We start from the raw sequence: 72,089 nt of genomic DNA on the forward strand, positions 1-72,089 counted from the left end.
ACAATAGTTTCTTTACCATTATTTAAATATATTAAATTACATTCATCAATTGCCTCTAATAAATTTTTCCCCAAACGATCCGTAGTACTACAACCCCAAGCAACGTTATGACAATTAAAATCACCACCTACCAAAAATGGTTCTTTCAAACTACCAAAAAAAATTTTCCAATCATTCTGTGAAATACTTAATCCAGGTATAACATATATTTAGTATAAGTTTATTGTTTTTCCTGAAGGTAATCGGACAGCTATGCTAATAGTCATTACATTATTTATTTAATGATATAATGGAGTTGGAGAAACAGCCAAACTGCTTTTAAGCAGCAAGGCCACTCCTTTATATCCATCACGTCTGTCTTCTCTCTATATAATATATCCTGAAAAATGAATATTCATATTTCTTTTAAACCAAGTTTCCGATAAAAAACAAATAGAAATATTTTTATCAAAAAGATACCTTTCTAAAGAACCTTTATTTGCCTAAACAGACCTACCGTTCCATTGCAACATATTAATATAACCCATTAGTGTTATTTATTACTTTCTCTATATTATTTTTTAAAGCTGCTAATGTTTCTATGTCCATAGTATAACTTAATTGATATAATTTAGTTTTTATAAAATCTAATATATTTTCACAAACATTTTTGCTGTCCATTTGTAAATTATCACTATTGTGATAATCAGGTATATTATGGTAGTTTGAAAAAACCGGTTGTGACTGTACATTGGGATTACGTAATATTTGTTTTTGTTGCTCCATTGTTGCTGTATCTTTCGTATTTGAACTAATACTTCCAGTCCTCTTCCGTTTTGCTATTGTATAATAACTCGAGGTAGTTGCTGGATTGTTTTTAACCACTGTAGAAAAGTTTTTTTTGCATTTGACGTTGGCTTCATAGTAAGATAGTTTTTCTGAGTTCATTATATTTTTAATATCTTTTTGCTTTTCCCTTTCTGGACAACGTGCCGTCATATCTGCTGCCATATGGTTACCGCTACAAAGTGCACATTTTATATCTTTTTTGTCGGTACAATTATTACTCTCATGTTCTTCACTACAATATTTGTATCTACCTTTTCCTCTGCACTGGGAACTTACATGTCCAAATATATCATTTTTTTTATAATTACCTGCTGAGGTATCGGTTGACCCTTAAAAGATACTATTATGGTAGATGTAGGGATATACTCTATATTTCCATCTGAATTCTTAACTCTTCTATTAATTCCTTTTACACTAACTACCTCAAATTTATATCCATATCTAGGTTGAATTATATTAATTAATTCTTTCTCATCCATGTCTATATCAACTAACTTAATTACTCCCCTTTTTTTTTAAGGAATATTGGTAAGTATACATTATACTCCTTTGCTGCTAACGTTTCGGAAATTATTAATTTATTTGCACTTTCAAAAGAACTAAGTTCAAAATAAAATCAATGGGAAAATCCCAATAGTTGGCTGTATACCATAGTTTAAAAAAACCTATACAGAAGTAAAAATTTCAAATTGTATTTTGGTATAAAATCGTTTATTTAAAAAGTATCTAAAAGTCATCCGCATGGATTGCAAAACGTTTTCGTTCTGAACAGAACATCTTCAGTGCATTCCGCAAAGTAGTTGTAACTAGCACACCAATGAAGGTGGTAACTTCATAATATATGGCTTACATTATAACTTTTGATAAAATATTGTGACTACAAGTCGATGTTACAAGATTAAATTATGTATGTGCCTAAAGAGCAACATGCTTCCCTGCTCGAAAAAACTAGGTACTTGCCAAAAATGGCAAGTACCTTATCATTTTTATTTGTTGACATCGTAGAATTTTTTCCCCTGTCAGGTGGTTCTGGCGGAATATTGACTTCATTTTAGTTTTATCAGCTATTATTTGATTATTATACCGTAAGGAGTAACGCCCACCTCTACAGTTCCAAAATGTTTACTCCTATCTCTAGCCAAATGTTTTTATTTGACAGTTGTTAAATATTATAGGTTGTCAGTTTTTAATATAACTTAATTTTCAAAATTGTTTACTTACAGCCTCTTCCGCTTGTAATTTTTGATTCTTATTTTCACTTTATACTATAATTTACACTAATATCACACTTTAAGTTCAAAAGGCAGTTCATACAAAACTAAAATTGAAATATAACACTGAGCTACTTTCAAACGTCTGTACTGATTTGAGGTACTTAAAGGTGATCCCAAACCCTTTTTTCAGTGTGTCATAGTTTGTCGAATTCGCTCTAACACATTAAAGTTGAAAGTGACAGAAGAAATCGTACCTCCGTGTTTATTATACATAGAACTTCGAAAATTATGTATTCGTTGTAGGATATTTCCAAATTAAAGTGGCTTATACTTATAGATGTATAATTGGTTGGCAATTAAAATACTCTAAATATTAACCAATCCATGACGCAAATAAAGATAATTTGAAAAAAAAAATTATATTGTGACAGTACTTTAACCCTCCGTTACTCGCACACGGTGTGGGAGACCGGGCCTGTAAATAAATTCCTGTAACTCTGCTTGTAGTGGGGATTTTGAATGGCTACTTCGTATACTTCTTCAGTGGTCAATCAACTGTGGGTAAAGTCAGTTCGCAGTGTAAAAAATAGTACTGTCCTTTTGTTATTACGCAACACGGTCCCGTACATTGTGTGCGAGTATTTGTGCACCAATTTTTGTGTTTGGATCACACATCGATATTTTTAATTAGTAAGGTAATTTAAGATCTTTTCCTTATTTTCAATGTTTATAGATTAGTTTATTTATATTTATATATATAAATATAAATATATAACTTACCTAGAACCATCAGAATGAGGTTTAGGGAGATATGTGGTTTACCAACAGAACAAGTACCAGTCGTAACACCAGGAACTTCAGATCGCTGTGCTGTTTGTGATTGGAAGAAAAATAGAAAAACAAAGTTTTACTGCCAAATATACTCAAAATATCTGTGTTTGGAACACCATTGTTCCAATGAATGTGACACCATTGTGTATTTCATGTTTTAAAAACGTTAATTAATTTTTATAACTTTTTTTGTTTCTACAATTACTCTTTATTTTTAATTTTTTTGTGTATTGAATTAAGATCTAAAGTTCTTAGTAAACAAATTTAACCATATTCAATTTTTTTTTCACTTCCAAAGTTATTGTATATACATATAAATGGATAACAATGAAAATTATTAAATTTTTGATTAAAGTAATATAATGTGAACACAAACGCATATCTACAAAATTATATGATCATATATTCATTAAATAATTTAATCGTACACAATTTTGCAAAAAAAAAATAATTTTAAAACACTGCTGACCCATATTTTTGGACCCGGTCTCCTGCACCGTGCGCGAGTATCCGATCACAAAAAGTTGGCGCGAGTAACGAAAGGTTAAACACGTTTCACAATTTTAACGGATAAAATGACAATTATTGTAATTCTAGGTTAGAAATTTTGTCAACTACGTAAATATGAATATTTTATATCATTGGCATATTCGGACATTGTATAGTGAAATTGTATTGTATATTAATTTATTGTTTCCTTAAAACATTTAAAATAATAATATTCTGGCAAAGATTTATATAAATATTGATCATATAAACATAAATATAAATGACTATGTCTTCAATCTAATAGCACATAAAACAACACCAAAAAATGTTGTTCCACATCCTACCAGACTTAAAACAATGGGAAACTTCTCTGGTAACACCTCCGAGGCTTCTACAATTTGCAAGCCATAACGGATGCTGAGACTAAGGAAGATGAGGGAATTTTACAATTTATAATTCACGTCTCATCTGTTCAGCGCGATAAAGTTCCAACGAGAATGTTTTTCTTCGTACTCCAATCAGAGTAAACTGAAGAGAAGCAATCAGAGAAAAATTGAAAATGGTTATTCATTTTTGATAAATATAAATATTCTGGCCACTGTCAGATTTAAATAAAATATCATGCAGTGGTTCGCGACACTCTTAAAATCGTGTATGACGTCAAAATTAATGACGCACTGAAAAAAGGGTTTGGGATCGACTGTAGTTTAATAACTAAGTGTGAAATTTTATTTGGCTGACCACTAATATTAGAAGAACTATCAGCATGGATTGAAGGCCTTATTGCCCTATAGTATAATATTCTTTGGTTGCAAATGTTGTTTATTTATATATCGAAAAATTCATAACATATTTTCGTATACAAGAATTAAGCTACGGATTTAGTATTTTAGTAATTTTAATAATTCTCGAATTCTGACTTCACACATTTAAAATTTTCAATAGCACTCTGTTCTGGTGACGTAAAGGGAACGCGATCTTCACATTCTTGAACAATTGAGTCTACTATCTTTGGATCATCTATACCCTCCAAAAGATCTTTTTGCATTTTTTCCTTATCAATATCTCCGTTTTGTTTCATGCTCCCCGCCTTTGTTAACCGACATAAAATATGGCTTCCATATTGATCTGCAGTTGCAAGGTCTTCAGTTTTTAACCATTCTTCAGAAGCACTGGTAGCTGGGTTAGCTTGACATTCTTTAATTATCTCTTTTATTTTTTCCAGGTAAGAGTCACTGAAATCGATCTAAAAATATAATTTAATTTATTTATCATAGACAAAATTAATTAATAGTAATATAAATTTTAAAGTATCTTTCTAGGCATCCTTTGCATCATAAGGTAACTCCGGGCTTATACACGAACTTCTTCTTTAGTAGTCTGGGCTGATTATCGGAGAATAGGTCATTTTTGAGAAAACTTATTTACCAGAAATTTTATTGCTGGAATCGAATTATAAGATCCTATATATTAATAATATAGGTATGCAAAATCCTCAGATAGTGTGCTACTTTTTTTATAAACAAAATGGCGCCCGAAAATGTTTTTCGTGGCGTGTTTTTCCCGATCTGCTCCGACGAAAATTTTCCTCGAAAAATGCGGGTTTTCCCAACAAAATCTTTAATTTTCAAAGAAAGTTTTAGATAAGTAATTATCTACCAATAATTAAATAATTTGGTGACTTAAAAGCCTTCTTGGTTTAGATTATAGTTCCAGAAGCTGGTGAAAATTAAACTAATATTTTAGCAACAATTCAAATTGAGAATGTTTATACATTATTAATTAATAATTTACGGTCGCAATAATAACCAAAATAATTATGATACACTGATCAAACTTTGAAATCTTATAAAGATGAGATGCCTATTTAACGTTTTTTCGACAAAATATAATTTTTTTATTTTTTTGCAAAATCTTTAAATGTTTAAAAAAATAGTTATAAACAAATTAACGTTTCTCAGAAAGTTTTTATTATATTATAATTTAGAAAAATAGCTAAAATGCATATTTCAAATATCTTGAAAATGAATGCTTTAAAACTTTTTTGCAACTATTTGCAAAAAAGTTATGAAACAGCAAAGTAAACATACGATTACTTCGGTGTTTATAATTTTTTTAATTCTTTCAAAGCTTAGAAGTGAGTTTAAAGTACAAGCTAATTATTTACAAAAAAATATCGATTATCAGTTTAATGGTTATATTTTAATTAAAGATTATAAATATATTTTTTTGTAATTTACACGCGTGAAAGTAGACTAATACAGTACTGTAGCTAAAATTTTCACTCGGAGCGACGACCGGCCTCGCAATGTACACTTTTAATAAACAATGTATGCTGCGTGTCAGTCGCTTCGAGTGAACATTTTAGCTCCGACTCTCTATCAGGCCTACTTTTGCGCTAAAAATTACAAAAAAAGTATTTTTAATCTTTGATTAAAATATAACCATTGCACTAATTTTTGACATTCTTTGTGAGTAATTAGTTTGTACCATAGACTCACATTTAAGCTTTGAAACAATTAAAACAAATTATAAACAACTGAGAAATCGTATATTTACTTTGCTGTTTCATAACTTTTTTGCAAATGGTTGTAAAAATTTTTTAAAGCATTCATTTTCAAGACCTATGAAATACGCATTTTAAGTATTTTTTAAAATTAGAATATAGTAAACAATTTCTGAGAAATGTTAATTTGTTTATAACAATTTTTTTAAACATTTAAAGATTATGCAAAAAATGAAAAAAATTATATTTTGTCAACAAAATATTAAATAGGCATCACACCTTTATAATCTTTCTAAATTTGATCAATGTCTCATGATTATTTTGGTTGTTATTGCGACTGTAAATTGTTAATTAACAATTGAATTGTTGCTAAAATATTCGTTTCATTTTCACCGGCTTCTGAATTTATAATCTATACCAAGAAATCTTTTATTTCACCAACCTATATAATTATTGATAAATAATTACTGGCCCAAAAAATTTATTTGAAAATTCGAGATTTTGTTGGGAAAACCCACATTTTCCGAGGAAAATTTTCGTTGGAGCAAATCGGGAAAAACTTGCCACTATGTAGAATTAAATTGGGGTAAATTTTTATTTGAGTGTTTTTTTGTAAAGCTAAAATCTTCGGAGTTATAGAGCAATAATTGAAAAAAATACGATTTGTCGACGCCATTTTGTTTATAAAAAAAGTAGCACACTACCTGCGGACTTTGCATACCTATATTAATAATATATAGGATCTTATAATTCGATTCCAGCAATAAAATTGCTGGTAAATAACCTTTCTTTGTACTTTACTAATTAGACCAGCGTATTATAACTATTTTTTTTTCAAAATTTAAAGATTATGCAAAAAAAAGAAAAATTTATATTTTGTCGATAAAATATTAAATAAGCATCTCATCTTTATAATCTTTATAAGTTTGATTAATGTATCATTATTATTTTGGTTATTATTGCGATCGTAAATTGTTAATTAACAATTGAATTGTTGCTAAAATATTCGTTTAATTTTCACCGGCTTCTGGAATTACAATCTATACAAAGAAAGCTTTAATGTCACTAAGTTATTTAATTATTGAATAATAATTACTTACTTAAAACTTTATTTGAAAATTAGAGTTTTTGTTAGGAAAACCCGCATTTTCCGAGAAAAATTTTCGTCGAAGCAAATCATGAAAAACAGATCTCTATGCAAAATTTAATTGCGGTGAATTTTTATTTGGGTGTTTTTGTTGTAAAGTTAAAATTTTCGGAGTTTTAGAGCAATAATTGAAAAAATACGATTTGTCGGCGCCATTTTGTTTATAAAAAAAGTAGCACACTCTCTGCGGACTTTGCGTACCTATATTATTAATATATAGGATCTTATAATTCCATTAAAGGTAAATAATTTTTCCATGAATTTTGCTAATTAGCCCCAGAGTATAGGCGCAGTGTCTGTATTCAGACATTGGCCGCCCTCATGTTTACAATGGACCGTGATACTCGTAATAGTGTGACGTCAAAACGTCAAAAAGGTTTCCAATCAAAACAAAGATGTGTCAATTGATTATACACGCGGTTTGTGTAATCATTTGTAATTTTATTTTGTTTTAAAAATCGTCTGCGTTTGATTAATTGGAATAATGGCAAAAATAGTCAATTCAAATTAATGAAATTTTGAACTGTTTTTAAGATGTTTTATATAATATTTTAGTACTTACAATATATCAAATGATAATCATTGTTTTTAAACATCAGTCTCTTTCGTTAACTTAAAAGACTAGCAAGTTCTCCTCTATGAGCAGTGCAGTAAGAGGCATCGAAACATTTTAATATTATTGTTGTCTGATATAACGAGATCCGCTTATAACGAGGTAATTATTCCGCCATTTCATTTCTCGTTATAAAGGGAGACTACGTATTAATATTATTTTGATGGTTTAACCAAACATATACTCACGGTTTTTGCTGTAAATTTTAAAGAACCGCTTGTATTGACATGAAATTTAGCATAGACATAGTTGACATGTCAGTGAATAAAAGTGATATTGTGCGGATGTGTGCTTTTGCCCTGGGGCTAAGTTTCACCCCTTCTCGGGGGTGAAAAAGCATACGTTAAAAACAAGTCAGGAATTCGATAAACTAACTAATTCTAAGCAATTTGTATTCCATAGAATTTTGTTACTACGTCAATATTGTTCGAGTTATTTACGAGAGAATATGTTCATATTTCGACAAAAAAAAACACGTTTTTAACCCGGTACCTGCCACGTGGGGATCTACCAGTACCCCATAACATATTTTTATCAAATATTTGGTATTTCAAGTTTGGTAAGCGAGCTGTGCGTCATAGTAGCTTTCTATAATATTATATAGTATACAGAGAGAGTCTGTAAAGTGGAATAAATTCAATATCTCAAATACTAATTGTTTTTTGGGAAAATGCTCAGACCCGTCGATTAGTATTTCAAATTGTCCTTTTTGACATACAATAATAATGTATACAGGGTGTCCCAATTTAGAGATATGGCGTCATCGTTGATTTTCTTAAATGGCAACACTGTCATTTTAATAGCTATTTTGATAGTGTGTGTAAAGTTATACATAACTGCAAAATTTCAAATTTTTATTCCCTACCATTTACAAGATAATAAAATATAACAATGGTATGAAAAACAAGTAATCAATTAATTGAATTTAATTATTTCAATTAAGCAAATGCTCATAATGTTGTCCATTGACTATTTGACAATATCCTAAACGCGATCGAAATTCGTTTTGAATATTGCTAATGATTTGGGGTGAAATTAATCTGCACTCATTTCTTATTCGCGCTTTTAGATCCTCAACATCTGTTGGCTTGGTCTTAAAAACTTTGCTTTTCAAGTACGCCCATAAAAAAAGTCCAACGGATTGAGATCTGGGGATCTTGGTGGCCATTCAATTGGTCCCCTTCTACCTATCCATCTGCCTGGAAATACGGCATCGAGATATTCACGAACCGGTCTTGCGAAATGGGGAGGCGCACCATCTTGCTGAAACCAGATGTCTCTATTTGGAACATTAGCATGTACAGGGTTAGGAAACAAATTAACCAATTGCGGTATTAATTCTTCTTGCAAGAATTCTAAATATCGTGCTCCATTGAGAGTTTCAGCAAAAAATATTGGTCCTATAATTTGATTTCCTACGATCCCTGCTCACACATTCACTTTTTCTGGTCGCTGCGTATGGCCTTCCCTCATCCAGCATGGGTTCTCATCCGCCCAATATCGACAATTTTGTCGATTTACCTCACCATTTAACATAAACGTACATTCATCAGAAAATAGAATGTTTTCTACTAGAATGTTGTTCGTGTCTAGTTGATTCATTATATGTTCACTAAACAGCAGTCTTCTCCCAGGATCATCTTCCAGTAATTCCTGCAGGATTGTAAGTTTGTAAGGATGCAATTTATGTGCTTTAAGAATTAGTGCTACTGACGACTGGCTAATTTCAATATCATTAGATATCTGCCTGGTAGAGGTATTAGGATTTTCTTGAACAGATAGTAGTACATTCATTTTGATAACTTCACTAAGAGCAGTTTGTCGAGGAGTACTGGTTTTTCTTACATGCCCGTTTTCCCTAAATTGTCTTTCTATTTTACTTACAGTCTTTGCGATATCGGTGGCAGATCGGGATATTTTTCTCTAAACAGATGCGTAACTTCCATTTGTGTTCTTGCTCTATCTCCATATCCAAGCATTTGTAAAATTTCAGTCTTGTGCTTTTCAGTTAAATAAATCATATTTAAAAATTTCTCCAAACGAACTGACTTGCTAATAATCGATATTTTTAAACGCCAAAATATTTGACAACTTGCTAAAAACCATACCAACACAAACTTTTTGTTTAATAATATCTAGATTGCTGGATTTTTCTTAAAATGATTATGAATACAAGTTTTGAATTTAAAATAAATTCAATAGTTCAAATACATAGGTACAGCGAGTCCCAATTTTAAGGACATTTTAAGATATTGTCAAATAGTCAATGGGCAACATTATGAGCATTTGCTTAATTGAAATAATTAAATTCAATTATTTGATTACTTGTTTTTCATAACTTTGTTATTCTTTATTATCTTGTAAATGGTAGGGAATAAAAATTTGAAATTTTGCAGTTATGTATAGCTTTTCACACGCTATCAAAATAGCTATCAAAATGACAGTGTTGCCATTTAAGAAAATCAACGATGACATCATATCTCTAAATTGGGACACCCTGTATACATTATTATTGTATGTCAAAAATGACAATTTAAAATACTAATCGCGAGTTTGAGCATTTTTCAAAAAAACAATTATTATTTGGATTATTGAATTTATTCCAAATTACAGACATAACTTTGTTATTCTTTATTATCTTTTAAATTGTAGGGAATAAAAATTTGAAATTTTGAAGTTATGTATAGCTTCTCACACGCTATCAAAATAGCTATCAAAATGACAGTGTTGCCGTTTAAGAAAATCGACGATGACGTCATATCTCTAAATTGGGACACCCTGTATACATTATTATTGAATGTAAAAAAGGACAATTTGAAATACTAATCGACGGGTCTGAGCATTTTCCCAAAAAACAATTAGTATTTGAGATATTGAATTTATTCCACTTTACAGACTCTCTCTGTATATGTGTTAGTGTTTAAAGTGGTTATTTAGTGTCATTCTGAACTTATAGCTCTAAAGTCGAATTGGGGTGTCATCATCTGGCACTTTATGTTTTAATTTTTTTTTGTATTTTTGATATAAACAGGTCAAATTTACATTTTGTATTGAAATAACTGATTTAAATTATTAATATAGACTCTATACTCACTATATCTTAATTTTTTTAGATATTTTACTTGACTTCATTTATTATGGTTTGGTACTTGCTAATTTGCTTATAACACCTTTTTCATTTTATTTTTCAACTTTTATAACACATTAGTGGCTAATAAGTTAATAAAACATGTTTATTTATATTCTTGTGTTACTCAACACATTATTTTGTTTTTTAAACAAGTGGATCACAGAAAATTGTTAAGGGGTGCTGTGAGATCCCCACGTGGCAGTTGGCGCCTTGCAAAGCCACGTGGCAGGTGCCGGGTTAAACGACTTTTCGCAAATAGTTCAAAAAGTAAGTATTTTATCGAAAAAAACATTTCTAGCAAAAATATAGCCTGTAAAAAAGTAAAAAAAAGGTGAATGCATAAGGTCTCTAGACCTATAGTCCATCTCACTTTAACTTCTTTACAGTATAAGGAACATAGGCAATGCAGTCCTTACGAGAGTTTTTAGCGCGGTAATGCCGGTTTAATCAAAAATAATGTGTAATGGAACAATAGAGAGATTAAATTAAAACTGTCTTAGAAAGGCAATCTACAATTTTAAGATTTCTATGCGTAATAACTAGAGTATATCAAATAAACTTAAACGCATATTAATCCTAAAATTGTAGATTGCCTTTCTAAAAGAGTTTTAATTTAATCTCTCTAATGTTCGATTACATATTCTTTTTGATAAAATCGGCATCACCGCGCTAAAAACTCTCATAAGGACTGCATTGCCTATGTTCCTTAAACTGTAAAGTCAAGGTGGGACGGACTATAGTAGAAGCAGACATAGCTCATGAAAAATAGGTTCATATTCGCCAAATTCCAAATAAAATATTTCAACGTGACATACCCAAAAAATGAAGCACCCATTGGGGAAAATTCAATACAACTTTTTGAAAGTGTTTAAAAAAGCTTTATTTTTGTTTTTAAAAAAAAAGTTTCTAGCATCAAATGTAAGCAAGTTTGGCTCAAAATAAAGTTGGTTCTTTTGTTATGGCAAAAAAAAAATCGGGAAAATCACCCCCTAATTAGCAACTCAAATGAAATTAATCCTTACCTCTTCACAAGTTGCTTTACTTATATTGTGTTTATATGATCTGTAAGTTTCATCGATTAAAAGTGTTTATTTTTTAAAAAATTTGGTTTTAAAAAAAAATTTAATTCTGAAAAAATGCTTGTTTTCAAAAGAATTTAAAAATTATTAGAGATAACAAAAATCTCAAACAATAAAAAAAGTCAGATCAGCTTTATTTTAAGCTTAACCTTCCGCAACTAACATAGGTTTTCTGAACATTAAAGCTAACATCGCATCGGTCTCAGAGACGGACATGTCTCCATTGTTTCAATTGACACACTTTCAAGCGCACGATTGTGTTTACTCCTTGAAGGAGTGAAATTAAACAAATTGATACCTATTTTTAATTTATTAAGCCTCTTAAACATTACCAAATACCAAGAAAAATAAAAACAATTTATATAACATCTCATTTGTGAAAAACAAGCTCAATTTTTCCACTGCTGTTTTTGTTTGTACATAGCTTCACCTTTTACTTCTGGCAATTGGGTTACTAAATTATCAGCACTTGTTCGCACGTTTTTTCGTTAATATAAATATTTTTTTCATCTAGTATGTCACGTCCAACATTGGTCTCTGAGAAAAAATTTGCCGATAATTGCATAATTACTTGACACTGAAGACTCAAACTTCAACACCAAAAACAGACACCTGAATCAGACTACACCAGTGAAATAAGGAAAAATATACCATGTTCGGGACACTTGAGCAGCTAGATTGCAAATGGATTTTTTGGGTATAGGTCTGGATCCCGCGTGTGAAAAAAAAGTTGATTAATAGCAAGCTGAAAATTTTTTAATAGCTTAAGGGTGTCTAGTCGGACAAACCTTGATATATGGGAACACTGGAACAGGGGAAGTTTTAATTGTGGAACAGGTTAAAAATTTGGAACGGTCAGACCACGAAAACGGCACATGTATTTTGTCCGACAGAACAGACTTAAACTCTCCGAACAGAGATTAAACACTCATGCAAAAATCAGACTGCTATTTATCACCAAATGGGCGTTTTAATGAGTGGAAAATATAGAATATGTCAAATGACAGGAATTGTGACAGGTGATAAATAGCAGTCTGATTTTTGCATGAGAGTTTAATCTCTGTTCGGAGAGTTTAAGTCTGTTCTGTCGGACAAAATAAATGTGCCGTTTTCGTGGTCTGACCGTTCCAAATTTTTAACCGGTTCCACAATTAAAACTGCCCCTGTTCCAGTGTTCCCATATATCAAAGTTGATCCGACTAGACACCCTTAAGCTATTAACAAGTTTTCAGCTTGCTATTAATTAACTTTTTTTTCATACGCGGGATCCAGACCTAGTACTATACAGTGAGCACGTAAAGGTTGGAATAAATTCATTTTCTCGAGAATGGACAACTTTGGAAAAAAATCCCGAAACAGGTCGATTTTTATTTTTAGATTACGACTTTTTGGCATATATATTATACTGTGACGTCACCCATTTTGGGGTGATGACGTCATCGATGATTTATTTTAAATGAGAATAGGGGTCGTGTCATAGCTCATTTGAAAGATAATTCAATTATCTATTCAGTAATATAACCATTAACAAAATTATTTTTACAGGGTGACAAAAAATTTTTTTTAGTTAAATTTATTGAAAAAAGAAGAATCTGTCTAAATGATTTAATTCAAAACACATTTTACTGCTATCAGAAAACACGAAAAAATGTTTATTTGACAAATAAATATTGTTTTTTGCAAATTCAAAGCAGCCACCCACTTGCCTCTTGACAATTTGAGCATTTAATTTAAGCAAAAAGCAATTTTTTTAATAAACATTTTTTTCTGTTTTCTGAGAGTAGTAAAATGTATTTTGAATTTAATAAATTACACATATTATTGTTCTTTTTATGTCAATCAATTTAATTCAAAAAATTTTTTTCGACACCCTGTATAAAAAATTATGCTCATGTTTATATTACCGAATAGAGAATTGAATTACCTTTCAAATGAGCTATGACACGACCCCTATTCTTATTTAAAAAAATCATCGATGACGCCATCACGCCCAAATGGGTGACATCACTAGTATGATATATATGCCAAAAAGTCGTAATTTAAAAATAAAAATTGACCTGTTTCGGGATTTTTTCCAAAATCGTCCATTCTCGAGAAAATGAATTTATTCCAACCTTTAGTTGCTCACTATATACCTAATCCATTATAAATACAAAAATGCCCGTCACAGTTTGGACGAGAAATTTAGTTATTAACAAATAAGTGTCAAAAATGAGAGTTTTTTAGTTTAAATCGCTACAGGTAAAAATATGGTAATTAAATATCTTATTTATAATATTTTTCTTTTAGTAGATAAGCCAAGGTTTAAAATACCGTTTTTTTTTTAATTTGGTCTGATTATTTGTTGCTTCGGATATTGCAAAATAAATCTAAAATCTCTAAAATAAAAAACTTGCTATAACTTTGGCGAAAATGAATTTAGGACTTTCATATTGCATGAAAAGTTGAGTCAAACAGTCCGTAAAATGCACAAAAAATTTTAAGAAGATGCGTCAATTAGTTTAAATTTTATTCAATTTGTTTAGCACAAAGAGCTTTTTTTCGCAATGTTATTGTTCAGAAAATAATAACGATACAGCAATTCTATGAAAACAGCATGAAAGAAGAATAGTCATGTTTTCAACGCATTTAAAAAAATCATTAAAAAGTCATTTTTATCACTCAGAAAACATTTTACTAAAATAGAGTCATTTTTGGCTTATAAACAATTTGAATAACTTTGTTAATATTGACTGTAGGCTAAAACTACAATAGAATTTGAAAAACTGGCATTCTTATACAAATGCCATTTTTTTAGTTAGTCAAAGTTAGCCACTTTTTTTTTTAATTGACGGCTACTTTGTTTATAACAATTAAGCAACCTAACTAGAGCTATTTTGAAGTTGAAGATATATGGGTTATGTGTAAAAGTTTGAGTAAACTTTGAACCTCAACAGAGTGGTTAATAAAGCTTTAAAAGTGGCGTCCGAACGGAATTAATTCATGGTCGGTGGAGGGGAATTACTAAAATACGTGCACTCAAAAAATGAAACTGATTTTCTGCAAACATATGCTGCGATTAATATCGCTGGAACTTGTTGATGGATTTTGATCATATTTTTTTTAATTTATATGTACTCGTAGTCTTATAGAGTATGTTATGTACACACAACCCCACCTAACATTACAAAATGTTAGGGGGAACTCCCCTTATCACTCAGGGATATGAAAAATAGATTACGACCGATTCTAAGACCTACCGAATAAACATATATATAATTTCTTAAAAATCGGTCATGCGGTCTCGGAGGAGTATGGAAACTAACACTGTGACAGGATATTTTTATAGATTTAAATATATAGATGGCTATTAACAAATAGGGGTTGGTGATAGAAGAGTGAAAATTAAGGGTTGTATGTATTTTTTAATTCTACATCATATAAAATTAAGATAGATAATTTTGTCCAAAAAAATAAAAAAAATTGTCAGGGGGACAACCCCTCTTATAACTTATGGGTATAAAAAAATAGATTAAAACCTCTTCAATGTCCTACAGAATAAACGTGTAAACTTTTATAAAAATCGGCCAAGCCGTTTCGGAGTAGTATGGTAACTAACACTGTTACAGGAGAATTTAATGTATAAAGAAGTAACTGCGAATTAAATAATAAATGTGGCTAACTTTGAACCTAATTAACCTAGTCAAAAAGTTTTTTCTGAGAATTCGTATAAAAATACCAGCTTTTGAAATCCTAAAGTAGATTTACTCTATAGTCAATATTAACAAGGTTATTCAAATTGTTTAGAAGCCAAAAATGACTCTATTTTACTAAACTTTTTTCGGAGTGATGAAAACGACTTTTGAATGATTTTTTTCAATACTTTAAAAACATAACTATTATTCTTGCATGTGGTTTCCACAGAATTGCTATGTCATTATTATTTTCTGAACAATAACATTGCAAAAAAAGCTCTTTGCGATAAACAAATTAAACAAAATTTAAACTAATTGACGAATCGTTTTAAAATTTTTTGTGCATTATGCAGAATGTTTGGCTCAACTTTTCGTGCAATATGAATGTCTTAGGGCCATTTTCGCAAAAGTTATAGCACATATTTTATTTTTGAAATTTTAGTTTTATTTTGCACTTTCCGAAACAAAAAATAATCGGAACAAAATTCGAAAAGTGCCATTTTAAACCTTGGCTCATCTACAAAAAGAAGAATATTACAAATAAGATATTTAATTACCCTATTTTTACCTGTAGCGATTTAAACGAAAAAACTCTCATTTTTGATCCTTATTTGTTAATAACTAAGTTTCTCGTCCGAACTGTGACGGGCATTTTTGTATTTATAATGTATTAGGTATATAGTACCCAAAAAATTTATTTGCAACCTGGCTGCTCAAGTGTCCCGACAAAAACCTTATTTCTCTGGACTAGAGAGCTACTGATGTCGGCGAAGATATATAACGAACAATTTGGATATAATCATAAAAAATCTTAGTGGTCCGTCTCACAGACCGAATGTTAGTCACGAAAGGTTAAGTTTAATTTGTTTACTTTTAATGCTAGAATTTTTTTATTAAACAAAAATAAAGCTATTTTTAAACACTTCAAAATTTATTATAATAAGTTTTTTCCAAAAAGTGCTTAATTTTTTGATTATTTCAAATTAAAATATCCGATTTAGAATTTAACGAATATGAACATATTTTTCATTAGCTATAACTCTGCTTCTACTAGGTCTAGAGTCCTAAATATACACCATTTTTTCACTTTTTCACAGGCTATATTTTTGCTAAAATATTTTTTCGACAAAATACTTACTTTTTGGGATATTTGTAAAAACCCGTCTAAAAACCTGGTTATTTTGTTGAAAAATGAGCATATTCACTCGCAAATATCTCGAAAAGTATTGACTGGGTTAAAAAACAATATACATTATTGACTTGGTTTATAGAACAACAGTTGCTTAAAATTAATCAGTTTATTCATTTCCGGACTTATTTTGGACGTATGTTACACCCCCGAGAAGGGGTGAAGGTCACCCCCAGGGCAAAAGCTCACATCGGCATAATATCACTTGTTTTCGTTGACTTGTTAGCTATTAGTGTAGGAAACAAAGGTTGAACCTTGCAAAATGGACACAAGTCCGGTTTTATTTTTTTTCTGGTATATCAAGGGGTGCTTATTATAAGACTAACTTTTTCTGAAAAAATTTCGCCCCGGAACCTCCATTTTCACCCCTTTAAAGGGGGTAATTTGTGGTTTTTGCGGAACGTAGCCCTTCCTGTACCTTTTACAAAAAATTTCTTTTATAAAAATATGAAGAGGACTATATTTTCTACGATTTATTTCCGACAGCATCTCTCTATCATCCACGGTTTAGCAGGGGTGGCGCCATAAAGTTGACAAGTTTTTAAAAAAGATGTTTTTAAAAAATATATATTTTTCCCTAACTGTAACGGAAATTAAGAAGAAATCCTGCGGCAATTATTCAAAAATAATTGACTGATTTTTTGGTATAGGTTTCACTTAAGGGTAATTATTGCCCTTTTTTTAATTACAGGGTGTTACATTTTAAAAAACCTCTTTTTATACCATCTGAACCGTTTATGCTAGAGTAAAAAGACTTTCAGCGATTACCCATGTATTGGTGCTATTTACAAATTTGTATAATGCACCCCCTTTTTTTCCCCGGAACCACCCAAAAAAAAAGGAAGAATTAATACATAAATTGATTTTCTTGGAATCCTTCACACACAATGCCCTTTATTAATATGCTTCATATATCATTTTGTGCACGTTATTATTACCCATGCATGGACACCAAATGCGATTTCCTAGTGCAACCCCTGTAGCAAAAAAAATAAATAAAATGGGGGGTTGAAATTTTTTTCTGTTTTTTGCTTTTTGATCCATATGGGCATACGCTTCATCAATAGTGCTTTTCAAAAATATATATGGTTATTGCAACATCTCTGCGGAAACCACCCCTATCCTTGAAAATATACTGCAGAAACTACCCCTATCCCTTGGCGAGCATGTTTTTACGATTTTCTCATTAAATATGCATTCTTTTTAAACAAGACTTATACAAGGTTACTTTAACAAGACTTACAAGGACTTATATAAGCAACCGTTACGGCACAGTGGCGCCGTAAACCTCATATATGCTTTGGCGGGCTCCAGTTTTTGTTTTTTTTTTCGTCATCTGTTCGTTTTATTGATAAAGTACTTATGTAAAATAAAACAACACAGTGTAACCTACAAATTATGACTTATGCACATTTTACATTGTTTGCTCCCCAAAGCCACAGTGGTGGCCCAAAATAAATTTTTGCATATTTTCGCCACCTACACGCAATTTAGTGCATTAATGCTACCTTAATAGCACAATATTTACCCTTAGGCGGTCGCTAAGCAGTGGCGGATCCAGGGAGGGGTGATGGGGGTGATCACCTCCCCCCTCTCAAACCAAGTGATATTATATTCAAAGATTATAAAAATATTCATTTATTTTTATAGAAATTTAACCAATTGGCACCCCCCTCTTAACGATGCTGGATCCGTCACTGTCGCTAAAGCATAAAAAGTCATTCTTATAAAAATAATATTAATATAATATAAGTTTTTCTATAAAAATAAATGAATATTTTTATAATCTTCAAATATAATATCACTTTGGTTTGAGAGAGGTGGGGGTGATCGCCCCCATCACCCCTCCCTGGATCCGCCACTGCTTAGCGACCACTTAGGGGTGAATATTGTGCTATTAAGGTAGCATTAACGCAATAAAATGCGTGTAGGTGGCGAAAATATAAAAAAATTTATTTGGGCCACCACTGTGGCTTTGGGGAGCAAAGAATGTAAAATGTGCATAGGTCATGATTTGTAGGTTACACTGTGTTGTTTTATTTTACATAAGTACTTTATCAATAAAACGAACAGATGACGAAAAAAAAAAACAAAAACTGGAGCCCGCCAAAGCATATATGAGGTTTACGGCGCCACTGTGCCGTAACGGTTGCTTAAACGAAAAAAATGAATAGGGCCTAATTTTTAGAGTAAATAGTGTTCTTTAACCTTGTATAAGTTTTGTTTAAAAAAAATGAATAGGTAATGAGACAATCGTAAAAACATGCTCGCCAAGGTATAGGGGTAGTTTCTGCAGTATATTTTCAAGGATAGGGGTGGTTTCCGCAGGGATGTTGGAATAACCATATATATTTTTGAAAAGCACTATTAATGAAGCATATGCCCATATGGATCAAAAAGCAAAAAACGAAAAAAATTTCAACCCCCCATTTTATTTATTTTTTTTTTGGCTACAGGGGTTGCACTAGGAAATCGCTTTTAGTGTCCATGCATGGGTAATAATAACGTGCACAAAATGATATATGAAGCATATTAATGAAGGGCATTGTGTGTGAAGGATTCCAAGAAAATAACTTTATTTATTAATTCTTCTTTTTTTTGGGGTGGTTTCGGAGAAAAAGTGGGGGTGAATTATACAAATTTGTAAATAACACCAGTACATGGGTAATCGCTGAAAGTCTTTTTACTCTAGCATAAACGGTTCAGATGGTATAAAAAGGGGTTTTTTAAAATGTATCACCCTGTAATTAAAAAAAGGGCAATTATCCTTAAGTGAAACCTATACCAAAAAATCAATCATCTATTTTTGAATAATTTTCGCAGAATTTCTTTTTAATTTCCGTTGCAGTTAGGGAAAAATATATTTTTTTTATAAACAACTTTTTTAAAAACTTGTCAACTTTGGAGCGCCACCCTTGCTAAACGGTGGATGATAGAGAGATGCTGTCAGAAATAAATCGTAGAAAATATAGTCCTCTTCATATTTCTATAAAAGAAATTTTTTGTAAAAGGTACAGGAAGGGTTACGTTCCGCAAAAACCACAAATTACCCCATTTAAAGGGGTGAAAAGGGGGGTTCTGGGGCGAAATTTTTTCAGAAAAAGTTAGTCTTATAATAAGCACCCCTTGATATGCCAGAAAAAAAAATAAAACCGGACTTGTGTCCATTTTGCAAGGTTCAACCTCTGTTTCTTACACTATATGTGTTTGCCAAATTTCATGTCAATCCAAGCGGTTCTTTAAAATTTACAGGTTTTTGCAATATTTCACGGTTAGCGAATGTCTACTAAAATGCATTATTTTTAGTTCGCAGTTTTTATATACCATGAGAACTTTCCTAATCGAGTCCATACTTCCCATTGTTTCTTTGTTTCCATTATATTTAAATTTATATGTTTAGTGCTGGAAGTTAGTATTGTGTGCTAACTGTATATAATATCTAGTAGATCTGGATCCCGCGTATGAAAAAAAAAGTTGATTAATAGCAAGCTGAAAATTTGTTAATAGCTTAAGGGTGTCTAGTCGGATAAACTTTGATATATGGGAACACTGAAACAAGGGCAGTTTTAATATTGTGGAACAGGTTAAAAATTTGGAACGGTCAGACCACGAAAACGGCACATTTATTTTGTCCGACAGAACAGACTTAAACTCTCTGAACAGAGATTAAACTCTCATGCAAAAATCAGACTGCTATTTATCACCTGTCATAATTCCTGTCATTTGACATATTCTACATGTTCCACTCATTAAAACGCCCATTTGGTGATAAATAGCAGTCTGATTTTTGCATGGGAGTTTAATCTCTGTTCGGAGAGTTTAACTTTGTTCTGTCGAACAAAATACATGTGCCGTCTTCGTGGTCTCACAGTTCTAAATTTTTAACCTGTTCCACAATTAAAACTTCCCCTGTTCCAGTGTTCCCATATATCAAAGTTTGTCCGACTAGATACCCTTAAGCTATTAACAAATTTTCATCTTGCTATTAATCAACTTTTTTTTCATACGCGGGATCCAGTCCTATAGGTATTATACAGTATTTGTATAATGCTTAATACTTCGTTTAATTTAGCAACATGTCGTATTAGACAAATAAGGATGTGTTTTTAGGTGGATGTGAGAGGTGGCATTCAGGTTTTTGGCGGGTAAAGTTAGGTGATAACTTCGTTAATAATAATTGATTTATGCTCCTTCTCAAATATGCCCGGAACATTAATAAAAAAAAAAATATTTAAAAATTTCAAAAAATTTCGTTTTTTTCCTAATTTTTGCTTATAACTTAAAAACTATTAATTTTAGAGCAAAGTCCTATAGGAATAAAACAAAGATAATTCAATTTTCTATCAGATGCGATTAGTTAAAAATGTCTTAATTTATCACCATTGCTTCAAAATAGCAATAAATATAAAATAAGGGGGCAAAACAGGCCTGTCTTTATTCAATGATTTTCCATCACTTAGGTTACACTTGGAACCTTCCTAATTCGCTTAGAAAATTTTTATGATTTGCTAAAATCGTACACCAAATTTCATTAAAATTGACTTACTAGATTTTGCATAATACTTTTGCAATCTAAACTTTTTTTTTTAAATTAAATTTTTTTAAAATCTTGCACAACAAAAACTAGAACATACAAAGATTTGTCAATTTTTTTACATATAAAGAAGTACTCCACCTATCTAATGCACTTTACTGAATTGAAATTGGTTTATTTAAGCAGCCTCAGCAATGTTTTAAATTTATAAACAATTTTTTGGCTTATAAACAAATTAGTGCGTGGCCAGGAGGGGGTGCTACGGGCTCCTTTATTTAGATGGACATACCCAAGTTTTTTTATGTATTTTGACCCGTAGAACACGAATTTTTTGGGTAGCAGTTGATCCGGATGTCGATAAGAATGTTATAAACAAAGAACTTGAGGAATTACATAAAATCGATTTTTCGCAAAATAAAACATTTTTTTTGTTGTTCTTGGGTAATTCTAAGCAAAAAATGTTCTTACAAGTTTTTTCGTAGCATGCATAGTTTTCGAGATAAACGCGGTGGAACTTTCAAAAAATCGAGAAATTGCAATTTTTTACCGCGAAAAACGTTTGATTAAAAAAATAAAATAGCAATTCTGCTGACAGCATTTGAAAGTTTAAGTCAAATTATACCGGTTTTAATTATTTGCATTGCTAAAAATTAATTTTTTTATTATTAAACAGAGCTATTTGTTTATAAGCCAAAAAATTGTTTATAAATTTAAAACATTGCTGGGGCCCCTTAAATAATTCGATTTTAATTCTGTAAAGTGTATTAGATAGGTAGAGCACCTCTTTATATGTAAAAAAAATTAGCCAATTTCTAAATGGTCTACTTTTTGTTCAGAAAGATTTTAAAAAATTTGAACTTTTTTAAAAACATTTAGATTGCAAATTTATTGTGCAAAATTTATTAGGTCGATTTTAATGAAATTTGGTACACGATTTAAGTATCTTACAAATAATTTCCTAAGTGAATTACTAAGGTTCTAAGTGCCACCAAAGTGGTTAAAAAATATTGCATAACAACAGACTTATTTTGCCCCCTTATTTTGTATTTATTGATATATTTCAGAAAAGGTAATACCTTAAGACATTTTTTACCAGTCGTATATCATACAAAATTCAATTATCCTTATTTTATTTTTGTACGACTTTGTTCCAAAACGAATCGTTTTAAAGTTATAAGCAAAGAAAGCAGAAAAAATCGATGTTTTTCGAAATTTTAAAATATTTTAATTTTTTTATTAATGTTCCGGGTATATTTGAGAAGGAGCATAAGTCAATTATTATTACTGAAGGTGTCACCTAACTTTATCTGCAAAAATCCGCAGACGTTTGCATCTCACATGCAAAAAGAATGCCACCCCTCACATCCAAAATTAGACGTTTTTTCGCAGATCCTTACTGGTCTATATATGTTTATCAGTATATCACACACATAAATAAATTATTAAGTTAAAGATACATATAAGATTGGATTTTTCTTAAAGCACAACACAATGTGATTCTCGTCTAAAAAAAGTTTTTTAATTCTTACAGGTGCCGTACGTGATAGTACTCATCCGCATCGGGTAAAAATTTTTGGAAAATATGAAAACATACATTAGTTTAAGCTATTTTCAAAAAAAAATGGGATTATCCTTTCCTTTATATAAAAAACGACTTTGAAAATTACATTTTTTCACACATAATCTCACTAATTTTAGACATATTTTTATCAAATAGAAGTGTATATTTGTAGGTACTGACCTTTTATTTATATCTTATTAATCCATATTAGGGCGGTATAGTTCATTATTTTTTTTAGAATACTGGATTATATTGAAATATTAAAATCCAACAAAATTTTAAATTTTCTATTTTAACATTTTCGCAATCATGTTTACAAAATGTTCTTCTTCTTCTTCCTTTTTTTTGGGTTTCGATTTTTTTTTAATCATTTACCCAGTACATGTTATTGGTTATGCGCGTCTTGCTCAAGGCAATGCACAACCAGGTGTCCTGTCAACTTCAGATCTATTTTTTTTTTTTTGGTCCTATGTGGTCCTTGTCCTTCTTCTTGTTTTTCTGTAGCTAGAGGGGGAAAAGTGTTACAACATTTAAGGTTAACTTAAGACTTTTCTCGTTTGGGGGTAGCTTCCAAACATTTTCACATAGGTTTAGGGCTGGCTACCTTCGGTTAGGATTAAGGATTTTAAGGATACAAATATAATTTTTGACATTTTAGGAGATTCCCTGTATTTTCTGAAGTATTTATTTATTGTTATTGTTATTATTATTATTTTTTCAAAATTCTATAGATCTACTTGAAAAAATTTGATAAATTTATTGATTATCTTAATAACTTTATTCGAGGGTTTATATAAAATGCTCTGTAAAGATATTGGACTGTCTGTTCCAGCTTTTATTAGTTCTAGATACAAATCCATATCTTTATGTTTATTTATGGGGCACTCAAAGATGATGTGTACCAATGTTCCCATAGTACCGCATTCGCATATCGGTGTTTCCGTTTTGCCTATTTTGTGGAGATAACAAGGAGTTTTGCAATGTCCACTTCGTAAACGATTAAGGTTAGTAATATTGTTCCTACCCAAATATCCACATTTGTTATACCAAGGTTTTATAGGGAAACTATCCTGCAGTCCATAATAGTCCGGATATTTACCTTTAATTTGGGAATACCAGTTATTGTAAAATTGAGTCAAGATGTTCTTTTTTGTAACACAAAAGATATCTGTGCTGATGTTTTTTACATCATATGGTACTCTTAATTCTCTCCCAATATTGGCCAAGCTATCTGCCACCTCGTTGCCTTTAATCCCCTGATGTCCCGGTACCCATTCTAATCCTATTGAAAATCCCATATTATTTGCATCTACCAGTAGTTTTTTGGTCATTATAGTTACATAATCCATTTGGTCCCATTTGTGACTAGATATTTTGGATAAGGCACTTTTTGAATCTACAAAGATCACTGCTTTCATGATTTCCTTTTCAATACATACCGACATGGCTTTGTATACCGCTATTATTTCAGTTGTGCAGATTTGTGTGTAGTTATGGAGTCGTGACGAATATTTATAATTGATGCTTGGGATGTAAATTCCAAATCCCGATTGATTTGTTTGTGGGTCTATTGATCCATCTGTATATACGTGGGTATGATTATTATATATTCCACCATATTTAGCTATGAACCTTTCGTTCGATTCAATTTCATATTTTTCAAATTCTAGACTTTTAATTGTAATGGGGTATAGAAGAGTTTTTCTTTCTACCTCATATATAGGATTGATTTTATATCTAATTATGTTTTTTGTTTTTTTGAGTATATTTGTATATGCTAGTGAGTAATCAGGTATGACCTTGTTCCTCCAGAATCTATTGTTTGCATTTATTGTTTCGTTTAGCTTATTTAGACTCTTTACTATGATATTGTTTTTTTCCGGCATTTGTTTGAGTATATATTTATGTGCTAGTATCTCCCTTCTAACTTGTAACGTTGTTACTGAACATTCTGCTTGCAATATTAAGATGGGTGTAGAACGTAGACAACCCGTTACGATTCTCAAGGCAACATTCTGTACTTGTTCCAACCTCATCATCAAACTTTTACTGCAGGGGTTTAAAAGATTGGCTGCGTAATCTAAATGAGATCTAACTATTCCTTTGTATAAACTCAAAAGAATGTTCGGGTCAGCTCCCCATTTTGTACCACAAATTGCTCTCATGACATTTATTCCTTTGTTTGCTTTAGTTATCATGTCGTTAATTTGAATTGTCATATTCAAATTGCACTGTAAATGAAATCCCAGATACTTTATTTCATTTTTCCATGGAATTTCCATATTTTGATATATCAAATGTGGGAAGTTATAAGCCTGACTTCTTTTTCTAAATATTATTGCTTTTGATTTGTGTGCTGAAATTTTAAAGTTGTGTTTCTCAAACCACTCCTGTAAATTTATTATATGGGTATTTAAGGAATTAATTAGCTTGTATATATCAGATCCTTGCACCAGAATTACAAAATCATCTGCATATTGAAAACACTCCATCTCATGGTTTATTAAATCATGTAGGGATCTAGTATAGAGATTAAATAATATTGGACTGAGTGGAGACCCTTGAGGCAATCCAGTGGATGCTTGCATTGGGCCTAATATATTATTTGATTTGTCTTTAACGTAGATATTTCTGTTGAGCAAAAATTGCAAGATCAAGTTTGCATAAGTTATTGGGATGTCATACTTTAATAAGTATTTATATAGCAAATATATATTGACTGTATCATATGCCCTACTGATATCCAAAAAAATTCCAATTGTATTTAAATTTTTACTAAATCCAGTTCTAATATAATTAATTGTTAAAGCTAAGTTATCGTTGCACCCTTTGTTTCTTCTGAAACCTAACTGCTTAGGGCTTAGTATCGATTTTTTTTCCGTTATTTGTTCTATTCTTAATTTAATTATATTTTGCAAAATTTTGCCTACACATGACTCTAGAGCTATGTTTCTATAATTATCCTCACATAAAGGGTCTCTATTGGGTTTTAAAAAGGGAATGACAAGGGTGTTTTTCCATTCTTGTGGAAAACCTGTGTTTCTTTTAACTATTTGATTAAATATTTTTGACAATGTATCTAGCGCCACCAGGGGAAGTCTGTTTATCATGCTATATGTTACAAGATCTAAGCCAGTAGCCTTATCCTTTTTATTTATGACACTTATTATTTCTTGCCTTGAAATGTCCTCCACATCCTCGTTAGTTAGGGTAACCATGAACTCAGGATCTGTTATGTCAATTGCCAAATTATTTAATATGTTCTGAGCTATGTTTTTGTTGGGAAGTTTAGCAGGGATTACAGCATTTTGATATGTGGAGAATAGCTTAACTGTTCGCCATATTTCAGATAGAGGAGTGTCCCTTGTCAATCCATTGCAAAAGCTTTTGAAGCTATTTCTTTTTTTTGTTTTAAATATTTTTTTACTGTATGCAAATATTTTTTTGATTTCAATATAATTTTCATTGCTTGCTTCTTCCTTATATTTTTTAATTTTTTCTTTTCTTGTTTTTATTAAATTAGAGCATTCCTTATCCCACCAGGGAGGGCTTTTCTTTTTTCTTATAGATTTTTCTGTTTTCAAGAGAGGTATTTCCTCATCACTCACCATTTCCATAATTTGTGTAAATGAATTATAGTCTTCACACCCATTCTTCATCAAGTCTTCCATTTTTGAAGCATAATTCTCCCAATTGACATTCTTTGTATTTCTTTTATGACTTTTTTGTGTTACTATATTTTCATTTACAATTGCGATTTTGCAAGAAGTTGGAAAATGATCACTGCCTCCAGAATCCTCTAACACATCCCATTGGCATATATTTGCAATTTCCGAGGAAATTAGTGTTAGGTCTACCGCTGAGGCATTCTGTCCAGGTAGGGTAATCCGCGTGGGTCTCCCATCATTGCAGCAAACTAGATCCAAATCCTCTAAGGATTCAGCAATTATTCTTCCATTAACATTAACAGACACTTGACTTCCCCAAAGTGCATTATGTGCATTCATATCCCCCATTAAAATTTTATTTCCCCTGATTTTATTTATGCGTCCAACCCAACTATTTAAATTTATTTTTGCCCTAGGATGGATATAAATGTTAATAACTGTAATGTCCCAATCTATTATTTTTATTGCTAAAATTTGAATTTTACTAACATTATTATTATACCTATATACTATTTTGTGATCCAGACTATTATGAACCACAGTAGCTAGGCCACCATAACCATCCCCTCGATCCAACCTATGTATTTCATATCCTCTTAGATAGAAGTGATGATTATTTTTTAGCCAAGTTTCATTTAATAGAATTAATTTGGGTCTATGTTCGCTTATGAAATATTTCAGACTGTTATAGTTACTGCTTAAACTTTTTATGTTCCATTGGATAATAAGTGGATTCTTGATATCCATCTAAATCTAGCAACTTTTGGTTCGATGAGCTTTCATGTATAAATAGCTGGTTCAAGTAATTGATTATATGTTCCTTATGTTTCCAATCTAGTTTTTTTAATATCGCATTCAGTGTTTTTTCTGTGTCCCTCTCTAGTTGCTCTGTACGGGAACATCCAGGAGTCTCATTGTTTACTGCACGAGCTCTCTCTTCGCTTCTCCCATTTGGAGATAATAAATATTGATTGTGTACTTCTTTATTGTATGTCTTATTTGTTTCATTAGCCTTTCTTTTATTTTTGTTTGAGTTATTCTCCATTTTTCTACTAAACAGGTGTTCAGGGTTACTCTTTACATTTTCTATCCATCGCATATTGATGGGAATTGTCTCTAAATTATTTATTTGAGTTTTATGTAATGTTGGGAATTCCTCCTGGCTCATTCTGAATATATTATTCTCTTGCGATTTTCTAGTAGAAACATAAGGAAATCTCTCGCATGCCTCGTAGTATGAAAGATTGTCCAGAGACATGACAGCCTTAATATTCCGCTGTCTCACATACTCTGGACACTCCTCATAGGTACTTATATGAAAGCTGCTATTACAATGTAAACATTTCATCGAACAATCCCCTTCATGTATTTTTTCCGCGCAGTTTTTGCATTTTTCTCCCCCTCTACAAAGATTTTTTGTGTGTCCAAAAAGAAAACACCGATAACATTGAACCACTGGTATCATGTATGGTTTTACCCTAAAAGGGATCCCATATATATTCACTTCCTTCGGGATTACTTTTCCCGAAAAGGTAAATGCGACCGTTTCTGTATCAATATATTTCTCCGTGTCATATTTAGACTTCCGTTTAAATCGTCTTATTTCTAGTACTTTAATGTTGGCCGAAGCCAATCCCGAAAATTTGATTAGATCTGCATCCGATATACTAGTATCTACATTATTAACGACTCCCCTACATGTTACGTTATTTGCCGGAATAAACAATTCATATCCATCATTTCTGACCACGTCATTTAAAACAAATTTATTAGCATCCTCCCATTTCTTGAAAGCAACGCTAATTCGGTTTTTTCCTTTTTTGCTAAGTTTAAGTACATTCTCGATTTTTTTGTCATTTATGTATTTTGCTAATTTCAAAAAACTATAATTACCGACGTTATCGCCTTTTGACTCCATAAATACCTCAAAGGGACCGGTATCAGTGTACTGATAATAGAAATGTTTTTTTCCTTTTTTTATTTCATTGTTATTATTAGTGATTGAATTAGCATTGCTATCAAGTAATGGTGTATTCTTTAAACTACTATTATTTTCAGTGTTTTCTATATTATCTAACATCTCCTCATCACCGGGGGGGTTAGCCCCCCCGGTAGTATCCCCCATAATTAACCGTGTAATGCAAAGCTGTCTCTTTTTTACCTAACTAGATAATGTATAATTTATTTTATTCAAAGAAAGTACAGGAAATTTAGGAATTCAACAGATAGGAAATTTGTTAGTTACCTCTATTATGTAGTTCCTATTTTGTTTTTGTCGCCTGCGTTTTTTTTTGAATTATCACTTCCACACTGAACTGTCACACAACCGAACGTTACGAAAGCTCATACAGAAGTCTACAAAATGTTTAATTATGACATTTTGATCGACATTCGACAGCGGCTGTGCTGGGTTGCCAATTTTCGTCGTAGGTTGTTCTGTTTTAAATATTGATATAATTTAAATAAATGAAAATATCTCTGGAATTTGAAAATTTGTCAAAACAAGATTAGTTTGTCATTCACGTTTAGTATCGCAAAATGGATATAATTACTGTTTTTGATATTAATAATATCACGCAAAAAACAGATTTGGAATTAATCCAACATTTGCAAAGTGTTAGATTAATTATAAAACAGTTAAAGGGGAAAGAAAGACAGTGTCTCCGTTTATGTACGGTGAGGCAAATAGAGAGATACAAATTAAATCATGTTTTCTGGTGCAACAAATGTAAAAAAACATACTCCATATGTGTCGGTACATTCTTCGAGGGAATGAAAGTACCAGTGAAGAATGTTCTCTATATTATGTGGTCCTGGGCGTCTCAAATCTCAGTAACAAGTACTGCAGGTTTTTTCAATATTCAGAAAGGGGTGGTTGAACAGGTTCTCAGATATTTGAGAGATGTAGTTTCGTGGAAACTCTTACAAGAAGAGGAACCATTTTTATTAGGTAAAATAACAAAAAATGATATTTTTGAAGTTATGCTTCTTTAGGCACAAGGTGAATTTTTACATTCCCTGGCGCATGCGCACACCGACAGTACGGACAGTATATTAGTCAATTATCGTTATATTATATGATTTGAATGGGGGATGCTCTCTGGGTATTCGTAGCGCCAATACCCAGAGAGTAGCAGGGATACTTGCCGTGGAACAAAAACTGACACCTGGCAGTAGGTATAAAATGCACACCCATGAGAATGGAGATAAATAATTTATGTTTAGGATCGCTGCCTAAGGATCGCCAGGGCACTTCTGGAGCCGGCGCTGGACGTGACAGCATACGGGACGTCGGTGGCAGGGTGTTGAGGAGGCGGGCCCCTGTCATACAATCAGCTACAGCCCAACCACAACCACAAGCGAGCCAAACAACAACAAGAGCTCCACCCGCCGTAGGTGCTGCTCTGGATCATCAGCCGGCGCTCACTCAAGCGGGACGACCGAGGCAGCGCATGAAATGGACTGTGTCCATTAATGAAAACATTTTGCGCTTCTATTACAAGGTGACAAACCTCGGTCAAGAAACAATCGGCTACCGACAACAGCTGTATGCCGAATTTTGCAGGTCATACCCAGATATTCAAGTATCGGAGCAAAAAGTATCAGATCAATACCGGGTTAAGATAAGGTATAAGGTTAAGATAATATATATATATATATATATATATATATATATATATATATATATATATATATATATATATCAATATCTGGGATAAGGAACAACCTTATCCCAGAGACTAGACGCAATTCGATCAAAAGCGAAGTCGAACGGGAGATTAATAACCAAGAACAAGTTTTAGTTCAAGTCCCTAATGAAATCCTCGATGAGCAGATTCCTGGGATACCTATGCCAGAAACTCAACCTGATAATACACAGCAGGAAAACAACGAGTTGCGCGATAGTCTAGTAAACGAAATGGCTCATGCCGTACAGGAGTTTAATGGAACAAACCCACTTAGCAGACCACCTCTACCACGAATAAACTCTTGTAAGACACTAGGTGCGCTGTTGCAAATTGTGAACACTGAAGTCCTACCCAACTATGTCGTAGAAGCTCACACGTTAGAATATTTGCATATGCTAATCTACTGTGCAGCAACAGCAATTGCTAATGTAATGGGTGTTAAGATCAGAACACGACGGGGTACTAATAACGAAAGAACTGGTAACAGAATTGCACCCTGGGAAAAAAGACTGCTCGGAAATATCGGATTACTACGTAGGGATATTGGTATAGTCACAGAATACATACAAGGTGTAACAAGTAGAAAAGTCATCAGGAGAGCTGAAGAAATAATGCTGACTACCGCAAGACACTCAAGATATGATCCAGAAAACAACACAGCCCATCAGTGTCTGGATAAATTAAAACAAAAGCTCTCCGTTTATTCAGGACGACTAAAGAGGTACAAAGTGAGTAACAGCCGAAAATCCGACAATGCCCTTTTTGAGACTGCTGAGAAAGCCTTCTATCGAAAACTCAATTCCACCGTAGAAAATCTCGATAAGACTTACCCAAGCCAAGAAGTAATTCATGAGTTTTGGGGAAATCAACTTTCCACGCTAGCTGCTCTTAACAAAATGCTGGATGGATAGAAGATACCACACAGAACTGCCAACACTACATTACCACCCTTTACGAACCATTCACTACTGAAGGAGTCTCAAATACCATCAAAGAGCTTCATAACTGGAAATCCCCTGGACCAGATGGAGGTTAAAACTTTTGGCTCAAGAAATTTTTGGAGTGTTCATGAATGCTTATCAACACTAATTAATCATGTTATTTCTAATCCGCAGGATTTACCATCATTCCTAACTCAGGGAACCACTTATTTAATTCCGAAAGATCAAAATAACACCCAAGATCGAGCCAAATACCGCCCAAATACTTGTCTTCCAACTTTGTATAAATTGGTCACATCCTGTGTAGCCCGGCGTAACTACCAACACTCTACTCTGAACAATATCATAGAGCCTCAACAGAAAGGATGCGCTAAGGGTTCCATGGGTTGCAAAGAACAACTCATCATCGACTCAGTCATTTCTAACCAGCCATATTCCAAAAAGAGGAATCTTTTTACTGCCTTTATTGATTACAAGAAGGCCTTTGATTGAGTGCCGCATGAATGGCTTATAGATATATTGAGAATATATAAAGTCAATGATAATATAGTGATCTTTTTAAAGCACTAGAATTCACCTTCAAATACCTGATGAAAATAACATCGAAACTGAAAATATCGCAATCAGCCGGGGCCTGTTTCAAGGAGATTCGTTGAGTCCACTGTGGTTCTGTCTAGCTATGAACCCACTATCTCAGCTATTGAACTCCACAGACGCAGGTTTTAGCATCAAAAATAACAACAATGTGGTAGCGAAGCTTAATCATTTATTGTATATGGATGATTTGAAATTAATGGTTGCCAATCGAAACCAACTCGATGAGATGCTAAAAACTGTAGAAACTTTTTCTAATGACATTAGTATGCACTTCGGACTAGACAAGTGCCGTATTTTAAATATAGTCAGAGGAAAAGTACAGCCCGAAGGATTTGATATGCAAAATGGTCAGAACATCGAGGACATGGGTGAAAACGATATGTATAAATATCTTGGAGTAAAGCAAGCCCGGAAAATTGACCATAAACAAATGAAAACAGAGATAATTACTGAGTTTATACGAAGGGTAAAACAGCTGCTTCGCTCACACCTTAACAGTAGAAATTTGTTTAAGGCACTAAACACCTACGCATGTTCCGCGCTTAGCTATTCATTTGGCATTGTTAAGTGGATAAAAACGGACATAGAAAATATTCAGCGAAAAGTAAGAACGCACCTCACAAAGGCACAAACACACCACCCAAAAAGTGAAGTAGAAAGAACGACATTACCACGGAATTTAGGAGGAAGAGGACTTATGGATATAGGTGAGGAATTAGACAAACAAATTGCAAATTTAAGATCTTATTTTCAGATGCAGGCTGAAACATCTACTCTACATCGCGCTATCTGCGCAGTAGATGACACAACACCGATAAAACTGAGAGAAGCAGAACTGCGCATAAACCACCTTACTAAGGACGAAAAAGTGCGCGCGTGGATGGATAAACCTCTGCACGGGCGACATCCCAATGAGGTCAGCCAAGATTATGTCAAAAATATAGCCTCCAACTACTGGTTGACATCAGGAAAGATGTTCCCTGAAATGGAGGGTTCATTACTGGCCATTCAGGATCAGGTTATACCAACCAGAAATTACCTGAAATATATCATCAAAGACCCTCATGTTCAAAACGACAGATGCCGATATGGATGTCAAACCCAAGAAACCATCCAACATCTTACAGGAGCTTCCAGGCATTTGCTGCAACTGAGTACAAGGAACGGCATGACGCAGTGAGAAAAATCCTTCATCGGGAGATAGCTATCAAGCTGGGACTTCTCCAAACCGACCATCGCCGATATTATCAATACGTCCCTGAGAGTATGCTTGAGGATGGCAACTACAAGCTATACTGGGACCGCACTGTGCTCACAGAACAAACAGTGGCGTATAATAGACCAGACCTCGTATTAGTCAATAAATTATCGAGAAAAACAACCCTTATTGATGTGGCGATTCCTAACAACAATAATCTACGTACTAAATTTACTGAAATGATCGCCAAGTACAGAGATCTGGAAATTCAAATACGGAGACAATGGAGAATGCAAAGTACCCAGACGATACCGATTACTATGTCTACTACTGGAGTCATTCCGAAGACCCTCCTCGAAAGCATAAAAAAGCTGGGTCTTAATGAACAGCTTTATAAGACCATGCAGAAAGCAGCACTACTCGCAACGGCCAGATATGTACGAAAATTTTTGGGAGATACACCTGCATACCAAGTCACCTAGGGCTCGATAACACGAAAAAAGTCCCACCAGAGCTCAATCCTTTTGATACCGTAGGTATCTGGGATGAGTCAATTGTCTCCTTAGAGGGAGTGTGAGCCGTATGGCTAAATCTGGATAATAATAATATATATAATAATATCTTATGGCAGTTTTGCCGGGAAGATCCTTTCGGATTTTTCCGGCGCCATTTACATCTTTAACCCTGTTTCAGGTAACTTGTGTCGATGTACACTAGCCCAGAGGGACCGACGGCTTAACGTGCTCTCCGAGGCACGGTGAGACGGCTCGTATTATTTTTAGAAATGAAAAATTGTTTGTCTTTGGCAGGGTTCGAACCCACGTGCCCTGGCGTATGAGGCCAGCGATTATGCCGTTACGCTACGGCCGCTCACAAGTTGTAACAAAAATGAACTTCTGTTGGAGTGATATACTCCAACAGAAGTAATGAAAAAAAATAACTAATGGGACATAGATGTAGAGAGGTGGGCTGTGTAAAGAGTAACAAAAATAAGAAAACTTCTGTTGGAGTGAAAGTAAAAAGATGTACTCCAACAGAAGTAAGGAAAAAAAAGACTAAAGAAAAGAACTGGTATAAAAATGAAGACAGAGTGGGGTGTGTAAAGAAAAGGATGCAGTGACTTCTACGTTGAGAAGCCGAAGTAAGAAAAAATAAAAAATACTACTAAAGTTGTACTTAAGAAAGGGGGATTAGAAGGGATAGAAGTAAAGTGGGAAGAGACAGAGGCAAACTGAATAGAGTTGGCTAGCTATAGATGCAAGAGAGCAACTTGACACTCAAGGATGGATACGGCTCGTTTGCATGCCTGTCGAAGAACAGTAGCTCTATGTAGATAGTAATAATGACTAAAAGATGAAATAATAAAATAAGAATAATGTACTGAAGAGGAATGAAGATGAATAATTTCTAAAGACGAACAAGATAAATAAATCTAACAAATCATGGGCGCCATGAAAATGATCTTCGATCATTTTCCCAGGTATCTTATACTGCTGTCAAATATTAGATATATCAAACCTGTAATAATGAACATAAAGGAATAATAAAAATAAATGATATACAAAATAAATAAACATTTATTAAAATTAACTACCAGATTTTTAACAATCTCTGAGTTAAGCAAGTTCATATTATGCTGTGACTCTAACATGACATATGTTATATTTTAAAGAGGATATTATACAATACAACAACACTAATGTTATCTTTTACAAAATTTGATACCTCTTGCTTACATATAGGGTACAACTTACATGAGTCTTCTACCAAATGGTCATAGTACGCTTGCTACGTACAACTAAATGAAACTGACAACGATGAAAATAATACAACTAAATAGGCCCAAGCCTCACTAAGGGAAAATACACTAATGAAGTAAGTAAGTTAAAAGTACAATGAATGAAATAGAAATGAAGTTGAGATAAATACTGACGATGACCTAAATTATCCGAACAAATGGAATAAAGCGAATAACAAAAAAATATTTGGGAAACAAGCAAATAATACAACCTAAATTTATATAATGACATAAAATCGTCTAAATTACCAATAAAATATGAAACCTAATACCTTTTTGGCAAATATGCCGAGCTCAACATACGATACCGCAGGTTTATACATGAGTTTGGGAACTTAATACCATAATATACAAATATGTTATATAAAAAAAACCAGAGGTAAACTAAATCTGGAAAAAAAAACATATTTCATTAAACCAAATGTCTGAAACTTAAAAACCCATAGTTACTTAAAGCACAACACTAAATGTTCCCAAACCAATCCCTTCATCGGACGACCTCAAGGTGAAGTCTGATGCTGCAACCCATAAAATTAGCACCAGAGGAGGTGCTGAACCATGTTTCCCGTAGATACCGGTGTAAAGATGACAAAAGTGGGACTGGAATGTCCCATCGCTTGCTCCCAAATCGACATATTCCCATGGTGACTTGACTGTGGCTGTAGTGGTTTCCCTAGGTGTCGAAGGGCTATGAGTTCACCATGTGGTTACTCCAAAATGGCTAAAAAATATTCCCAGTTTTATTTCTCATTTCAAACATGAGCAAAAAGTAAAGGGAAGAAGAAATAATTGAGGAACTTTTTAGAAGCAATAGTATAGAAAAACCGACCATTAAAAATGTAACAAAAACCAATCTCAAGTAACCTTGAACTATTTTGGGTGTGAATACATGAACAAATGACATGGAATTTGTAATTTGAATATGATTAATTTAAGGAAATATCTGTAAAAATATTGAATTTATAAAATATTGGATGTTCAAAAACCTACAGAGAAATGATACTTATTTCCAATATTAATTTGAGGACTGCATATGTTTGGTTATGTCTAACCAAAAAAAATATTAATGTATAATTTTCTTTGAATGAATACTTAATAATCGAAATAATCTACATAAAATCCAAATAATGAGTTGACTAAGAAATTTTAACAATGGGACTAATATTTTAATATTCAAGGCTAACAAAAAAAAATATTATAAAAAGGATTTTATTACCGGTGATTTTTCCAAGAGGGGTTGTTCTACCCACATGCCTCCCTACTGTAGAAAACCATTTGTGGTAACTTTTTCACTTTTCACTGATGTTATAAAATAAAAAACCAACCGCCATTCTAATATTCTATGGTAGCAACCAACTTCACCTACAGCCACCAGTCAAGTGATGAACATTCGTCTCTCCTTCCAAGAATACGACGTCAAACTCACATAACGCGAAATAATTCTCGATAGGTGAAGTACGTTCCATCACCGAGGTATGACGTCACGTCAGTGGTCCTATACGAGAAATTAGAGAATTTAACTGGGAGAGCGAGGGAAAATAATTATAAAAATAATTAAAGAGTTAAGTTAGTAACGTGACCGTTACAATCCCCTTCTACTCGGGAAAAAAAATTTTCTCAAAAATTTTTTTTTTTTTTAACTTCAAAATATTAACAACTAAATTTACAATAGTCTAACAATCCACGTTGATTCGCAAGATTACCTAATAAGAACAAACTAAGGTTCAAGGAAAAAGAAATAAAAAAATATATGACTCAAACTCATGCTAAAATGTTACTATGTTACTCTCTGTTACCAATATTAATGAATTGCTTCAAAAACCAAACAAACTAAATATTGTACTAAAGTTCATACTAATAACTAAGTGTCGAATTGGGCACTAAAACCAAAATTGAGCTATCCATGGACATCAGATTTATAAAGGATATATCCAAGGACGGAACAACCAGGAAAGGTGTGAGCCAATTCGAACCATATCAAAAGTAAATGTACCAAAGTGAATAAAAAAAATCAGTAACTAAAATAAGTAAAGAATTGAACACTTAATCCAAAATTGAACTAACAATGGACACCAGATTCATAATAGTATATCCAGAGAAGAACAATCAGGAAGATTTATGGAACAACTCTCACTAATGTCAAATAATACCAATAATAAACATACCAAAGGAATCCAAAACTCAATAACCAAAATAGATGTGGAATCGGACACTTAATCCAAAGTCGGACTATCAGTGGACACCAGATTCATAAAAGGCATATCCAAAGAAGAACGACCAGGCAAATTTATGGACCAATTCACACCAATACTAAACCACATAAACAGATCAGGTCTACGTACACCCACATCCGGTAATACGAACCTATCCAACCAAATACACAAAATAAATGAAGAATCGGACACTTATCCAGAATCGGACTATCAATGGACACCAGATTTATATAGGAGTATATCCAAAGAAGAACGATCAGGCAAATTTATGGACCAATTCTTACTAATACTAAATATACTAAATTATTGGATCCAATGGTAACTAATACTGAACAAAATAAATAAATTAGGTCTACATACACCCTCATCCGGTAATATGAACCTATCCAAACTAAGTAATCAAAATAAGTCAGAATAAATATTGCTAACAGACTAAGTAACAGAGATGTAACCTAACTAAATCAAAAGTAAGATAAATACCTAATGTGTATTGACTAAAATATTATAGAAACTACATAAACTAATTCGTGCTGGTATTCGCGAACTATAGCATGTTGCTACAACAGATATGTGAGAATAACCAGACGTAGATAAAGTACCAATAATGTAAGAATAAGTAAGAAAGAAAAAGAATACATGATGAACTCATAAGTTCTATGACACTATGATAAGTGATAGGCAAAAAAAATATGTGATAGGTGATAGGAAAAAAAAATAGGATAAGTGATAAGAAAAAAAAATTGACGAGAACGAGCAACAAGTTTTAAATAAAACTGCAGATTCATGCATTCTCACATACATGGAATTATTCAGGAAATGTTCCAAAATCTAAATAACAAAACTAATGCCTAAGGAAAGAAATGGGAATATACTCAAATGAACAACTCATTTGTCTAAACACCTCAAATACTAAATTAAGGGATCTACTATGTATAGGGATAGTCAGCAACAGACATACTATGAAGTACGAGACATAATATAAACTAAACACTTCCCTATCAAATGGTAAAAATGTAACTGGAATAATGGGAATAACACTAGAATGGTTAGGAAATGGGCCCGTCATTTGCTGACCAGAAATATTATGATAAATAAACATCTGCATACTCAGCCATGAAAGACATAGATTACGAAATTTAATCGAACAGCACTGGCCACGTACCGAACAACAACTTCGAACCCACGTATTCACTAAATCCTAGTACACACAGACTAATTCTTAGAGGAAATAATATGAAAGACTTAAGAATTCACACATACTTACATCAAAATTCCAAACTAATTCCAGAATCATAATGTATAGGAAATAAGGGTCTGAATTATTATAATGTACTTAAGAAATCTGTGACAAATGTCAATAGAGTAACCCAATAACAAATTAACAACCACATCTTTCCAATATGGCAAATGCAATAACAAGATATAAATATGATAAAAAATTAGTCAGTAATCAAATATTCAAAATAATATAACCTGAGATATGGTAGTGCAACATAGTTCCATAATAATATCCATATTAAACAAGAGTACTTGTATGAGTTCACCTATCCAAATATATATAAATATATAATAATCAACAACCCTTCTAACTTAAGGGTTAGGTGTGCAAAAACTAGACAAAAATACAAGTGAAGTTTTTATTAATTGGATAATCCTACTGACAGGATTAGCAATTAATAATATTGACTCATAATAATAATTAAAATGCACCATACCTAATACCAAAAAAAAATAAACTCATACATAAAGTACTACATAATAATTAAATTAATAAGTAATAAATAAAAGTCATCAAAACTAAGCCAAAGATGAAATCAAGCAATATATGTGGGTACCTGCATTATCAGATGATAAAAAAAAATATTGGACTAAAATTTATAACCATACTAAAGATTGAGCTAATAAGCTAAAGACAAACAGAAGAAGAGATTAGCTTGAACAACTCTGTTTCAAGGCAATCTTCTTCTGAAGATTGTTCTACAACTTAATAGAAAAATAGTATCAATGTTTCCTAACTAATAAAGAATTTATATTTGAATCTCAACCTAAAGTATCTGATTTATAAAAGCATTAAGTACATTATGGTACCCACACTGATATAATATTATTGTCAAAATTAACAAAACTAGAAGCTGAGATGGATAATGGAACTACTTTACCATACAATAATTATAATTGTTATGTTTAACACTACCAATTAAAGAACATAAATTATGGATGAACATCTGTAATCATCCGAACCATGCGAATTCAACGTATCATGTATTATAGACGCTAATGTTCTGGACTGATATTGCTTTGTGGTGTGTGCCTGTCTTACCAAACAATCCAAATATCAAAAATAACAAATATAAAATATAATCTAAAGTTTGTAAGACAAATATACATATGGAGAAAATATTAGCGACACACCAACAAATAAAAAATGCCAGCAAATATATAAAAATAATCAAATCAATAGCGTAAATAAAATACCTAAATACTGAAAATGATTTCTAGTTATGTATAAAATATAACCATACTAGAAAAAAAATGCATATAGTCAATAATTAATTGTACGTGCAAACATACTACCATTGGTAGAAGGACTAAAAATCCATAATAAAAGAACATATGTCAGATATGTATACTCAGTCTAAATACACAAATAAGTTTCCAATAAAAATACAAAATTCAAACTAAAATATGAGCTGTACCACTATAACTGAAACTGAGGTATCAAAAATAAACTAACCAAAACCAAAAGCAGTATAAGTCTACCTGTTTAGTATTAATAAAAATTTAAAGACCAAAAATAAATCAGAAGTAACATGTATACAAAGATATCAAAAGTTAATAAAACAGAAAATTCCAATAAAAGAAAAATGAACTAAAAGAACTACTGTCTTAGAACCATAAAACGGTTGGCACCACGCATTGGGCAGCCAGTGTAACAAAAAGAAGAAAACTTCTGTTGGAGTGAAAGTAAAAAGATATACTCCAACAGAAGTAAGGAAAAAAAAGACTAAAGAAAAGAACTGGTATAAAAATGAAAACAGAGTGGGGTGTGTAAAGAAAAGGATGCAGTGACTTCTACGTTGAGAAGCCGAAGTAAGAAAAAATAAAAAATACTACTAAAGTTGTACTTAAGAAAGGGGGATTAGAAGGGATAGAAGTAAAGTGGGAAGAGACAGAGGCAAACTGAATAGAGTTGGCTAGCTATAGATGCAAGAGAGCAACTTGACACTCAAGGATGGATACGGCTCGTTTGCATGCCTGTCGAAGAACAGTAGCTCTATGTAGATAGTAATAATGACTAAAAGATGAAATAATAAAATAAGAATAATGTACTGAAGAGGAATGAAGATGAATAATTTCTAAAGACGAACAAGATAAATAAATCTAACAAATCATGGGCGCCATGAAAATGATCTTCGATCATTTTCCCAGGTATCTTATACTGCTGTCAAATATTAGATATATCAAACCTGTAATAATGAACATAAAGGAATAATAAAAATAAATGATATACAAAATAAATAAACATTTATTAAAATTAACTACCAGATTTTTAACAATCTCTGAGTTAAGCAAGTTCATATTATGCTGTGACTCTAACATGACATATGTTATATTTTAAAGAGGATATTATACAATACAACAACACTAATGTTATCTTTTACAAAATTTGATACCTCTTGCTTACATATAGGGTACAACTTACATGAGTCTTCTACCAAATGGTCATAGTACGCTTGCTACGTACAACTAAATGAAACTGACAACGATGAAAATAATACAACTAAATAGGCCCAAGCCTCACTAAGGGAAAATACACTAATGAAGTAAGTAAGTTAAAAGTACAATGAATGAAATAGAAATGAAGTTGAGATAAATACTGACGATGACCTAAATTATCCGAACAAATGGAATAAAGCGAATAACAAAAAAATATTTGGGAAACAAGCAAATAATACAACCTAAATTTATATAATGACATAAAATCGTCTAAATTACCAATAAAATATGAAACCTAATACCTTTTTGGCAAATATGCCGAGCTCAACATACGATACCGCAGGTTTATACATGAGTTTGGGAACTTAATACCATAATATACAAATATGTTATATAAAAAAAACCAGAGGTAAACTAAATCTGGAAAAAAAAACATATTTCATTAAACCAAATGTCTGAAACTTAAAAACCCATAGTTACTTAAAGCACAACACTAAATGTTCCCAAACCAATCCCTTCATCGGACGACCTCAAGGTGAAGTCTGATGCTGCAACCCATAAAATTAGCACCAGAGGAGGTGCTGAACCATGTTTCCCGTAGATACCGGTGTAAAGATGACAAAAGTGGGACTGGAATGTCCCATCGCTTGCTCCCAAATCGACATATTCCCATGGTGACTTGACTGTGGCTGTAGTGGTTTCCCTAGGTGTCGAAGGGCTATGAGTTCACCATGTGGTTACTCCAAAATGGCTAAAAAATATTCCCAGTTTTATTTCTCATTTCAAACATGAGCAAAAAGTAAAGGGAAGAAGAAATAATTGAGGAACTTTTTAGAAGCAATAGTATAGAAAAACCGACCATTAAAAATGTAACAAAAACCAATCTCAAGTAACCTTGAACTATTTTGGGTGTGAATACATGAACAAATGACATGGAATTTGTAATTTGAATATGATTAATTTAAGGAAATATCTGTAAAAATATTGAATTTATAAAATATTGGATGTTCAAAAACCTACAGAGAAATGATACTTATTTCCAATATTAATTTGAGGACTGCATATGTTTGGTTATGTCTAACCAAAAAAAATATTAATGTATAATTTTCTTTGAATGAATACTTAATAATCGAAATAATCTACATAAAATCCAAATAATGAGTTGACTAAGAAATTTTAACAATGGGACTAATATTTTAATATTCAAGGCTAACAAAAAAAAATATTATAAAAAGGATTTTATTACCGGTGATTTTTCCAAGAGGGGTTGTTCTACCCACATGCCTCCCTACTGTAGAAAACCATTTGTGGTAACTTTTTCACTTTTCACTGATGTTATAAAATAAAAAACCAACCGCCATTCTAATATTCTATGGTAGCAACCAACTTCACCTACAGCCACCAGTCAAGTGATGAACATTCGTCTCTCTTCTTCTTCTTCTTCCTTTTTTTTGGGTTTCGATTTTTTTTTAATCATTTACCCAGTACATGTTATTGGTTATGCGCGTCTTGCTCAAGGCAATGCACAACCAGGTGTCCTGTCAACTTCAGATCTATTTTTTTTTTTTTTGGTCCTATGTGGTCCTTGTCCTTCTTCTTGTTTTTCTGTAGCTAGAGGGGGAAAAGTGTTACAACATTTAAGGTTAACTTAAGACTTTTCTCGTTTGGGGGTAGCTTCCAAACATTTTCACATAGGTTTAGGGCTGGCTACCTTCGGTTAGGATTAAGGATTTTAAGGATACAAATATAATTTTTGACATTTTAGGAGATTCCCTGTATTTTCTGAAGTATTTATTTATTGTTATTGTTATTATTATTATTTTTTCAAAATTCTATAGATCTACTTGAAAAAATTTGATAAATTTATTGATTATCTTAATAACTTTATTCGAGGGTTTATATAAAATGCTCTGTAAAGATATTGGACTGTCTGTTCCAGCTTTTATTAGTTCTAGATACAAATCCATATCTTTATGTTTATTTATGGGGCACTCAAAGATGATGTGTACCAATGTTCCCATAGTACCGCATTCGCATATCGGTGTTTCCGTTTTGCCTATTTTGTGGAGATAACAAGGAGTTTTGCAATGTCCACTTCGTAAACGATTAAGGTTAGTAATATTGTTCCTACCCAAATATCCACATTTGTTATACCAAGGTTTTATAGGGAAACTATCCTGCAGTCCATAATAGTCCGGATATTTACCTTTAATTTGGGAATACCAGTTATTGTAAAATTGAGTTAAGATGTTCTTTTTTGTAACACAAAAGATATCTGTGCTGATGTTTTTTACATCATATGGTACTCTTAATTCTCTCCCAATATTGGCCAAGCTATCTGCCACCTCGTTGCCTTTAATCCCCTGATGTCCCGGTACCCATTCTAATCCTATTGAAAATCCCATATTATTTGCATCTACCAGTAGTTTTTTGGTCATTATAGTTACATAATCCATTTGGTCCCATTTGTGACTAGATATTTTGGATAAGGCACTTTTTGAATCTACAAAGATCACTGCTTTCATGATTTCCTTTTCAATACATACCGACATGGCTTTGTATACCGCTATTATTTCAGTTGTGCAGATTTGTGTGTAGTTATGGAGTCGTGACGAATATTTATAATTGATGCTTGGGATGTAAATTCCAAATCCCGATTGATTTGTTTGTGGGTCTATTGATCCATCTGTATATACGTGGGTATGATTATTATATATTCCACCATATTTAGCTATGAACCTTTCGTTCGATTCAATTTCATATTTTTCAAATTCTAGACTTTTAATTGTAATGGGGTATAGAAGAGTTTTTCTTTCTACCTCATATATAGGATTGATTTTATATCTAATTATGTTTTTTGTTTTTTTGAGTATATTTGTATATGCTAGTGAGTAATCAGGTATGACCTTGTTCCTCCAGAATCTATTGTTTGCATTTATTGCTTCGTTTAGCTTATTTAGACTCTTTACTATGATATTGTTTTTTTCCGGCATTTGTTTGAGTATATATTTATGTGCTAGTATCTCCCTTCTAACTTGTAACGTTGTTACTGAACATTCTGCTTGCAATATTAAGATGGGTGTAGAACGTAGACAACCCGTTACGATTCTCAAGGCAACATTCTGTACTTGTTCCAACCTCATCATCAAACTTTTACTGCAGGGGTTTAAAAGATTGGCTGCGTAATCTAAATGAGATCTAACTATTCCTTTGTATAAACTCAAAAGAATGTTCGGGTCAGCTCCCCATTTTGTACCACAAATTGCTCTCATGACATTTATTCCTTTGTTTGCTTTAGTTATCATGTCGTTAATTTGAATTGTCATATTCAAATTGCACTGTAAATGAAATCCCAGATACTTTATTTCATTTTTCCATGGAATTTCCATATTTTGATATATCAAATGTGGGAAGTTATAAGCCTGACTTCTTTTTCTAAATATTATTGCTTTTGATTTGTGTGCTGAAATTTTAAAGTTGTGTTTCTCAAACCACTCCTGTAAATTTATTATATGGGTATTTAAGGAATTAATTAGCTTGTATATATCAGATCCTTGCACCAGAATTACAAAATCATCTGCATATTGAAAACACTCCATCTCATGGTTTATTAAATCATGTAGGGATCTAGTATAGAGATTAAATAATATTGGACTGAGTGGAGACCCTTGAGGCAATCCAGTGGATGCTTGCATTGGGCCTAATATATTATTTGATTTGTCTTTAACGTAGATATTTCTGTTGAGCAAAAATTGCAAGATCAAGTTTGCATAAGTTATTGGGATGTCATACTTTAATAAGTATTTATATAGCAAATATATATTGACTGTATCATATGCCCTACTGATATCCAAAAAAATTCCAATTGTATTTAAATTTTTACTAAATCCCGTTCTAATATAATTAATTGTTAAAGCTAAGTTATCGTTGCACCCTTTGTTTCTTCTGAAACCTAACTGCTTAGGGCTTAGTATCGATTTTTTTTCCGTTATTTGTTCTATTCTTAATTTAATTATATTTTGCAAAATTTTGCCTACACATGACTCTAGAGCTATGTTTCTATAATTATCCTCACATAAAGGGTCTCTATTGGGTTTTAAAAAGGGAATGACAAGGGTGTTTTTCCATTCTTGTGGAAAACCTGTGTTTCTTTTAACTATTTGATTAAATATTTTTGACAATGTATCTAGCGCCACCAGGGGAAGTCTGTTTATCATGCTATATGTTACAAGATCTAAGCCAGTAGCCTTATCCTTTTTATTTATGACACTTATTATTTCTTGCCTTGAAATGTCCTCCACATCCTCGTTAGTTAGGGTAACCATGAACTCAGGATCTGTTATGTCAATTGCCAAATTATTTAATATGTTCTGAGCTATGTTTTTGTTGGGAAGTTTAGCAGGGATTACAGCATTTTGATATGTGGAGAATAGCTTAACTGTTCGCCATATTTCAGATAGAGGAGTGTCCCTTGTCAATCCATTGCAAAAGCTTTTGAAGCTATTTCTTTTTTTTGTTTTAAATATTTTTTTACTGTATGCAAATATTTTTTTGATTTCAATATAATTTTCATTGCTTGCTTCTTCCTTATATTTTTTAATTTTTTCTTTTCTTGTTTTTATTAAATTAGAGCATTCCTTATCCCACCAGGGAGGGCTTTTCTTTTTTCTTATAGATTTTTCTGTTTTCAAGAGAGGTATTTCCTCATCACTCACCATTTCCATAATTTGTGTAAATGAATTATAGTCTTCACACCCATTCTTCATCAAGTCTTCCATTTTTGAAGCATAATTCTCCCAATTGACATTCTTTGTATTTCTTTTATGACTTTTTTGTGTTACTATATTTTCATTTACAATTGCGATTTTGCAAGAAGTTGGAAAATGATCACTGCCTCCAGAATCCTCTAACACATCCCATTGGCATATATTTGCAATTTCCGAGGAAATTAGTGTTAGGTCTACCGCTGAGGCATTCTGTCCAGGTAGGGTAATCCGCGTGGGTCTCCCATCATTGCAGCAAACTAGATCCAAATCCTCTAAGGATTCAGCAATTATTCTTCCATTAACATTAACAGACACTTGACTTCCCCAAAGTGCATTATGTGCATTCATATCCCCCATTAAAATTTTATTTCCCCTGATTTTATTTATGCGTCCAACCCAACTATTTAAATTTATTTTTGCCCTAGGATGGATATAAATGTTAATAACTGTAATGTCCCAATCTATTATTTTTATTGCTAAAATTTGAATTTTACTAACATTATTATTATACCTATATACTATTTTGTGATCCAGACTATTATGAACCACAGTAGCTAGGCCACCATAACCATCCCCTCGATCCAACCTATGTATTTCATATCCTCTTAGATAGAAGTGATGATTATTTTTTAGCCAAGTTTCATTTAATAGAATTAATTTGGGTCTATGTTCGCTTATGAAATATTTCAGACTGTTATAGTTACTGCTTAAACTTTTTATGTTCCATTGGATAATAAGTGGATTCTTGATATCCATCTAAATCTAGCAACTTTTGGTTCGATGAGCTTTCATGTATAAATAGCTGGTTCAAGTAATTGATTATATGTTCCTTATGTTTCCAATCTAGTTTTTTTAATATCGCATTCAGTGTTTTTTCTGTGTCCCTCTCTAGTTGCTCTGTACGGGAACATCCAGGAGTCTCATTGTTTACTGCACGAGCTCTCTCTTCGCTTCTCCCATTTGGAGATAATAAATATTGATTGTGTACTTCTTTATTGTATGTCTTATTTGTTTCATTAGCCTTTCTTTTATTTTTGTTTGAGTTATTCTCCATTTTTCTACTAAACAGGTGTTCAGGGTTACTCTTTACATTTTCTATCCATCGCATATTGATGGGAATTGTCTCTAAATTATTTATTTGAGTTTTATGTAATGTTGGGAATTCCTCCTGGCTCATTCTGAATATATTATTCTCTTGCGATTTTCTAGTAGAAACATAAGGAAATCTCTCGCATGCCTCGTAGTATGAAAGATTGTCCAGAGACATGACAGCCTTAATATTCCGCTGTCTCACATACTCTGGACACTCCTCATAGGTACTTATATGAAAGCTGCTATTACAATGTAAACATTTCATCGAACAATCCCCTTCATGTATTTTTTCCGCGCAGTTTTTGCATTTTTCTCCCCCTCTACAAAGATTTTTTGTGTGTCCAAAAAGAAAACACCGATAACATTGAACCACTGGTATCATGTATGGTTTTACCCTAAAAGGGATCCCATATATATTCACTTCCTTCGGGATTACTTTTCCCGAAAAGGTAAATGCGACCGTTTCTGTATCAATATATTTCTCCGTGTCATATTTAGACTTCCGTTTAAATCGTCTTATTTCTAGTACTTTAATGTTGGCCGAAGCCAATCCCGAAAATTTGATTAGATCTGCATCCGATATACTAGTATCTACATTATTAACGACTCCCCTACATGTTACGTTATTTGCCGGAATAAACAATTCATATCCATCATTTCTGACCACGTCATTTAAAACAAATTTATTAGCATCCTCCCATTTCTTGAAAGCAACGCTAATTCGGTTTTTTCCTTTTTTGCTAAGTTTAAGTACATTCTCGATTTTTTTGTCATTTATGTATTTTGCTAATTTCAAAAAACTATAATTACCGACGTTATCGCCTTTTGACTCCATAAATACCTCAAAGGGACCGGTATCAGTGTACTGATAATAGAAATGTTTTTTTTCCTTTTTTTATTTCATTGTTATTATTAGTGATTGAATTAGCATTGCTATCAAGTAATGGTGTATTCTTTAAACTACTATTATTTTCAGTGTTTTCTATATTATCTAACATCTCCTCATCACCGGGGGGGTTAGCCCCCCCGGTAGTATCCCCCATAATTAACCGTGTAATGCAAAGCTGTCTCTTTTTTACCTAACTAGATAATGTATAATTTATTTTATTCAAAGAAAGTACAGGAAATTTAGGAATTCAACAGATAGGAAATTTGTTAGTTACCTCTATTATGTAGTTCCTATTTTGTTTTTGTCGCCTGCGTTTTTTTTTGAATTATCACTTCCACACTGAACTGTCACACAACCGAACGTTACGAAAGCTCATACAGAAGTCGAACATTCGTCTCTCCTTCCAAGAGTACGACGTCAAACTCACAGAACGCGAAATAATTCTCGATAGGTGAAGTACGTTCCATCACCGAGGTATGACGTCACGTCAGTGGTCCTATACGAGAAATTAGAGAATTTAACTGGGAGAGCGAGGGAAAATAATTATAAAAATAATTAAAGAGTTAAGTTAGTAACGTGACCGTTACAAAGTGTCCAGTGTCATTATTTGAAAGGATTTTGTAGCTGGGCCTAATTGCGACATAAAGCCATATTTTCTATTTAATCTTGTTTTGTTTTTATACATATCTCGCAGTTTTTGCATTTATTTATAATATTTTCTCATAGATTTGGTGCAATATAAAAAGGTTTTATTTTAGATGTATCAATATATGGGCGTGTAATGACATGTTAAACAGGCTCGCTAACTCATACCAATATGGCCATACCTTCCGACAGTAACTTGCTACCTCATCCAATCCCTGTCTCATACTAATAACTACTTCCAATCTACTAGGGTCATGTCTACTCAACCACTTTAACTGTCTCATTACCGACAAGATATGTCTCACATCTTTCCTTTCCTTCGCGTTATAAAAATATATTAAGCAAAATTTCCTTTCATCATTTCCACCAGGGAGTCAGTTCTCGAGAACCATCGTTCGCTGAACGTATAGGTACGTTCGTGACGTAATGAGCGAACGTTTCTAAAAAATGCAATTCTGGAGGAATTAATCTTGAACGATTCGTTCGAAATCTTCGCTCAAAGTGATCGTTCGACAACGAGTGGTCTTTATCATACGTTCGACAATAGTAACGGCGTTCTTCTTAACCTCAACTCTGTTTTTTGTTGTAAATAAGATTTTGGGAAAATGAATGTGGAAGATTTGATATTAGAAAATATGATGAGTGTTGTGAGGGAAGCTGAAATTTTAGTGGAAGAAAGTTTTAGTGGCCGCGAAAGACATTTTTATGATAGATTAAGTTAGATTCCTGGTAATTTTACATTCTTTCAAAAATTGATTGGTACAGTAAATAAGTTATTTTTAGATATATGTAGTAATTATAAGATAATGAATATAAATACACGTTATCCAGGCGCTACACATGATGAACTTATTTAGAATCAATACAACTACCAAAATGTGCCACGAAATATTTTTTTAAGATCAAGGTCATTTTACCTATTAGGTCAGAATTTATTTATAATATACCACAATGTATTACCTGAGAATTGACCCTGAATTAGTAGAATAAGATTTAATTAGCCTACTGTTATATTATTATGAATTATTTTCACTATTAAAGAAATAAATTGAAAATTTACTGACTTTTACTAATTATTAAACTGAAATCATTTTCCACTTTCATAAATGTAATATATTTCAATATTGATGAATGAATGTGACAAATCAGGTTTTAAATAAACACCGAAACAGTTTTATCACATGGAACACAAACTTTCCAATAATATTTACCACGATGCCAAATCTATAGATCTGTTAAAATGAGCGAATACGTTCATCGGAGCGAGTAGTTAAAAATATCCTCGAGAATTAACATTGCCGGAACTATACGTTCAATTTCATTCGTTCGTGAGCGTGTACGCTCAGGGAACGATCATTCTCGAGAATTGACTCCCATGTCGATCATTCAAATACAGAACTCCACATCTTAATTTGAGCAGCCATCGAATGTCCTCTTAATTCTCCATTTCCAATAGATAATGTATGTTTACTTCTTCTTCCCGCAATTATATGTTCTTTCCCACAAAACTTAATTCAAGCGCCCTTAAATCTTGACGCTTAATACTGTATATCTCATACCCAGCTCATATCATACTCCTAATCATACTAGGTTAACTTTTTCTCATGCTCATTCTATTGTTCTGGCAGCCACACCTGGCTAAAAACTTTTTGCAACCTATTATTAGAATATCCTAGATTTATTTCAATATTTATTTTTTATGTAAATTCATTAATATATAATATTACAGGCTCGCTCTAGCACCACCTCTCCAAATCAAACATACAGGGTGATTGATTAGTGGGGTAAAGCTCAATAGATCCGCTATAGTAATAGATAGCAATAAAAAATAATAACAAAAATTGTAGACAACTTTGAGATTCATATTACAAAATTAGTTAGAATGTTACAGGGTGTTCGATAACCTAGTTATAGACCAAACTTATGTTTTTTTTTAAATAAAACACCCTGTATTTTATTTTTTATTCGAAATCTCCTTAACTGCCGCATCACAAAAATATAAAGGTTTGTTAAGTTATACAGGGTATGTACCAAGTTATAACCAATTGTATATGAAAATCGTAACAAGCTCAACATCCTGTATAAATAAAAATAAGTACAACAGAAATGGTTTGTTGGTGCCATATTTTTTTATTGATTGTCAAAATTTTCAGAAATGATTGATGTTGCTAATTTTCTTTATATCAAATACAGGGTGAGTCAAAACGCAAGTACATCATTTTCTCGGTAATTTTAAATGGAACACCCTGTATTTTATATCACTATTGAAAAGTACCATTACCGTACTTTAATTTTTATATAATATTCGCTATGTCTAAATTTATTAGTCTTCGAGAAATTTTCATTTTTCAGAGCAAATTATTAATTAGGTGTCTAAATTTTTCCAAATTTTAAGTAAGCCACGACTGAACCGTTTTTATGAAAGGTAGCTTCATCTCCAAACAGGACATTATCCAAGAAATATATCTATTGATTGATTTTATCTAAGGCCCATTTACAAAATAATATTCTCTTTTAAAAATTTTCCTGAATTAATTCTTGGTATATTTGAATGCGGTAAGGGTGCATTCTGTTTTTTGCAAGAATTTTTTGCACAGAGTAGTAAGTTTGTTCTTTTTCTTTGGAAATATTTCAAATACTTGTATGTGTATCTTTAGTAACTGCCAGCAACACATCTATTTCGTTTTCCTCTGTTACAGTACCTTTTGTTCGTTCGTGTTTTTCATACCTAACTGAATCAGTGCGGTTAAACCGATCCCTCAATCTTTCAAAAATTGCTTTTGTAGGTTGTCGTCTTCCAGGGGACCGCTCATGATAAATTCTTACTGATAATAATGCATTTTTATTGCACTCCCCCAATATCCGTATGTTAAAGTATGGTAATGGTACTTTTTAATAGTGATATAAAAGACAGGGTGTTCCATTTAACATTACTGAGAAAATAATGTACTTGCGTTCTGATTCACCCTGTATTCGGTATAAAGAAAATTAGCAATATTAATCAGTTTCGAAAATTTTGAGAATCAGCAAAAAAATATGGCACCAATAAACCATTTCTGTTGTGCTTATTTTTATTTATACAGGATGTTGAACTTGTTACGATTTTCATATACAATTGGTTATAACTTGGTACATACCCTGTATAACATAACAAACCTTTATATTTTTGTGATGGGGCAGTTAAGGAGTCATATTGTAAGACTCGAAACCGGTGCCCCCATGATTACATTATAACAGCTAATAAAAATACAAACTTAAGATTGCGAGTATTGACTCAATTACTATATCCAATTGTATAACGGACTCGCATTGGCAACCCTTTCATAATTTGCTATCTATTACATGCTATTACTATAGCCGATCTATTGAGGATAACCCCACTAATCAATCACCCTGTACAGTTAGAACAACACTTCGGACAAGAAAACAATTTTAATGTACATTGTTCTGACTATTTCCACCTCATCGTACTTAAAAAGACCCTATACCTGAGTCACTTATGTCCTAATCATACCCTGTTACTTTAGCCAAAAAGGATATGTCAGCCTTAGACAATAAAAAACGCTAGACCAATAGCATTACTAGAAGGCTGGCAGACATAAGAAATATTCAAATATATCAAGTATATCTTGGATGGTGCCGAGGTTATACAATCTGGCATTTGGGCTTCACCAGTGCCGTTAACTTAAAGACTGGACAATGATCTCAGCATCGAGTCCTATAAATAAATACATATAATAGATAATTATGTACCGGGTGTCCCAATAAGAATGGCTCTCGGCCGTATCTCAGGAACCGTTTATAGTACATCTTTGAGAAAAACATATTTGGAACTGGAAATTTTGAAAACTGGAAATTATTTTCATAATTGTGGGTCCACCGCTAGAGGGCGTAATTGAATATCAAAAATTAAAAAATCAAACTTTTACAAAATGTACCTAATGAAAGGGCACTGAAAATCCGATCATCGTATTCTTCATAAAATTCTGCGCATATTTGATTTCACAAGTTTAAGTCTACCTATGCAAATAAGAAATGGGGGTGAGAGGGAACCTTTTTATGAAAAAATGGCTGTAAGTCGGGTTCTACTAAATAGAACTTTGCATACTTGGTCTTGTTGAAAACAGCTCTTTTTCCTCAATGTAACTGTCTTATTTTCGAAATAGCCTAATAAGTAATATGCCAGCTAGTAGGCGTTATTTTTATTTTCGGAAATCCAGTTTTCCTTGGTTAATATTAAATACAAGTATGCATTTTTAATCCTGTATTACAAAATTACAACAAATTTTCAACATAATACCGAAAACCGCATGTAGATACCTTTTTTCTACCTCGAGATATCTTAAGAAACGTGTAAATTTTGAACAACTGTTAATGTCACCGATAAAAGAAGTTAAGCAAAAGCAGTGTGCTATGTAAAAAACAAAGAAACATTTTCCAGATGTAAACGTATATAATTGATTAAAACAATCGACACTTCTAATTGATTAAGACAAACAATACTATAAAATATAACAAAGAAACAGAAGCAACTACTTATATAGTGACGACCTAAATGTTCAAATTGTTGTCCATCATTTTCGATGCAAGCATTTACTCTTTCAAGAGTAGATTGAACAGCAACAAGTTTAACTATTGTAGACTTTTTTTATGAGGACGGATTAAAGACCTTGTTTTTGAAGCTAGGCCCACTACTCGAGAAAACATGATCTACAGAATACGAAACGCCATTCAAAGCATTGACAGAGCAGAAATTGAGACTACTGTTCAATCTACTCTTGAAAGAGTAAACGCTTGCATCGAAAATGATGAGCAACAATTTGAACATGTAGGTCGTCACTAAGTAAGTAGTTGCTTTTGTTAACACTTTTGTGTAACTCTTCAACTTATGCCTTCATCAAAAGTCGATACCTGAAAAATGGAAAAACGCAGTAACAATACTTTTGCATAAGAAGGGAGATAAGACAGACCTTGAACATTACAGACCCATTAGCCTGCTAAACCACTTATACAAACTCTTTACAAAAGTAGTGACATCAAGAGTAGAAAAGAAGCTTGATTTTTACCACCCAAAAGAACAAGCTGGATTTCGATCAATCTTTGGAACAAACGACAATCTGCATGCAGTAAACTTACTAATTGAAAAGTCAATAGAATATAATAAGCCCCTTGTCCTAGCATTCGTGGATTTTCATAAAGCCTTTGATACGATAGAGCTGGATAGCATTTTAGAAGCTCTAAATGTATGCCGCATTGACTATCGTTACAGTACACTCATCTATAATATTTTTATGAAGAGGCAACAAGTTACATGAAAAACCAAACAAATAAGCATAGAACGCGGCGTAAGACGAGGCGACACACTCTCGCCAAAACTATTCATAACTGTTCTGGAATATGCCTTTAAGATGCTCAACTGGGACAATGAAGAAATCACAATAGATGAAGAAAAATTAAATCATCTTCGTTTTGCAGATGACATAGCCCTTATAACTGATGACTTAGGAAAAGTAAAGGAAATGCTAAATGAGTTAGACGCTATCTGCTGGAAAATAGGCCTGAAAATGAACTTTTCTAAAACTAAATTTATGACTAATCTGATTCCTAGCGGACAGCTGATTATACGTGAACAAGAAGTCGAACTAGTGGAAAATTACATTTGCGTGAGTTATGAAATTAGAATTAACTAATAACCAAACGTGCGAAATAAAAAGAAGATTAACTCTTGCCTGGGCAGCCTACGGAGCTCTGAGAGACATATTTAGGAACAGTATACCGATCGATTTGAAAAGACAAATGTTTGATCAATGTGTGCTGCCGGTAATGACATATGGAGCAGAGACACTGACTCTAACCAAGGCAACAGCGTCGAAAATGCGGGTTGCTCAAAGGTGTATGGAAAAACCCATACTGGGTGTAACCCTACGGGATAAAATAAGAAATGAAGATCTCAGACAAAGAACCGGTATCGCAGATGTTATAGAACGTATCACCAAGCTCAAATAGAACTGGGCAGGACACGTCGCCAGGCTGAAAGATTCAAGATGGACACGAAAGCTGATGGAGTGGAGACCAAGAGAAGATAAACGCGGTAGAGGAAGGCCGCCTACACGATGGACAGATGATATCAGGCGGATTAGTAAAAACTGGCAACAATCAGCACAAAACCGTCAAGTGTGGAAACAATTGGGGGAGACCTATGTCGCGTAGTGGACGTGAATTGGTTGGATGATGATGATTATGATGATGATGATGATGACCTTAGTACGAAAGTTGATAATAACCGAATTACAGGGTGTCAAATTTAAACTTTTATTTTATTTATTTTTGAATAGTTCCTGACAGGCATGGGATAACAACAAAATCAGAAACCAAAGAGGCTCTGAAGAAAATGAAAAATAATCAAACCCCAGGCGAAGGATGGGGAAGAAGAAGAACTAATATTTGGAGGAAATATACTACTTGAAAAAATTAAACTACTTTTCAATATCTGCCTTCAGAGCGCTAATATTCCAACAGACTGGAACAACGCTACTATGATTATATTACACAAAGCAAGAGACAAAGCCAATTTAGAGAATTATAGGCCGATTAGCCTTCTCAGCCATTTATATAAGTTATTTACGCGAATAATAGTTAAGAGAATGGAAAGAAAGTTAGAGACTTATCAACCAAGAGAACCGGCAGGATTCCGAAAAAGTTACGGAACAAATGACCATCTACAAAGTATTCCTAATTCAGAAAGTAATGGAATACATTAGACCTCTAGTTATGGTTTTTATCGATTTTCACAAAGCCTCTGACCCAATTAAGCTTAGCAAAGTATACAGGCGCTTAAAGAATGCAGGCTAGATTATAGGTATACAAAATTATTATACTGAATATACTTACAGGCAACAACCATTGTCAAATTACATACTAACATTAACCGCATGAAAATAGAACGGGGGGTTAGACAAGGAGACCCAATGTCACCTAAACTTTTTAATACGGTCTTAGAACATGCTTTCAAGAGTTTGGATTGGAAGGCAAAGGGAATAAAAATAGATGATGATGATGATGATGATGGTGATGTTTGGCATGGAAACTAGTCCATTTGCCACAGATTTTTGCGTATTAATATAATCTTATTATAAGTTATTAATTATGGTATATTACGAACTGAAACGGACAAATCTAAATTATATATCCGGAAGCGTATAGATGATTGCATACGAGTTCAAATATTGATTTCTGATTGAGTGACAGCAGATGGGTTATGTTTGCTGGAAGTTGCACCTTACTTTTTACAAGGTTTTCATAAAATATATCTGAAAGCGTTTTATTCTTAAAACATCCAAAAAAGGATGTGATTAATATCACACTGGGAAATATTATCGCATGAGCACTTTCCTGATTCGATAATGTTGAATCTAGCCAGGTGAGCTGGAACAGCACCGTGACTAGTTTTTAGTCTAACGATAGTTGCAGCTGATCGTTTAGTTATGTTATATTGAAATATATGTGGTAATTCTGTTAAGGATGGTAACACAGGATGAATCTTATAATAATGATTATTTGACGTATTCGCCAATACTTTCCATCTGTCTTTCCAGTTATAGTTTATTTTTTCATTATGAAATTTGGTTAGATCCGTAACAGTGAAAATATATTCTTGTATACCAGAATGCGTGGAATTCTTAGCAAGCTCGTCTACTATTTCATTACCTTTTATCCCGCTGTGACTTTTTGCCCAAATAAATGTTACATTTTTGTTTCTAATTTTATGTTTAATTTCACATATCAGCTCACAGGTCTTACGATTTAATTCAATATTATTAAGTCCGCTAAGAACTGACTTAGAGTCCGAAATAATCACTCCATCTTGTATACCCTCGTGCTCCAGCCAATCCAGAGCTTTCCCAATAGCTACTGCTTCTGCGGTGTAAATATAGCAATGCGAATGAAGTTTTATTTTAAATGACTTGTTTTTGGAAGGAATGTACACTGCAGACCCTACCTTTCCATCGTTAAGTTTAGAGCCGTCTGTGTAGATTATGGTTTTATTAGTGTATTCACTCAATATGGATTTCAATAAAGTGTTATTTATTTTAGATGATTCTGAATATTTCGGAAATATAATATTTAGTTTTTTGTAAATCGTGTCAAAATCTAATTTATAAAGTGGCTTGACATAGTTTGTTGCTAATGTAACCGGTAAATCATTGGTTTCCAGAAAAGTATCCGCTAACGGTGGAGAATTTTTAATTCTCCAGTAATTATTTACTAAATTTTGAATAGATAACTCATACAGCATACTCAGTAAGTCACTTGTTCTTGCTCTCAATTTTAGAACATATTTGGTTGCCAATAAATTTCTACGATTTTTTAAAGGCAGTTCATTACTTTCAGCAAGCAGCAGCGGACATGGTGTAGATTTCATAGCACCCAGAGTTATTCTCAAACTTTTAAACTGAATACGATCTATTTTTAGTAGATGCGTATTGCTTGCTGACCCGTATAATATACATCCGTAATCCAGAATCGATCGCACGTAGGTCCTGTAGAACATCAATGATACTTTAGGATCGGCACCCCACTTTCTACCAGTGACACATTTTAGAAGATTTATACCTCTTTCACACCTTTTTTTTACATATTGGACGTGTTTCGACCATAGTAATTTAGGGTCTAAGATCATACCAAGATATTTATACTCATTGACAACTGGTATATCATATCCTGACAGGTGTAAACTATCGTACGTATCCTATGTCTCGTAAATATCATGATGGCAGATTTTTCTGGAGATATTATTAGGTCATGGTTTTTAGTCCAGGTATCCACCAGCTTCACGATGTGTTCCAGAACCCTTACACAATCATCATATGAATCACGGATGGAATAGATGCATATATCATCGGCGTACTGGATACATTTTATGGAATCTGTAAAAATGCCGTGTATACTCGCTGAAAATATGTTGAAGAGAATCGGGCTTAATACGGACCCCTGTGGTAATCCTGTATGAGCTATTCTTGGACCATGTAACTGATTCATATGGTCTCTGATATATAAAGTTCTGTTGCTAAAAATATTTACTATATTAGCCGACAAATTTGTGGACAACCCCAGTTCGCATAACTTTGAATGCATTATTGTTAAATTAACACAGTCGTAAGCGCCTTTAAGATCTACAAAAAAACACGCTAAAAATTTATTTTTAGAAAAATTGAGTTGGATATCTGTTGTTAAGTGACTTATTGCATCTAATGTACCAAGACCTGATCGAAATCCGTATTGTGTACTTGGCAAAAGATTATAGTGTTCGACGGTCCAGTTAAGACGATTTTTAATTATTCTTTCGAAAGTTTTTGTTATACACGACAATAGAGAGATGGGTCGATAAGAGGTTGAAAGAGTTTTGTCTTTGTTTGGTTTAATAAAAAGACATATAATTGTTTCCCTCATTTTGTTAATGTAATTTCCTTCCAAAAGCCATTCATTAAATATTTTTATTAAGTACTTTTTAGCCATGTCGGGAAGGTGGTTAATTATCGTATAAGTAATATAATCTGTTCCGGGTGCAGTAGATTTTGTTGATTTAATAGCTACGTCCAACTCTTGGATGTTTATAGGATTTTCTAGTAATTTGAATTTACTAGGATTGTATGATTTTACTTGCTTTAATTCGTCTTGGACGTATGATGGGGCGAACTTATCAAGAAACTCTTCTATTAACTCTTTTGAGATTGGTTGTGTTTTAGAATGATAATTTTTGTTAGCTAATTTATTAACAAATGCCCATATTTTACTGAGCGGTGTATTTTGATTGATGGTATTTACAAAGTTGATCCATGAAGTTTTTTTTTTGTTTTTTTTGTGAATACAACCTTGCATTTAGCTTGTATGTATTTAAATTTTAGATAATTTTCAAGATTTGAGATAAAAATAGATGGAGAATACCTAAACAACTTACGCTTCGCAGAAGATACAGTCATAGTAGCTGAGGATCTAGGTATGGCAAGTGTGATGGTACATGAACTAGTTGCGGCTGCAGAAATTGTAGGTTTAAATATAAACATCTCGAAAACAAAAATAATGACGAATTTGGTACCCAACCAGAACATCAGTATTGGTAAGGACGAAATAGAACTCGTAGATAGATATAAATACCTGATGTTGTTCTGAAGCTATTTTCTTGTAGCATTTTTACAATTTTAACTATTTATAATGGGAAATAAGCCACAATATTATTAAAAAATGATTTTTATTAACGTTTCGACGCCCAAAAAATACAAAATACTACTAACGTTTAGACGCCCAAATCGGGTGACGTTGTCAAAATACCAAATACTACTAACATAAACAAAAATGTTGTTGATTAGTAAAAAAATTCTTCTAATAATTTATTTAATTTGACTCATTTATATCGGCAATTCAGATACATATGATACACATTTTAAAGTAGAAGACTTTAAAATGATATTGCCAATATTTATGAGTTGCGTTCCTGGGACGACTTTACTGAAAGATAGTTCATTCGATTACATGAAATCAACCCCAACTCAAGAATATCCGTCACAAAAAAATCATAGCATGTGATCTGTCTTTAAAAAGACAACCATATGCAACGATGACAGTAAAATTCTCGCGTTAGAGATCTCATAGTAAATCACGAGGGAAAACCAGGAAAAATCTCGTGATACTATCCCGACATCGTAAGTATTTGGTCTTACATTTAATTTACTCTCAAAATTAATACCAAATTCTGACTTTACTATAATTTTGTTTAAATTATAAATAATATCAGTAATACAATGATATATAAGTAATACTAAAATATAAAATATGTACTAACTCGACTATTGACTTACTAATTGTGGTATTTTCTTTCTATTGACTTCCTCTTTCAGTATGGATATCCAGATCCTACTGCATTCCACCGAGGAATTTGCAACACAATTGGTTTCGTTTAGCATAATTAGAGCCGCTTCTTTGATTTTTCTCTTTTTACTATCTGTTTCTTTCAGGACTATACTTGAATCTCTCCACTGAACTCTATGTTCATTATCCCATGCGTGTTGACATATTTGAGATCTATCCAATTCTCTATTTTTAATATAAGATTGATGTTCACTTATTCTAACGTTTAATGGTCTTGATGTTTCACTTATATAAAACTGTTCGCATTCACAAGGTATTTTATAAATACAATTCTTTGTCCTTTCTTGTTCATTGTTAGGTTTAGTTTCAGATAGAATAGATCTCAATGTGTTGGTTGTTTTGAATGTTGTTGAAACGTTGAATTTATTTCCTATTGTTTTAAGTTTCACGGATAATCCTTTTATATATGGTATTGATATTTTCCTCGTATTATTTCTTGTGAATATTGTAGGATCCCGTTCTATGTTGTTCTGTTCCATTCGATCCAATCTGGACAATTCCTTATTTATAAACGATAAAGGATAATCATTTTTTAATAAAACATGTTAAGAATTGTTTTTCTTCTAAAAATGAATTTTCGTTAGAACAAGTAATTTTGGCTCTATCATATAAGGATTTTATGATTTCCTTTTTAACGTTGATGTTGTGATTTGATTTGTAATTGAGATATGTGTTGGTTTTCTATACACTTGAGTCTCATATCCAGTACCCTTCTTTGAGACTAAAACATCGAGGAAAGGCAGGGTGTTATTATATTCCTTTTCCATTGTAAATTTTATTGTCTCTTCTTGATCGTTTATAATAATTTAGGAATGTATCCAACAATTCTGATCTATGAGGCCATATTGAAAACACATCATCTACATATCTCCACCATACAGTGGGTTTTAAATTTTGTTTAGAAATGATATTATTTTCGAAATCCTCCATAAATATATTAGCCAATAATGCAGATAAAGAGGAGCCCATTGCTAGACCAAAATTTTGTTTATAAAATTCATTATTTAGTTGAAAATAGGTATTATTAGTACATAATGTCAATAACTCCATTATAGCTGATACATTTAGTTTTGTCCTAGTTGTCAATGTATCATCATTTTCTAATTTCGTTTTGATTATGTTTAAAGTTTTATCTAATGGCACATTTGTAAATAAACTGTTTATGTCAAAACTTACTAAAATATTATTTGGGTTAAACTCAATAGTTGATAATTTGTTTAAAAAATATTTTGTATTTTTTATAAATGTGTCATCATTATTAGCAAATGGTTTTATAATGTTTAATAAAAATTTTGATAGTTCACTACAAGGAGAACTGATGGTACTACAAATGGGTCTAAGTGGTATGTTCGCTTTATGAATTTTCGGCACTCCATAAAAATGTGGTGACTTACTGTAATGAGGTGTCATTAATTTTCTTTGATAGAATGTTAGATCATTTTTAAATTTGAATAAAGTTCTATAGATTTTGTTTTCCAGTGTTTTCGTTGGATCCTTCGTTAATTTGATACAAGGTCCATTTGTAATTAGATCTGTAATTTTGTCCTCGTATTGTATTTTATCCATTATTACAGTTGCATTTCCTTTATCCGCTGGTAGGATCGTTACGGAGTCATCATTTTTTAAAGTTTTTAAAGCTTTCATTTCCTCTTTACTGATGTTCTGTTCAATTTTATTTTTCTTTTCTAATTCAAGTTTACATAGTACCCTATACTGTTCTTTTTCATGAGTTGGTAAACACTGGGATATTGGAATAGATGGATGAGTAACAGCATAGTTTAAACCCTTTGACAATACCAAATTCCCTGTTGCATTTAACTGTCTATTTGATAGATTGACAACTGTCGCTAATATGTCATTATTTCTATTTAGGTTATCAAAAGTATGTATATAGACAAGGCGAAAACGGCGGGTTCGAAGGGAAAAATGTTCCCATGAGATTTTTTGCATAATCACATTCGTGAGACATCCCAAAATAAGGTTCAAGAAGTCGCCCAAGTGAAAAGTGGGCCAATTTTTTTTAACAATTTTTTTTTAATCAAATTGCAAGAATCAATATTTTTGGCCCGAACAATTTTTTCTTAAATTTTTTGGACCATTCTGGACAAAAAAGGTCTCATAATTTTTCTCTAAAGTTGATCGTTTTCGACTTATAAGCAATTTAAAATTGAAAAAAACGAAAAATGGCGATTTTCAAGGCTTAATAACTCGGTTAAAAGTTATTATTATGAAAGTCAATATATGACTAAATCAAAGTTTGAAGCCCCCCCTACAAGATCCTGAAGAAATTTTTGTCATTATTTTATTACTAAGCTGTTATTTTTAAGTAATAATAATAAGCGCCATGCACGTGTGCGGGGCTGTAAATGCTGAGTGCGAGAGAGAAGCTATTCCAGCCAGTCCAATTGTGCATCTTACTCGCACTCACATTTACAGCAGCGTCAATACGATACAACCACTCATTGTTATTAATTAAAAATAACAGCTTAGTAGTAAATTAATGACACAGATTTCTTCAGGATCATGTAACGGCGACTTTAAACTTTGATTTAGTCACTTTCTGACTTTCAAAATAATAATTTTTGACCCAGTTCTTAAGCCTTAAAAATGGCCATTTTCGCGTTTTTCAAATTTTAACTTGCTTGTAACTCGAAAAAGATCAACTTTAGAGAAAAATTATAAGAGACCTTTTTTGTCCAGAATGGTCCAAAAAACCTAAAAAAAATATTTCGGGCCAAAAGATTGATGTTTTGCAATTTGAATAAAAAAAAATTGTTAAAAAAAATTGGCCCACTTTTCTCGTGGGCGACTTCTTGAACCTTATTTTGGGATGTCTCACGAATGTGATTAGGCAAAAATATCTCATGGGAATATTTTTCCCAACGAATCCGCCGTTTCCGCCTTGTCTAATACTATTTTGTTCTAAAAGAATATTAAATTTATTTAAATCTATATTTCTTTGTTTCTGATATGAATTTTGATAAATTATGTGTAAACTAAAAATAATTCGATCAAAATCAGAATTTGATATCATTCCGAAAAGCAAATCTTTAATACTTACGATGTTTTGTTCAATAAAAAATAAATTTGACCTGTGAAATTGTAACCTTTCCCGGATCATTGACAAACTGGCTCTATGTAGAATATTTTGGAGTCTTCTGCTTGAGTATGCTGGCCGTAACCTTAAGCCCTTCGGTATTAAGTTGTTATCTCTACATCGTTTTAAGAATTTGATAGAATTTTGACAGTGTGCCAGTTTCTCGTAGAAGGTTTCCAATTTCCTAAAATTTTGACACACGCTAGGCCCATACCGGTTTCTTAATGTTGTTCTGAAGCTATTTTCTTGTGGCATTTTTACAATTTTAACTATTTATAATGGGAAATAAGCCACAATATTATTAAAAATGATTTTTATTAACGTTTCATACTAGTATTTTGTATACATAAATACTAGTAGTATTTTGTATTTTGACAACGGCACCCGATTTGGGCGTCGAAACGTTAATAAAAATCATTTTTTAATAATATTGTCTGGAAGAAAATAAATCGCTACAAAAACCGAAAGCAGTCCAATCAACTTCCGATAAACACCGATGCTACATGGATAGAAGAGTTCCATTTCAAGATTTCACCTCCGTGGGTTCCAAGTCAAATAAATGAAGCTACAGTTACCGTACCCAGAGAAAACTTCAATCTAGAGAAACCATTTGAATTATGGGAATTAAATCATGGACTCAAGCAAAATAATAGTTCATATCCAGGGATGGACTGTATATCATATTCTATGCTATATTTTCTACCTACAGAATACAAACTATTATTACTACAAATTTTTAACACTATACGGCAAAACAAAAATTTAATTCCCAAAGCATGGAAGGACTATATTGTATTACCTATAAAAAACCAGGAAAGCCAGATAACAAAGTTGAATCTTACAGACCAATATCTTTAAGTTCCTGTATACTAAAAACTATAGAGAGATTAATCAAAAATCGGCTTGAATACTGGCTTGAGTCCGAAGATGTCCTTCCCAAATCTCAGTACGGCTTTCGAAAATCCCAGGTCTACACAAGATGCTCTCACTTCCCTAGTCTCTACTTTACAGGTCAATTTTACAAATCAGGCGTCGACAGCTGCAGCATTTATAGATGTAACTTCAGCGTTTGATAACATCAATTTAGACATTCTTTATAAAAAATTAGTAAATCTTGGAATGCCAGTTAAAATTTGAAATTTCATTGTATCCTTGTACAAGAATAGATGGACTTACTTAAAAATATACGAGAACTTTTACCACCAAGGTTAACGAGTATAGGTATACTACAGGGTAGTATTTTAAGTCCACTTCTTTTTTCATTGTACAATATAGATTTAGAACACATAGTACCTCCACACTCTAATATTTTACAATTTGCAGATGATGTTGTGTTGTACACCTCCCATTCTTCTCTAGACATTTGTAGACGTCAACTTGAATTTACATTAGATTGTGTAAAAAATGATTACCATTCTCTAGGTTTATCCATATCAACGACAAAGACAGAAATTTGTTTTTTCTCCAAAAAACGCCAAATTCTTCAAGGCACCTTCAAATTAGGTAGAATAGAATTTCCGATAAAAAATTGTGTTAAATATCTTGGGACGTATTTGGATCGTAAATTGTTATGGAAGGATCAAATTCATTATATTATAAAGAAATCAGAAAATTCTATGAATATCCTTAGAGCTTTTTGTAGAACCGGTTGGGGAGCTGACCCGAATATTGCATTGCTATTCTATCGCTCAATGATTCGACCAATTTTCGACTATAGTTGTCATTTATATGGGTCTGCGTCAACAGGATATCTTAATAAAGCTGAAATCCAAAGGAATAAATGTTTGAGACTCTGTCTCGGTTACTTAAAATCTACTCCTATTACTATTATTGAGATTGAAGCTAAGGAACCACCACTTACTCTACGTAGACAGTTTTGTACAGATAAGTTTGTAGCTAGAGCTATTTCAAAAAACGTCAGCTACTTAAGGACTATTCGTAACTTGAATATATTAGATTTAAGCCACAAATATTGGTGTACTAAAGAAACCCCCATATACGTTGAAAGCTATAGGAAATTGACAATGTATGAACACCAAATGTACAAAAATAAAATACATCCAATTTACACTAAACCTCCTGAAACTCTCTTTTCCAAGATAATACAAACAAATTACATGGATTCAAACCTTCCAGGCAGTATTATCAACAAAATAATTAAAGACAAGTGGCCTATGTTTCAATATATTTTTACTGGCGGCTCCAAAATTCAAAATGGAACCGGAAGTGCAATATATCACTGGAATTCTGAATACAAAGGATCATGCCGATTGCCTAATGAAGCTTCAATATATACTGCCGAATTATCAGCTTTATTACTTGCGCTAAAATATATAGCCTCTGTTGGTATGGACAATTATATCATTTTCACCGATTGTAGAGATATTGTGGACAAATTCACTTCTAACCAATCGACAAAAAGTCTAAACCACATTGAGATAGAAACTAAGAGTCTATATTATGATATTACTTCCTCGGGCAGTTCAATTATTATTTGTTGGGTTAGAGGACATTCTGGAATATTTGGAAATGAAGAAGTCGACAAATTAGCTAAATCTGCAGCTTTAACCAAACGAAACATAAACAACATACTTCTACCAGTAACCGATATAGATAATATCAGTAAAAACCATTGCAAACAAAATTGGCAACGTGTATATAACCAAAGTACAACGGGAATAAATTTTAGAAATTGCCAACCACTAATTCCCAATGAGAGATGGTTTAAACAAGAATCAAATAGGCTATTTATAAAAACAATAAACAGAATGAGGTCAAATCACGCACTAACCCCAGCATACAAACACAGCATAGGTATTAGTGATAACCCATATTGCGCCTGTGGTGGAATGGGAGATCTACAGCACCTCATATTGGAGTGTGGACAGTACAGACAAAATATTAAAGTGATGTATGAAAAGTTAATTGATCTAAATTGTCCTTTACCTGTCAATTTAAACGAAATTCTTTTTCCAAAAAATAAGCAGACGTTAAAATGTCTTTACGAATATGTAACGTCCTGTAAATTTAAATTTTAAATAGGCTTAAATAATAAAATTAAAAATTGTAAAAATATCACACAAAATTGAAAAATGTATCCATTAATATATTATAACACATTGACCCTGTAAATTTAGATAATAAGTAGGCTTAGATATTAACTTAAAATTGTTATTGTAATACCATACGGGTCTAGGACGTTTCATCGCCGCCGTTTCGATGCCGCCAGTTCGATGCCGATGCCGGCCGATTCAACCCCAGTCAATTAATTGCTATCTGATATATTTCCGAATTTTCGACAGTTACAATTATTAGTTATTTTTAGTATTAATTAGGAATTCTAGGAAACGCGAGATATGACGGCGATGAAATGGACTGGCGATGAACCGGCGGCATCGAAACGGCCGGCGATGAACCGGCGGCATCGAAACGTCCCATTCCGTACCATACAAAAAAAAAACAAATAGTCTGGCTAATTGGCTATGTCAAAGCCATTAATAAAAAAAATAATATTGTGGCTTATTTCCCATTATAAATAGTTTTAAAAAATACCTGAAACATGAAATTACGATTGGCAGGGATAACCAGACTCATGAACTGAAGAGGAGAATCGGTCTTGAGTGTGCAGCATTTTGGCAAAGAGAGAAACTTTTAAAAGTGATTTCCATATGCCTAAAGAGAAAGGTATTTAAACAGTGCGTCCTCCCAGTCTTGGCGTACGGATCAGAAACACTTACCTTAACTAAAGCCTTGGCTACCAAACTAAGAGTCACGCAGAGAAGAATGGAGCGGTTAGTGTTAGGAATAACTCGGCGAGACAAAATCAAAAGCGAAGAAATCAGGAGAAGATCAAAGGTGACTGACAGCATCGAAAGGATAGCCAGGTTGAAGTGGAGATGGACAAAACACTTAGCCAGAATGACAGATGGGCGATGGACAAAGAGATTATTAATGGAGGCCAAGAGAAGACAAGAGAAGACAAGAGAAGCATCGGTCCACCGCCTACAAGATGGACTGACGACTTAAAAAAGCTGAATAAAAGCTGGATAAGAGCGGCACAGGATAGATGGGGTTGGAAACGAGGGGAAGAGGCCTATGTTTAGCAGTGGACTTTTGAAGCTGGATGATGATGATGATGGGATAGCCACACACAAAATTTGGTAAATGGGGATTTTTTGGGACGAGAAACCTAAATAGACCGCTAATAATTTTACACTACCCAGACGGAGCCACATACGTCTTTCAGAGTTCTACATAATTTTGAAGTCAAAACTTGTATTCCCCTATTATTTTTACTTAAAAAAGTTATACTACGTTTTTCTCACTACTCAACCGTTTTCGAGATAAACGCATTTTAAATCTACAATGAAAAATTCAATTTTTTTCATTTCATTGTAGTTACTAAAAACTATTTGACATATCCTTGTTATACTTGGCAGCAAGTGTATGTTTTTTTTTATGTTTTTTTATGGCATGGACTATATGTACGTCAATCAGCCAGTCACAACATGGCTAATATATCAAGAAGAATAAACATTGAAAGACCGTAAAGTCCATAAAATATCAATAATGAAGAAAAGTCAGTTCAGTGCATATCAGATGTAATTTAAGTAATGAAATTAAAAATATGGTACTAATCTGAGATAAGCTAATGTAGCTGCTAAATAAATATATCTGCTTCGTTCCTATATTTTTGGCATTAAAACAAATATGATCTAAATCACCTTTTTTATCACAATGTGGAATCGATCATTTTCGAGAACACGAATTTTATGCAGGTGTGTGGGATAACAGGCGTGACCAAAAGGAAGACTTGTTATAGTTGTGATGTATTTTCTTGAATAATTATATGGCTGGAACCACGTTCTATGACGTATTTGCTTTTATATACTGCAGTACCTACCCTTAATATAAGAGACTTCATCACACAAACTTAAGTACAGGATGTTTATTAGGCAAACCATTTTTACACTTTTTTTCGCCAGCATATAAACATGCTTATTATGTTCAAGCCCGATAATAATATATGCTTTAACCCATACAAAATGAATCTTATTATGTATTAACTTTTTGTAGTTCCAAAAATGGTTTTTTGTTTGCATGTATGATATAATTGGAGGAGTAACTTCGGTACTTAGTCAAAACCAAGGAATTTAAAACAGACAGGGAGTCCGATATAATTATTGCAGAATCAATAATTTTAATCTAATAATCTAATAATTCTAATAATCTACAATTATTGTAGATTGTGTTACATAGTCAAAGCTTCGTAGATTGAAATAGCTTCAGCACTAAATATAGAACATTTGTTATCTAGTTAGTAGGAATAATCAATATTTTTGGAGGGAATATAAAAAGTACCTCCTAACCATCCTCGGACTTGGAAGCATCAGTATATACAGGGTTTTTGGTAAAGAATGGGCCATAGCTTAACCTTGGATTCCTGAGTTTAAAATATGTCGATTTAAGCTAACTAACCTTAGAACTAATATTGATAATAAGCGAAATACAGAGTGTCATAGTTAAACTTTTATTTTATTTATTCTTGAATATTTCCTGACAGGCATAGAATAACAATACGAAATTTGGTAAACCCTATTCCACGAACATACGCCTGTTTTGGATTACTTCGGCAAAGAATATTTTACTGTGCAAAATAAGAAGAACGAAAGTAAATTGCAAATTACATTGTTGTTTATTGGAATAATTATTAGCGCCATTTACTTTGGTACTTCTTATGTTGCACACTAAAATATTCGTTGTCAAAGTAATCCAAAACAGGCGTATGTTCGTGGAATGGCCCATAAGCGAGAGTTTTTTGGGATGAGAAATCTAAATTCGCTACCAAAAATGATGTATTAGCCAGAGAACGCCACACTCGTCGTTCAGCGCTAATTTAATACGTTCAATATTTTTATCCCCCACTTAACATACTTTTTTAATCTAAACTTGTATTCTCTCAATATTTTTGCTTAAAAAGGTATACTACATTCATCTCGCTAAACTTAACTGTTTTCGAGAAAAACGCATTTTAAATCTGCGATACAACATAATTTTTTGCATAATATTGCAGTTACACCCGAAAAATCAACTTGAAACCATAATAATTGTGCAAGTTCTCATATTTATGCCATTGGATAGCAAATTACATTTGAAGAAATTTGCGATACATTTTTGGAAATTTTTATGGTTTTAAGTTATTTTTCGGGTGTAACTACAATGATATTATACAAAAAATTATGTCGCATCGCAGATTTAAAATGCGTTTATCTCGAAAACGGTTGAGTTTAGCGAGATGAATCTAGTATACCTTTTTTAAGTAAACATATTAATAGAATAAAAGTTTTAATTCAAAAAGTATGTAGAGTGAGTAATAAAAAAAATAAACCTATTAAATTAGCGCTGAAAGGCGTATGTGGCGCCCTCTGGATAATACATCATTTTTGGTAACAAATTTAGATTCCCTGTCCCAAAAAAACCCAGCTTTCCAAATTTTGTGTTATTATCCCATGCCTGCTAGGAAATGTTTAAGAATAAATCAAATAAAAGATTAATTTTGACGCCCTGTATTTTGGTTATTATCAACTTTGATACTAAGGTAACTTAGCATAAATCGACCTATTTTTACCTCAGGAATCTAAGGTTAAGCTATGGCCCATTCTTTACCAAACACCCTGTATAGGTACATATTCTTCAAAGCTTGATAGTTAGTCCAGAAAGCCACTGCGCATCCGCTAGGAAAAATATTCTGATTTGGATTTTTTGCACAAACTTACTCAAAAAGGAATCCTTTTAACAAATTTGCATGTTGCCATGACCAAAATGTGGTCAAAACTTTTTAAACGTTTTTTTTTTGTTTTTTTCCTAAAATTATTTTATTTGCATGGAAAAAAGTTTTTTTTAGGTTTTTTGGATCATTCCAAACAGAAAAGGTATTTAGTGACTTTTCTCTAAAAATGATAGTTTTTGACAAATAAGCGATTAAAAATTGAAAAATTGCGAAATCATTTTTAACCCTCAAATACTATGTAAAGAACTGAAAATTTGAATGTTGCCAAGGTAGGTAGATATTCTTTAAACATCGCTTGATGAAATGCCGAAGAGTTTTTTGCAATACAATATTCAAAACTCCTTTGTTTTTTAATTGCTATTCAAGCGTGCGCGACACTATTTCCCACCGACATCGACAGTATGGTGCAAATGAAAGGAATAAATTCGTTATTTCGTAAACCGGCGAATTTAAGGAAAAATCGCGAAACAGGTCGATTTTTATTTTTAAGTTATGATATTGTGGCATATATCGTATACTAGTGACGTCATCCGTCGGGGCGTGATGACGTAATCGATGATTTTTTTAAATGAGAAAAGAGGTCGTGTGGTAGCTCATTTGAAGGGTTCTTCAATTCTGTATTCAGTAATGTAAACATTTACATAATTATTTATACAGGGTGTACTTCTACTTCTTTTTTTGTCAAATAATTTAATTTAATAAAAAATTTTTGGACACCCTGTATAAATAATAATGTAAATGTTTATATTACTGAATAGATAGTTGAAGAACCTTTCAAATGAGCTAGCACACGACCCCTATTCTTATTTAAAGAAATCATCGATTACGTCATCACGTCCAGATGGATGACGTTACTAGTATACCATATATGCAACAATATCATAACTTAAAAACAAAAATCGATCTGTTTCGGGATTTTTCCTTAAAGTCGCCGGTTTACGAAATAACGAATTTATTCCTTTCATTTGCCCCATACTGTCGGTGGAAAATAGTGTCGCGCACGCTTAATTAGCAATTAAAAACAAAGGAGTTTTGAATATTGTATTGCAAAAAACTCTTCGGAATTTCATTAATCGATGTTTAAAGAATATCTACCTACCTTGGCAACATTCAAATTTTCAGTTCTTTACATAGTTTTTGAGGGTTAAAAATGGCCGATTTCGCAATTTTTCAATTTTTAATCGCTTATTTGTCAAAAAATCATTTTTTGAGAAAAGTCACTAAAGATCTTTTCTGTTTAAAATGATCCAAAAAACCTAAAAAAACTTTTTTCCATGCAAAAAAAATAATTTAGGGAAAAAACAAAAAATACGTTTAAAAAATTTTTTACCACCTTTTGGTCCTGGCAACATGCAAATTTGTTAAAAGGAGTCCTTTTTGAGTAAGATTGTGCAAAAAATCCGAATTAGAATATTTTTCCTAGCGGATGCGCAGTGGCTTTCTGGACTATTCATTCATAGGAGATTCTGGCCAATAGAAAGCTACAGAAATAAAAATTTCAGCGATTATTTTTTAATAATTTTAACTTCCAATCGTGTAATAAGATTTTTCATCACGTGTTTAATTCTGTCCCATCAGATTATTGTTTCATCAGTAATTTTCTATTATACAAAATTACAGTGGGAATTTTTTAAGTATATTGTTTCTGTTTATTTGCAACCAGTTTCTTAGTTTTGAGAAGTGTCACATTTAAGAAAATATTCATAATAAACTTTCTTCTTCTTACTCTCTTTCTTGGCTTGCATAATTGTGCATCTGCCAGTTCATAATAAACTTTTAGTTCTGCATTTAATGTCAAATTGTCACAAGGGAACACAAATCGGCATTTTTAAACGCTCGAATTTACTTCGGTAAGATAATTTCATGAATAAAACTGTATTTATAAATAATTTTAACTAATATTTTATTAACATCTTCGTGTAAATATTGTCTAAAGATGTGTGTCACATTAATTGGGATCAATGTCACTGAATGTTTTTATACAAAGGCTTGAATTTAATATGTAAGAATTAAAAAATAACCTTACGAATATCACACGACAGTAAAAATAAATAAGGAAATAATGCTTCACTTTTTCTCAAACTGATTGTCATTGGGCAATAACCACTCAAGTCTTGTGGACTCTCGTGACTATTGCCAGACAACAAGTTTTCGAAAAATTGTCGCATTATTGTCAAGTTATTCTCGTTTTCTTGTGATATTAATGACGATTATTTTTGAATGATTTTACGTGTTTAATTCTGTCCGATCAGATTATTATTACATCGGCAATTTTCTACTGTACAAAATTAGTGGGAATTTTTTTACGTAGATTGTTTCTGTTTAATTGCAACCAGTTTCCTGGTTTTGACAGTTGTCACATTTAAGAAAATATCCATAATAAACTTTTAATTCGGCATCTAATGTCAAATTGTCACGAAGAGAACATAAATCGACAAATTTAAGCGCTCAGTTGACTTCGGTTAGATTATTTCATGAATAAAACTGTATTTATACCCCGTTCCACGAATATACGACCCTCTTGGATTATCGCGACAACGAATATTTTACTGTGCAAAATATGAAGAACGAAAATAAATTGCAAATTATATTGTTGTTTATTGGAGTAAATATTAGAGCAAAATACTTTCGTACTTCTTATATTGCACACTAAAATATTCGTTGTCACAATAATCCAAAACAGTCGTATATTCGTGGAATACACCATAAGGCGAGATTATAAAAAATACTCTTTCTATACAGAAAAACTTACAATGTGCATTAAATCACCTTGAACCAATATTTTATTAATATCTTCCTCTAAATATTTGCTTAACTGTGCTGTTCACTTTGACGTTGTTAGAGTTGAAAAATGCGTATCACATTAATTGGGATCAATGTTACTAAATGTTTTTATACAAAGACTTACAATTGCAATTAAAGTTTATCGAAATCACATTTTTGGAGTCCATAAAATGTTAGTTTACAATCATTATTGCTCTGAGTGCTATTCATAACAGCTTAAATCCCGCTGGGCCTAAGCGGATTAGTGAAACTAATCCGCTGATTTATGGAGTACCGAAAATCTGGGTATTTTAAAATATTTTTTCTCTCTCTAACTTATGTACCTACCCATTTGATTTCAGATTTATTTATATCAATTTCTGCTCTTATTTTTGAAAATAGAGAGTTGGCGCAATGATAAGATTTGATCGTTAATTTAAAACGAATCTATTGGTATAAATTTTATTGAATTTGAGTGACATTATATTTTCCATAAGATGTGTGC

General features: G+C 32.4%; 1 protein-coding gene and 3 long non-coding RNA genes across 4 annotated transcripts; all 4 read right to left on the reverse strand.

Annotated features, from left to right (window-relative positions):
* Positions 1-4,260: 4,260 nt before the first annotated feature.
* Positions 4,261-20,060, reverse strand: LOC126890279 (uncharacterized). The gene is made up of 2 exons (XM_050659137.1): positions 20,025-20,060; positions 4,261-4,608 (listed from the first exon to the last, which is right to left on the reverse strand). Exons 1-2 carry the CDS (start codon positions 20,058-20,060, stop codon positions 4,261-4,263), a joined length of 384 nt encoding a protein of 127 aa, XP_050515094.1.
* Positions 20,061-23,180: 3,120 nt separating this feature from the next.
* LOC126890399 (uncharacterized) lies at positions 23,181-28,836 on the reverse strand. The gene is made up of 2 exons (XR_007700306.1): positions 28,709-28,836; positions 23,181-23,299 (listed from the first exon to the last, which is right to left on the reverse strand). It is a non-coding gene; the product is annotated as an uncharacterized LOC126890399 (long non-coding RNA).
* A 5,611-nt stretch (positions 28,837-34,447) lies between these two features.
* On the reverse strand, positions 34,448-42,039 carry LOC126890397 (uncharacterized). Its single transcript, XR_007700304.1, has 2 exons — positions 41,863-42,039; positions 34,448-41,367 (listed from the first exon to the last, which is right to left on the reverse strand). It is a non-coding gene; the product is annotated as an uncharacterized LOC126890397 (long non-coding RNA).
* A 4-nt stretch (positions 42,040-42,043) lies between these two features.
* LOC126890398 (uncharacterized) lies at positions 42,044-47,754 on the reverse strand. Its single transcript, XR_007700305.1, has 2 exons — positions 47,638-47,754; positions 42,044-42,227 (listed from the first exon to the last, which is right to left on the reverse strand). It is a non-coding gene; the product is annotated as an uncharacterized LOC126890398 (long non-coding RNA).
* Between the last annotated feature and the right edge of the window lie 24,335 nt (positions 47,755-72,089).

This window comes from Diabrotica virgifera, chromosome 8, assembly GCF_917563875.1.
Source record: "Diabrotica virgifera virgifera chromosome 8, PGI_DIABVI_V3a".
NCBI classification, from domain to species: domain Eukaryota; kingdom Metazoa; phylum Arthropoda; class Insecta; order Coleoptera; family Chrysomelidae; genus Diabrotica; species Diabrotica virgifera.

What these genes read in the sequence shown, in the direction of transcription:
- LOC126890279 (XM_050659137.1), bottom strand. Translation starts at nt 20,060, where the DNA reads ATGGGAAGTATGGACTCGATTAGGAAAGTTCTCATG. An exon ending in CGATTAGGAAAGTTCTCATG is followed by an intron (nt 4,609 to 20,024) that starts GTATATAAAAAC and finishes TTATATTTTTAG; the next exon opens with ATCGATTTCAGTGACTCTTA.